At 46.0% G+C, this 72089-nt stretch overlaps 1 protein-coding gene across 1 annotated transcript; it reads left to right on the forward strand.

Moving 5' to 3' along the window:
* Nucleotides 1–15382: 15382 nt before the first annotated feature.
* LOC144759326 (uncharacterized) lies at nt 15383–48840 on the forward strand. Its single transcript, XM_078646478.1, is given in 6 exon segments — nt 15383–16736; nt 19895–19996; nt 44328–44459; nt 47457–47624; nt 47627–47653; nt 47656–48840. Coding segments are annotated over 6 exon segments (1827 nt in total). The 3' UTR covers nt 47700–48840.
* The last annotated feature ends 23249 nt before the right edge of the window (nt 48841–72089 follow it).

A 72089-nucleotide genomic window follows, 5' to 3' on the forward strand; every position in this document is an offset into this window, starting at 1 on the left:
ATAAAAAAGAAAGAAATGGAAAAGTAAAAAAGAATATGCCTAAACAAAATTTAAAAAAAATTCTTCCATAAATTGTATCCTTTTTTAAATATTCTGTGATTCAATCGTTAAAGTAATATGTATAGGTCAGACTAGAGGTATCTTTTCATATTTGCTGTTTATTTCTCCCCCCTCTGGACCTAAAATTGCATTTGGGAGTACCCTTGTTTTTTATTGTACATTGTGAGCAATGCCAGTCAGTTGTAATAGTCCATGATGAGTCTCACCCCCTGCTTCACACCCCCTCCTCTTTTTAGGTGAAGGCTTTCAGAGGATTGCCACTGGGTTCAACAAAGCCCCTTTCTCCAGAAGAGCTCTGCACTAAGGCTGGCTGGAATGTAAATGACACCAGTGTAATGTGGGTAATGTCGCACTATGCTTGTTCAAAACTGCATCATTATGCAACATCATGCAAGTGCTCACAGTTTACAGTAAATTTACAGCACGTTAAAATAACCCCACACTGAAATTCATCTGTGCTGCAGAAAATGGCGCAAGGGTGCATTTTGAGCTCCAATATGGTGCTAAAAGTCAGTGTTGCTTTCGCTTTTCTGCAGATTTCTGAAATTGTGCATAATTGCACAAAAACAAATGGCGTGGATTTTACACATCCCTAGGGAGAATTCTGTTCCTTGGGTGAGTTAGTGTTCAGTAACTGAGGGGAAAGCAGCCTGCTGCACTCCAGGAGAATCCTCAACTTGCAACTCTAGTTCCCAGCCTGCGGAGACCTGTGCTCTTTTATAACCTGCAGTTGTCTATGGAGTTGTCTTCCAGATCTTAGTCGAGCAGAAGAACACGCATGGCTTCTTGCGATGGGCCATGTCCAGTGCCTTTTGTTGCTGCCTATACGTAGGCCTGCGGCAGGACCCTTGCAATGCACCAGACTACCACAGGGATCTCTGGAGAAGAGTTGCTCTGACTGTTCCGTCCCATCCCCTATGCACGCATTGGGCTCCCAAAGCCCCTCACGACATCCCATCGTAAGTCTACTTGCAGAAGAGTATGTGGTTCCATAATGCATTCCCCACTCCTGAGAAGAGCTTCTGAGCCACTGGGGTTCTCAGCCTGGAGTGAGTACTTTCTTAATCTTCATGTACTCTAGAATCCACAACTGTGCCAGGATTCTACTATTATCACTTCTGATGCCACCTCGGGCAAGATAAGGGGGGCTTCTCTCAGCTGGTGCAGCCCTGCAGGTACTCCATTTTATGGTTCAGGGCCCAGATGTAGGTAATAGCGCATTACCGAATGGTAAATACCGAATTTTACCGATTCGGTATTTACAATTCGGTAATTGCTATGTAGGTAAATAATTCGGTAAAAATATTGAATCGGTAATATTCGGTAATTACCGAATCGGTATTTGCCATTGATTCCTATGGGCCTTTAAGCCCATAGGATTCAATAGCAAATACCGATTCGGTAATTACCGAATCGGTAAAATTACCGAATTTACAAGGGGGACAGGGTGTCACTTTGACACCCTGTTGCACCCCTGTTTCTGCCTTGTGTGCCATGTGACACAGGGCATGTCTGTGTGCCACATGGCACAGGTGTACATGCACAGATGTGCATGTACACTGGAATTCGTTATTTACCATGGAATAGTATTTCATGGTAAATAACGATTCGGTAAGGGCCTGTGGTACTGATTACAGTGCCACCTACATCTTGATTTACAGAATCGGTATATTTACCGATTTGGTATTTGACCTATTCTGTAAATTTACCGAATCGGTAAATATACCGATTCTGTACATAAAATGCCCCCTACATGCCAATTCCCAAATACCGGTCGGTAACGGCCGAAATCGGCCGTTACCGACCGGTAATTGGCAACCTACATCTGGGCCTAAATCTTTTATTGAGTTTTCACAAAAAACAAGACAATAGGGCCATAGCCCATGAAACAAGTTGAGCAAAGCAAGTGTCAGTGTAGAGGCGATACATTCAGTGCCTGCCTGGATGGGTAGCGATGCAGGCCATCTATGTCTGTAAACGCCAAAGGTACTCCATTTTAATGGACATAGAACTAAATACAGTAAATTAGCTATACATTGAAACTGGTGCATCAGAGTTGGATATCCCCAGGATGTTTAGAACTGACTACATCTGCAAGATGGGATTTAGTTCAGTGCATAGATCAGCATCTCACTTTTGTTGTTGTCCTTGACAAATGATGCATGCTTTCAATGTCGGCCTACTCTATGGTCCTTGTGGGTTTTTTTGTGTGTTTTTTGGGGGGCATTTCAAATTCCAGGTACTTTGATGCCATGTATTTAATTTTGAGTATTCCCCCCCCCCCCCAATCGGGGCATGTTAATTAAAGTAAAGTTGTATTTTATCATCCAGCCAGAATAAGTTTCCATTTGAACATTCGCTTTACTAAACATTTTATAAACCTTTACAGTCCAACTTTTATAACCGTCACACCAGGCATCATTTTCATACAGTCCTGGTTACTGCATAGATGGCTTCAAGAACTGGCTCAGGTTTGTAGTTCAGCTATTAATGGTTGACCTGGTCCAAGTCAAGCCAGTCCCAGAAGATCCACTAGTTGGCTCACTTTGAGTGGAAAAAAAAGCCTAACACAACATACAAGTTCAGTAACAGTCTTCACCCCATTTGATCAACTAAACCTTTTGGAAAATTACATTTCATGCAGATATATGGATCAGAAACTTGCCTGTCAATTGTTTGTGGTGCACTATGTGTAAACTTGCCTCGGTGGGAAGTGACTTTGCACCAATAGGTCTTTTTTAGGTCTCGCTGAGCCAGCGCATGCGCTGCTCGGAGATACATTTAGTAGGTGAGTTTTCAAAGTGCTACTGGCTGGCCTAGCGCTGGCGTTCATGCGCGCAGGCCAGCCATCTGTCTTTTATTAGTACCACTCAACCGCACGTCTTTCGCTTTGATCGGGATCAATTTTGCTTTCACGGCCGCGCAACCATTACTTTTACTGCCGCGCGGCCGCTCTCTTCTTGTTTACATGACCTCCAGAGGCAGTTATCTATCGTCTCTCACACTGCTTGTGTGGTGTTCTCTTTTACAATTCTTTAAAAAATATCAGGTTTCACATGATGTCTAGAAGGCTTCCAGTCTCTTACACACACTTTCTCGAATCGTGTCATTCTTAAGACCGAGCCCAAAACTAAGTGCTTTGGTCTCTCAGGCAGACTCATAAGTGACTTGGTGTCAGGCGCGGTGCCTACAGTTCGACTCGACTGATCTCCCAGACGTGCATTGGTTCCTGACACAGAGCTTAGAAATAATTGTCCCCTATACCTCGGTCTCCCCTATAGCAAGCACCTTTATGTACTTTTCTCGTGCTCCTTTGTATTCTTTTTTTCCTCTTTATTTTACTGGGTTTCACTAGAGCCCTGGAGCCTTTGCATTGTTAACATAGCGCGAACTTGGCCCAAGGGCATTAGGGAGCTATACACGAGCATCGGATTGTAATACAGTTTTAAGCGCGCGGCTTTAAAGGGACATAGTCAGCCCATTGAGGGTAATTGCCAGCTTGCTCCTGGATGCAGAGTCGTTTGTGTTGCAGTGCTAGCCATCTCTGCATGCTAATGAGGCCGTGATGTCAGACAGTCGTTCTCCCTGCGCCGGGACAGTAGGGGTTTGCCGTGGCCAGAGCCTGCGTGTTTCATTTCGATGCAAATCAGCGCCCCTTGCTTGCAAATCAATAATCCCCGGGGTTGTTTAGCGAAACGCAAATCCCCCTTTTAAGCGGGTGCGCATGTGGCTGTTTGAAATTGTTGGCAACGCAGGAACAATCGAAACAGATTGCTTTAAGGGCGCTAATTATTCAAGAACGCTGATGCTCTTGGTAGTTGACCAAAAAGTTAGCATACTTTCCATCACGTTTTACTGCTTTATATTAAACGTGTGTTTCCTGTATTTCCGATGCATCTGCACAGCTGAGTTACGCAAGAAAAATGGCTCCAGCCCTACAGAGGGATTTTAGCGGTGTGTAAAACATCTGCAGCCCGTCAATGTTGCACTGTCATGCTCGCCTCTGGCAGGCCATAACCATGGAGCGTATGTCTGCCATTCTTACAGACACTAAGAAGAGTTTTGACTTTATTTGGGCTCCTCTGGTTCAATTCCTCTCTTCGGGACTTCCACTTTTCTCCTGCCCCACCCACACAAGGGCACTCCATCTCTTTCAAATTTGACGTCTCCAGACTTCATTGTCACCTCACAAACCCCCGCGAAATAACATAGGCTTTCGCCATCCATTTGCTTATCCCGAGCCTTCCTTCCGATGATGTAAACTATTAGTATTCCTCTCACGCATGTTAATTGTTTTCATTTATCCCTTGTTTAGTATGTTTTGGTGCTATTGTTTTAATGGGCAACTGACATGTTTGAATGTTCTCTACCGGGCAGATGATGTTGCATTTATTTACTGTTATGCAATTGTTCCCTATATTACTAGGTACTGAGAGCGACTCGCTATGAATCTGAACCTTTCATTAGCTCCATGTAGGTACAGAGGGTCCTCATCCATTGTAACATTGTCATACTGCTTACTTGTCCTTTAACCGCATGCGTGCGGCTGTATTTCCCGCGGTATGCGGCAATTTGCAAATTACCGCGTTACATGACGAGCTCAGCTCATCATCAGCACACGGTAGGTAACGCTGATGACGAGCTGAGCTAGTCATCAGCATGGAAGGGGTTAAAAACTCAATAAAGAAAGTTTGAGGAAAAGTAATTTCACACAGAATGAAAGGAAATTGAGAAAATCTACTTATAGCCCAAGGCCTTCAGCATCCCAAAAAACAAATAAGCATTGCCCCTTAAAAAAAAACGTAATCCTACAAGGGCCTCTACTCCTAACTTCAGGCCACCCAACAACAAACAAACAAAAAGAAACAAGCATTGGCATAGCCAATAGCTCTCGCCTTTGGGACCTTATAAGTGTTTAGTTATGCAGCTCAATATCCTTGGGGCAACAACAACATCAACTGTTGCTGGCTGAACACTTATAAGGTCCCAAAGGCGAGACCTATTGGCTATGCCAATGCTTGTTTGTTGTTGTCCTTCTCCCTATTTTTGTCTCTTCTGCTAAGGACGAAAACTTGCTGTTTACCCAATTCACTAACATCTAAATGTTGCCATATCTATTTTTCCATTTGCCTGTTTCCGACTCTTTTGCCTATCTCCGGATCACTCACTTTTGCCCTCTCCCCCCGCCCGTCTTTCTTCACTGGTTGGCAGTTACTTGTCCTTTCTCGACAATCCAGTGGTTTAGTTTTCTGCCACTTAACTGCATATTTAATTTGCCTAATATTGTACCTTTTTATTCTCATTGCCTCTTTTCCACTTCGCTTCCTGTTCTCTGCCTCCATAACCCTGCCCCTTTCACCCTTTCATATGATAATTTTTCAACGCATTGTCACCTATCTCCCTTTATCTCCTCTGCTTTCTCCATTACTATGTTTTCATCTCTTCAGTTTTCTCCATCTCTTTTTCTCTTACTAACCTCCTCCCTTCCCAGTCTTCCTACTTGACACATTTGTGGCATGCACATCATGCACACACTTGACACATTCTGTAGCGTGCATATCATGCACACACTTGACACGTTCTGTAGTGTGCACACCATGCACACACTTGACACGTTCTGTAGCGTGCACACCATGCACACACTGGGCACATGCACATACTGGGCCCGCTCTGTAGTGTGCACACCATGCACACACTTGACACGTTCTGTAGCGTGCACACCATGCACACACTTGACACGCTCTGTAGCGTGCACACCAATGTGCACACCATGCACACACTTGACAAGTTCTGTAGCGTGCACGACTCGTTCTGTAGCGTGCACACCATGCACACATTTGACACGTTCTGTAGCGTGCACATCAATTTAGTGCACCGCGATCAGTCGGGCTTTATGCCCCACAGGAACACGGCTCTGAATTTACGTAGACTACACAGTGTTCTGGCCAGGGCCCGGACATTGCAGGGACCAGCTATAATCGGGTCACTTGACGCAACAATGGCATTTGATACGATTAAATGGACTTATTTATGGGCGGTTTTGGCTAAGTTTGGGTTTGGACCAGGGTTCATTGCCTGGATACGTTTGCGTTACTCACTTACGAAAATCACTTATGGTGGTTTTTGATGTCTTGGCATCCTTTGGGATCAAGTCGGAGCTATCAATCAACTGGAAGAACTCGGTCCTGTTTGTATTAAGGGGGGACCCCCCAGTACCTCCTAGAAACTGTCCCATTCGGGTTAATGCAGAGGGGTTTAAGTACCTTGGGATCTTCGTGTCCTTGGAACCCTCCATTAGATATTCCCGAAATCTTCTTCTCCCTCTTCATCGGCTTTGGAGTGATGTTTCCAACTGGAAGAAGCTTCCTCTCTCACTGCTGGGTAGGGCTGCCCTCTTTAAAATTATGGCTCTCCCACATTTTATTTACGCTCTGCAAAATACCTTAGATGTAGTCCCCTCGAGTTATTTCCATAAAATTGAAAGCTTACAGCGGAACTTGTTGTGGGAGGGCAGACCTCGTATTGCCTTAGATAAGCTGACTCTTTCTTGGTATGACGGAGGCATTTCCCTCCCGGATATCAAGAGATATTATTGGGCGGCCCACCTTGCAGCAATTAATCACTGCACCTATGGCCGAGTCGATGACCCAGGCTACGCCATGGATAAGTGGCTTTTTCCAGGCGGTAATTACAATAGGGCCCTATACTCTCGTCCCAACAGGTTGCTGTTAACAGGTCCCACTAAACATTCTACACATATCTGGCATGTGGCCACGGGATCCATGGGTTGGAGAAATAAAGTGACCATGGCAACCCCACTATGGGATTCCGAACAACTTGGTAAGCTGTGGAAGTCGAAAGGCTTTGACAGGTGGGAACTCATTGGCATCTCCACGGTTGGAGATATCTGGGGGAAGGGGAAGATCAACTCATTTGAAGAATTGCAAAGGGAATATATACTCGCACAATCAGAGTACTTTCGATATGGACAGGTTCGACATTCCCTCCGCTTGGCGTTGCCCGGTGAGACGGAACCTTCGGAGGCTTCCCCTTTGGAATATAGAATATTAGATGGGCACCTTCCTGACAAGACAATTTCTTTAAACATATAGAAAGCTGATTAATCATAGGACTGACTCCCTTAAGGCATTAAGAGATACGTGGGTGCAGGACGGCATTGAGCTGGATGAGGAAGACTGGCAGATAGCTGTGTCCTCACCTAGGGAGGTGGCAATCCCAGCTCGCCTCCGGCTGGTGCAACTCAAAATCTTGCATAGAATTTACCTTACAGGACCCAGATTGGTACGCATGGGGCTTTCAGAATCGGGACTGTGTAAAAGGAAATGTGGTCAAGTCCGTACTTTTATGCATATCATCTGGGAGTGCAAGCATGTTGCCACCTATTGGAGTAGCATTCATAACATCATACATGGAGTACTTGGACTGTTCCTATCTCCAGAGTCCAGGAGATGTTTGCTTAATGTATGGGAGCCCACTGATTTAAACGCTTCACAGACGCATGGGTCACTCTATGTCATATGATCGACAAGCGAAATATTGTCCAGCTGTGGGGAGCGGAGCAGCCACCTTCCCTGGAGGGGTGGGAGAGAGATTTAGATTGGTCTATGTTTGGAGAAAAAACTATGTACCTAGCTAAGGGACGCCCCCGGAAGTGGACATTGGTGTCGGGGCCTTGGAACAGCTATAGGGGAGAAATATGTACACCACCAAGGGCCGCTGTCCTGGAAGAATCCCCCTCCCCGTGAAGTTCCAATGTAATTGCGAGTATTGTTATACCTGTATCCCACGATGTATGCTCAGCTGTCATAATTGACCCTCTGTAATGTATATTTTTGCTGATGTTTGTTTCAATAAAAAAATATTTAAAAAATGCTCAACCAAAACACCGTAAAACACAAAAAAAAAACGGACGCCTAAAATTCCCTAATTCAAAATTAAAAGTATATTAGCAGCACTTGTCCGTGATATTAGCAGTTCAGGAGAGATGCTGGCAACTGGAGACAGTTGCAAAACTGAATTATGCCTTCAGTTTTGGGCCAGACCAAGCTTCAACAACTAGACCGCAATTTAAAATGGCCGACTTCTAAGTAACCTCTGGTTATGATAGAAGGGTTTATCCTTGCTGTCACTCAGCCGTCCTGGCAGTAACCTCTTGTCATATTAGATGGGTTTAGCCTATCTGTCACTCAGCTTTCCTGGCAGTAACCTCGGGTTATGATGGATTGGTTTATCCTTTCTGTCACTCAGCCATCCTGTCAGTAACCTCTGGTCATGTTTGATGGGTTTTCCGCGCTGTCACTCTGCTGTCCTTTTACTAACTCCTGGTCATGTCAGATGGAATAATCCTTGCTGTCATTCAGCCATCCTTTTAAGTTACCTTGGGTCATGTTTGATAGGTTTGTTCTTGCTTTCACTCAGCCATTCTGTCCGTAACCTCTGGTAATGTTAGATGAGTTTATCCCTGCTGCCACTTATCTGTCCTTTCAGAAAACTCTGGTCATGTTAGATGGGTTTATCCTCGCTGTCACTCTGCCGTCCTTTAAGTAACCACTGGTCATGTTAGATTGGTTTATCCTTTCTGTCACTCAGCCGTCCTTTAAGTAACCTCTGGTCATGTTAGATGGGTTTATCCTCGATGTCACTCAGCCGTCCTTTAAGTAACCTCTGGTCATAATAGATGGATTTCTCCTTGCTGTCACTCAGTCGTCCTTTAAGTAACCTCTGGTCATGATAGATGGATTTCTCCTTGCTGTCACTTAGTCGGCCTTTCAATAAACTCTGGAAATGTTAGATGAGTTACTTTTCTGTCACATCCACGGTGAATACTATTCTGTCTTTTGGAGGATCTTCATTAACTCACGTCTACTTTCTGAAGTTTCTGTAAATCTTCATTAATATTTTCGATTATTTAAACTTATAAAAGTGATCATAATTTCAAAAAAATCTCTTAGGCTTAGTCTTAATGCTCTAGTACTATTCCATAGGTAGCTTCCTTTGACGTTATGTGATTGGGCGGACAAGGCTAATAGGGGTTTCAGAGACCTTCTGCGGGTAAGATCTCCAAGTTTATTACAAGGGCAAATATGTACGCTGGAGAATCCATTCCTGGGCAGAGCACTGGTTATAGTGGGGAAAGAGGTTGTCGGACCTCGAGATCTCTGACCTTGAGGACAAGGTCTCCGTTCAGCATCAGCCCAGCTCTTTGATCTGGTTGTGCCCTTAAGGGGACTGAGGAAGGTGTCACAGTCCACAATCACTAGAGACATCTTCTTTTAAAAAAAAGGAAAAATAGTTTTACTTACTGTGGTCTTGTAGAAGGTCATTGATAGTGGGATGCACAAGCACTTTGGTGTCTTGTATAAAGGCACTGATAGTGGGATGCAAGAGTGCTTTGGTGTCTTGTGTAAGGTCATTGATTGCGGGATGCAAGAGAGATTATGTGTCTTGTAACAAAGGGTCAGTGTTGGGAGGTATATGGACCCTGCCCAAGCATTTCTGCAAAGTTGTTAGGCTCACATAGAAACAATGCTGTCTTTCATCATGAACATATTTCTTAAGTTGCCTTCCCTTTCACACAATAACCTTTTACACACATGTGCATGTGTGACAATGTTGGATTCGTTTCTTTGAAACCTCTTCGCTTACAGCGTCCACTTTGCTTAACCACTTGCATGCTAATGACAAGGTGAACTCGTCATGGTGCACAGCTAAGCTGTGCTCATGACAAGGTCAACTCGTCATGTAAAATGGGATTTTCAAATATGCAGCACAGCACGGGAAAACCCCTTACCAGCCAAGTGGTTAAGATTATCACGACTCCTTGAACACCAAGGCCCGACATACATTGTGCAAATGTTCTATTTTTCATTCACGGGTGACATAGCTATCTGTAGACCATAACAACGCTGTCTTGCACAGGACTCGCAAGGATGCCTTACATTATAAATAAACATCCGTTTCCTGGTGTTGTAAGAAGAGCGATTTGCCGTCATTGGCGAGGTCTCTACATGATGATGCTTCGGCCCAGCAGCTTGCTGATATCTCTGCAAGGGGTGTCCTGCTCTTGACCACAATGGAGACCTCCATTCTTTCCCTTCAGGTAACAAGGGTTGGATCATCCAGTACGTGGATTCTTGGCAGAACACACACACGCCCTTGCCACTTAGGTTAGGGACGCATACTTGGAGTACGCCAGATTTATATATTGTTTTATATGCTTGCATGTATAAATTGTTTTAGCACTATGGTGGAACTTTTCATTCTGTTTACTGTCCTAATACTTCTAATAACTTTCATTTGCTTCTGTCTATTGCTCATTGCAGCACATATATTCTACACAAGAATCACGTTGGTTCAATAAACATTGAAAACATCCCACTGTGTATTCCTAATACATTTCTCTGAGAGGACGAGAGCACAAGTGACTGGGCAAAAGGATTCTTAATCTGTGCTTGGTCATGGTAAAGCCTCATTGCCAAGCATGTGTTATGCAGCATCTGAAGAGCTTTTAAGAGCTGACAAAACCAGATCATAGAGGGAATGTTATTTTCCAAAATCAGCTTCCAAAGCCACACGATGTCACTCAATACCAATTTAAGGATCTAGGTGACACAAGATTATCCCAGCAAAGACCTTCCCAATAGTGCCTAGATGTATGGTTTGCCTGTCTTGGCCATGGATCTGACCACTCTTTGCAGACTGAAACAATGGAAGTCCCAGGTCAACTAATGGAAGTGCGTCTGAGAGGCAGGAAATGTCCTAAACAAAAAAAGAAACCTACCAGCTGGAAGGAAACTTTATGTCCTTAATAGAAATCCATTCCGAGCAGGGCATTTTCACCTCTAAGAAAGATGATAAAGTTCTTGATTTGTAACTGGTCCTTTAAAGAGCCACCACAAGCCTGCATGGTAATGTTCATTTAGGGGGAACAACAGGCTCTTACCTTACTCCAACCATGACTTTGCCGTATAGTTTCCACTCTACGGTAGGAACTGCACGTTTGTGGATGGCATAACTGTTGGGATGGTGCCAGACTGATTCCAAGCACCCCCTCAGGATGTGTTGTCCTTTAGGCCAGCTAGTTCACAGTGCCACCACAAGCCCCTCTAAACCTAGACGAGTAGCCATGCTAATGATGCCTGCCCATCACCAGTTCTTCCAGTTACCTGTTTTGATTCCCTCCCTACCTGTCAGCGCTCTCGTCTGTCCAGACTCCTCTTTAAAGTAGGTCGACACGTTTGGCCCCAACATTTTGAATTCTGCCAATGGTATCTCTGAGAGGTGGTTGTTCGAGAGCTGGTGGTTCAACTCTTAAACTGTTCTATGTTTGAACCACGGTTCACGCTTTAGCTGTATGAATACGGAAAGTGATCAGTCTTTATTTTTATAAAACACTTTAGTGTAGAACTTAGGGAGTTGCATTAGACTGGATGCAACATTTTGCCTTGACTTTACCAACTGTAGGTTGCACCAGCTTACATAAGAAGTTCATAAAGAAGTAAATATACAAATGTCCGTCCAATGTTGAGAAAAATCAGAGTTCTTTATTCTTCTTTACAATATTGACAATTGTACACCAAACAGCCAACACGTTTCGTTCTATACGAAGAACTTCATCAGGGCTTTAAAACAATATGTAAAACACATATGTAATACAATATAATGAAATGCATATTTTTATGCATATGATTTATTGTATACAAACAATTAATAGCATAGCCTAAAAAACAGGAGAGCCTGACTTATCTCCAAGAGATTGACAATACTCTAATTTTTAACCTAAAAACCTCACAGATGATTATATTTGTTAGTTAACATCACTCACTTTTATTGCCTTCGTGTCTTTTACCAGTAACCTAATTCCTACTTGTTGACGTTTCTCACAAGTGTTCCTTGTTAAGACCTTTAAAAAGTATACATTATTGCCCATTGGTTGGACATAATTTCTCTCCAGAGTGAAAAGAATTGTACATTAAATCTGCATTTTTTTTTTTAGAAGAAGAGTCAGCATCAGAGCATTTTAGAAAGCATTCCCCAGTTTCAGAACTCAGGTATACCGAGTAATCAAACTCAATTTCATCAAATATGACCCTCATATTAGACAGCCAAACCCATTATTCATAACGACAGAATTGAACCTACCAAATCAACGTACGTTTCTGGTTTGGCCTGGTGGGATTGCTCTGAGATAGATTTCAACTGGAAGGCTAATATCTTGCTACTTGCGCTACCTTTGAGGACGATTTGGCATACGGGACAGTGATAATTACAGATGGTTGAGAACAGGAGTCGTTTGTAGAGCAATAGTTATCTAATGCAGTGGGGGAACCTAAATGTCTCTCCATATGGGTATGTGTATGTCGTAAACTATCCAAATATGTATAGCTACGAAATAGGAATGGTCGCCTTTACTGATGAGAGAATATATATTACATATGAGACGAATTGAGGCCGGCCGCTTAATGGTGTATAATTATGCTGTGGGGTTTTAGGTTTAAACCTATAATAACTGATAAAACCCCACTGAAAGAAAAATAGCCCTCACCGGTGAAAACATATAAACACTGAAAAAACACCTGCACAACCACAAACTAAATGCCATTCAAAGAATGGAAAAAGAAAGTGAAAGAGTCATCTTGTTCTTACTGAAGGGGTCAATAAAATGTAACTATGTTAAACAAGCTAGCAGTAAGAAAGACTGGCTAACATTATTCTGCTTGAGTTTTGTTCTTTAGGGATGCCACTAAAATATGGTTTCTTCTTCCTTTTATTTTTTTTCATTTTTATGGCCTTTGGTCTAAAGATGCAGGGTTTAGTTTAATTATTTTATAAACCGTAGAGAATCGGGACATATCAAACTCACATTTGATATTTTGGCTGCATTTGATTCTTTCACTGATAGGTAAAATGGCTAGTTTCATAAAAATCTTTCCTAATATTTGTCATCACATTTACCCACAGAGAATGGGTAAAAACCCTTAATACATCAGACCATAGTTTCTAGTGGGTCAGTATTGATAGTAGGTGAATTGCCAACACCTTAGGCTTTAATTATTAAATACAAGGTATAGTAACAAGTATATATATCACCAAGCATCTGGGATAGTGGTGAAAACGTGACACCAGACTTTTGGAAAACATGGAACGCATTGTCACTTATTATGCTCTGCAAAAAAGGTTCTTTCCAAGTTCAACAAAGATTGGAGTGATATTGTTTGTATTTGTAGTGATTCAGCTACGTATATAAAAAATTTGTGTGATGACCTGTCAAAATTGATACCCGAGCTGAAGTGATTCCCTGTAGGAGATCCTTGCCACTTGTTAGATTGTATGCTGAAAGCATCTTTACAATCTTCAGAGTTAATGAGGGATGCTATTGACTTTTTAGTCCATTCTGGTGCACTGTTTTCTTATGCGCAGGAACTAAAATGCTAATATTTATCATTTCGTGCTTTATGTGTCATCAAACAGAGTCATCCCAACTGTGCCCCTTAGCTGACAGTTCTCAGCCCACGGGGCTGTGAATGCTGAGAGGACCTTTTCACAGAAGTTTACATGGGAAGGAAAGCGCCTAGCGCACATGACCAAAGACTCACTGAAGAAGTATTGTATGGTGTACTACAATAAGATTAATTCGCAAAAATCTCTTTGGACCTCAAATACACTATACGTACACTGTCTATATACCATGTTCTTTCAGTGCAGAAATCAAGCAATGATAAAAGCAAAACGTTTCATAAACACCGGAAAAACACTTTTTCTGTTGTTTTTAGTGGCGTGAAAATGTGTAACCACTGATAACAACTGTTTTTTAAGATATTGAAAACACTGAAAAACCCCCACCAGAATTTACCAAAAATAGAAACTGAAAACAGGACAGCCTATGTATAATTTTATTACAGGCACATCATCCGTTCATATTTTTTCCGAATCGGATACTGGCCTGAAGCAGTTCTTTTATTAGGTAAGCGGGTGCTCATTATTTTGGGCATCAGAATAGATTGGAAGGGCTGAGATTGCTAAATGGGGTTGAATTACCATAAATATACATTTGGAGACTGGAGTTCCGACGGGTTCTATGAACGATGCGTTTTTTTGTTATTCACTTTTCAAGGGTGCTAGAACCAGCACATTATAGTATGCCAAAGGCCTTGAGAACATGACTATCGTTTTATATTTTCTCTCTTTGATATTTTGCAGGCATAATTAGACTTAATTAGTCTCTGCCTGCAGACACTGTAAACAAAACCGGTAGGCCACGGTGATTGACCAGTGGAATACATTAGAAAACTACGCATGCACATTTTGAGTCGGAATTTGGAAACATCTAATTGATTTGGTAGGTGCAATTCTGTCGTTATGAACAATGGGTTTGGCTGTCTAATATGAGGGTTATATTTGATGAAATTGAGTTTGATTACTCGGTATACCTGAGTTCAGAAACTGGGGAATGCTTTCTAAAATGCTCTGATGCTGACTCTTCTTCTAAAAAAAAATGCAGATTTAATGTACAATTCTTTTCACTCTGGAGAGAAATTATGTCCAACCAATGAGCAATAATGTATTCTTTTTAAAGGTCTTAGCAAGGAACACTTGTGAAAAACGTCAACAAGTAGGAATTAGGTTATTGGTAAAAGACACGAAGGCAATAAAAGTGAGTGATGTTAACTGACAAATATAATCATCCGTGAGGTTTTTAGGTTAAGAATGAGAGTATTGTCAATCTCTTGGAGATAAGTCAGGATCTCCTGTTTTTTAGGCTATGCTATTAATTGTTTGTATACAATGAATTATTTGTATAAAAATATGCATTTCATTATATTGTATTACATATGTGTTTTTAAATATTGTTTTACAGCCCTGATGGAATTCTTCGTATAGAACGAAACGTGTTGGCTGTTTAGTGTACAATTGTCAATATTGTAAAGAAGAACAAAGAACTCTGATTTTTCTCAACATTGGACGGACATTTGTATATTTACTTCTTTATGGACTTCTTATGTTAGGAGGTGCAACCTACAGTTGGTAAAGTGTATTTGGGTTGTTCTAACCGCCCCAGAGGAACGGCATGGGCAGGGGAGTTGCACTGCACACATTGTGAGCATAAGGTTCAGTTTTCAGTTCAAACTATTGAGGAGATTGTATAAGGAGTGAGGTACATCACAAAACCAAGGGATATTTTATATAGGTTGGCCGTTCTCTTGTTACTTTGAACATTTTGCCTTGATTTTCTCGTTTTAAAATGTTTCTGTTCTTTTTTTTTTTTTTGCAGACACTGGATCGCAGAACATCAACATTCCGAATGTGGAGAGCACAGGCTTCAGAAAGGGATGGAAAAGTCCCAAATTCACCTGAAGGTCTAAGAGCAACACTTGCAGCCTTTCCAAGTCATAACTTCTCTGCTGCAAGACCACGACCTGAAGATCTCCACAGACCTGGAGGCGCCAACAACCTGGGCTCCCAGATCTGTGGATGGACCGCCCAGGAAGAGTTTGGAAAGCTACCAATGCCAGACACTCTGCTTTTTGGGTCCTGCCAAGAAAGCATCCTCATAAATGCTTTGGAGAAGGATGTGAACAACTACAGCACAACTGTAAGCAGGACTCGCACCCCCCCTAACATGACCTCCGATGCACACAGTGGTCCTAATCCAGAGTCCCATGTGGGGCACCCTTCCACTCTGGTAGTGTTTGCCATGCTAGAGCGGCTGGAAACCAAACTCGATAACTTGCACAATTCAGTGGGAGAGGTCCCTTCTCGAGTTGCACATCTTATGGAAAAGATCTGGGTAGAAAAGGGTCGAGATTTCCTAGAAGTCGGTGCAGTGTCTTTAGAGGAAGTGAGTCCAGCAGGCATCAAAGATTGTAGCTTCCCCAGGTCCATTCCAACTGCTCGTCCAGCGCGCCCAGGGGTGCCTAGCCCAAGTCTACAAGTCTTTCCTGATAGTCATGACCCAATGCGGATCCCCGGCTTACCACCAGTGTTTTCAAGTGAGCCGGAGTTAGATGAACCCTTGAAGCAAGAGCCATTGTCTGTTGATAGTTGGGACCCACAAGACAGCCATTTCACGAAGCCACCATCCCCAAGGGTGCATGACTCGCCGAAGGACCAACATACAGGGCCCATGCTTCAGACTCGGCTGGACCAGCAGAAGGAACTGTACCTACAACCAGGACTGCTGGGGGGGCAAGACCTCCGCATGCATCTAGTTCTTCCAGCTGGACAGGGACTGCAGCGGGACCCATGCAAGGAACCAGGGCATGAGCCACAGCAGCACCACAGCTTGGAACGAGTGCTTCCATCTGGACAGGGACTACAGCGGGGCCCATGCAAGGAACCAGGGCATGAGCCACAGCAGCACCACAGCTTGGAACTAATGCTTCCAGATGGGAAGGAACCAGGTGAACACCTAAAGCCAGACCCATTGCCCGTTGGTGGGCATGGCTCAGAGTGGAACCAGCGCACACAGCCGGTGCGTCCTGATGTATATGAGGCAGACGTGGATTACAAGGTAGTGTCACCATGTACTGATGCCCACAGTACAACCGCGCCCACATCATGCCTCGGACGGGACACTCTCCGTGCAGGTGGGACGGCTCTCACAAGCTCATTGGCGAGAAGAAGTCTGGAATCGGTTCTACTACCAGCCATTCCAGGTATTTGTTTCACAGTCTGTGTTTACGCAGAAGGGTACTTGGCTGTGTGGTGGTGGTTTGTTGGTTAATGTGCACACTTCAAGATCTGTAGGTGTAAGGCATGGGCTGCGGGTGCTGGGACGGGCAATGCGCACCCTACAAGAACCTCCGCGTACAAGACGGAGCCTGTGTAATGTGGTGTGTGGGACAATATGTCCAGTGCAAGGGCCCTGGAAACTAAGAAGGGGCTGTGGTTGTGGACTGGTTTCGGGCATTGTGCACTGTACAAGAGGGTCTGAAATCAGAAAATGTCTCTGTTCTCGGTTTGAGGAGAGTTGAATATCAGAAGTGGTCTGCCCTCTCCTAACATCCTGCAGACCACCCCTGATATTCAACTCTCCTCGTACTCTGCACATTGCCCTGGACACCCCAATGCACCGACAGTCCCATAGGGCCTTGTACTCTGCACGGTGCAGTCACATATACTGCCGCTAAGGGTGAGAGTGTTCTATACTATCTCATGGACCCATACCCATACTGTCTGCTTGGGGCAAGAGAGTTCAGTACTGTCTCATGAAGTCACCTATACTGCCTGCTAGGGGCACGAGCATTCTATACAGTCACATGGAGTCACCTATACTGTCTGCTAGGGGCGAGAGCGTTCTACACTGTCTCATGGAGTCACCTATACTGTCTGCTAGGGGCGAGACCGGAGTCACCTCTACTGCCTGCTAGGGGCAAGAGAGTTCCGTACCGTCTCATGGAGTCACCTATACTGCCTGCTATGGGCGGGAGAGTTCTGTACCGTCTCATGGAGTCACCTATACTGCCTGCTAGGGGCAAGAACGTTCCATACCGTCTCATGGAGTCACCTATACTGTCTGCTAGGGGCGAGAGAGTTCCGTACCGTCTCATGGAGTCACCTATACTGCCTGCTAGGGGCGAGAGCAGAGTCACCTAGACTGTTTGCTAGGGGCGAGAGCGTTCCATACCGTCTCATGGACTCACCTATACTGCCTGCTAGAGGCTAGAGCGGAGTCACATATACTGTCTGTTAGGGGCGACAGCGTTCTATACAGTCTCCTGGAGTCACCTATACTGCCTGTTAGGGGCAAGAGCATTCTGTACTATCTCATGGAGTCACCTAAACTGCCTGCTAGGGGCGAAAGCGTTCTGTACGATCTCATGGAGTCACCTATACTGTCTGCTAGGGGCAAAAGCGTTCTGTACTGTCTCATGGAGTCACCTATACTGTCTGCTAGGGGCAAGGGCGTTCTGTACGGTCTCATGGAGTCACCTATACTGCCTGTTAGGGGCAAGAGCATTTTGTACTATCTCATGGAGTCACCTATACTGCCTGCTAGGGGCAAAAGCGTTCTGTACTGACTCATGGAATCACCTATACGGTCTGCTAGGGGCGAGGGCGTTCTGTACGGTCTCATGGAGTCAGCTATACTGTCTGCTAGGGGCGAGAGAGTTCCGTATGGTCCCATGGAGTCACCTATACTGCCTGCTAGGGGCGAGAGCAGAGTCACCTAGACTGTTTGCTAGGGGCGAGAGCGTTCCGTACTGTCTCATGGACTCACCTACACTGCCTGCTAGGGGCTAGAGCGGAGTCACATATACTGTCTGCTAGGGGCGAGAGCGTTCTATACAGTCTCCTGGAGTCACCTATACTGCCTGTTAGGGGCAAGAGCATTCTGTACTGTCTCATGGAGTCACCTATACTGTCTGCTAGGGGTGAGGGCGTTCTGTACGGTCTCATGGAGTCACCTATACTGTCTGCTAGGGGCGAGAGCGTTCTACACTATCTCATGGACCCATACCCATACTGTCTGCTTGGGGCGAGAGCTTTCTGTACTGTCTCATGGAGTCACCTATACTGTCTGCTAGGGGAGAGAGCGTTCCGTACTGTCTCATGGAGTCACCTATACTGTCTGCCAGGGGTGAGAGAGTTCTATACAGTCTCTTCCCTGAGGCAGTCCAACATAGCACCTTCCCTGAGGCAGTCCAGCATAGCACCTTCTTTGAGGCAGTCCAGCCTAGCACACGCCAAGGCAGTCCAGCCTAGCACACGCCGATGCAGTCCAGCATAGCACACGCCGATGCAGTCCAGCATAGCACATGCTGAGGCAGTTCATCATAGCACCTTCCACGAGGCAGTCCAACACAGCACACACTGAGGCAGCCCAGCATAGCAAGCTTTAGGTCTGGCGGTACCATTCCAGTAGATGTCCCTTTCATAGTTTGTCATACACCGCTGCCCTCTGGAACCAGTCCACCCCCACGGGGCATCAAATATGTAGAGTGAGTGCGCAACTGACTTTATTGTTAACCGGTGCAACATGACAATGTGACCTACTGATCGTTTCTGTAGCTGCGAATAAGGTCTACGCGCTTACACTTGGACACTGAGAACCCCCTTCTTTTGGTGTGGACCGGTTTAGTGACCGCAGACCAGCCCTGGTGTCGTGTAGATTAGAAAGGAGCCGTGCAGGGGTGTGGCAGCGACATTAAAAGGCCATTAGCATTAGTGAAAACACTTACTTTACACTCTTCTGCACAAAACCTAGTTAGTGGCCAAGTCACGAAGCTGCAATTACTTGTGTAGACTTACTCCTGCACCCAGGTGTAAATCTGCACTTGTTTGAGGATCACCATTCCTGAGTGCACATTTACATCTACTTGTTCACTTACATGTCTACACCCCCTCAAATTAAGGGGGTGAAGCTTTCTTTAAAACGAATTACAAGGGTATTGGTACTAATAGTAACTTTTCACACATAGGTGGGGGTCTTTGGCAATGTGGTGGAAATCTCCCTATAGGAAAGTGCAAGGAAAATTATTAAAATGTATTGTTCTTCAAAAAGTAATGAGCAATATGTATTTTTATTCACCTAGAACGAATAAAAAGAAATGTTCTTACAGAACAACTCATTAGATTAAATGTTTTTTAATAACCAATTTAAATATATTAGTTTAATTTATAAATAACGATTTAATAATTGTATTTAGAAAATCCTACCCTCACTGACATTTTTAGTTTTAAATAATACTTACTAAATGTAATTAGAAGCCATGTGGTTAGTTTAATTTATTTAGTAAATGTTTTTATTTTTTAAATTAGGTTTATTTTTTTACTTTTATGATCATATTAATGCTGTGCTCCTTTGAAACAGACTCTATGACCGCCTGCTGTGTGTCTTCATTAAAAGAGACAGAAGATCTGAGACCTGTGGATGATGACACCGAGAGGAAACATGGCAGTGACAGTCCCTCGGGTGAGTGACACGTGGTGGAAGTCTCAGAGCACAAACACACAAATGGTCTCACATGACACACACCAAGGAAGCTTACCACCTGCTCTCCCCTGGGGAGGCTCTCTGAGGGTCCTGTATGGGTGTCAGGGGTGCCCTAATTGGGCCAGAGTGTTAAGTTGTATTTCTTCTAACCCGCAGGCCCTGCCCTTTAAAAACGCTCTCCCTGTGGTGCTTCCAGACTGAACACAATACGGTCTGTGGTGGGCGGGACTTCTCCCTGTAACTGTTCTTTACTGGACAGCATGTCTGGATTCACAGAGGAGGTCTGTGTTTCAAAAGTCCCGCCTACCGGCCACACCACATTACTGTGGACCCCCATATATATAGACAAGCATTTGCAATGCAGTAGGTCTCTGTAGGAACTGGGGTCACCAGTTCCCCGGGGGTAGCCTGGCACGAGCAGGTAGGCACCCGAAAGCTCAGGTGTTAAGATCTAACTCAATGTGCTCTATCTTTGTTGCGTTCATACTAAAAATATTGGAACAAACGGGCATGCCTCTACTTTTAAAATGTGAATGGTGAAACTAAACTTTGGTCAAAATGAATTTTTATTGTTTCCTATTATAAACGTAGTTTAAATAGTGCAAACTCAGTTTGCTTCAGATTTTTTAATATAGCTGTTCCAAAGATCAGGTTTGATTTTGAGATTGAAAATCAGTTTATTATAATAACATCTTTATGTGGCACTTTGTACAGTACTTCTACTGGTTCAAAGTGCTATAAATAAGGTTTGTTTCTGAAACTTAAATTAATGGCACTCAGTTTGCCTCCCTCGAAAGGATGAAAGCGCGAGTTGGCCTTACTCGTGACCTGCAGATTACGGTATTTGTCAGCACTGAGAGTTTAACACCTGTAGCCCTCTGGTATGTGATGGGGACTGGAGTTAAGATCTGTTCAAACCTCTCATGTCGACAGGTTCACTGGCTCTTTCATGGCGGCTTGAGACTGGGCGTGGGAGGTGACAGTGGTGGAGTTTCCATTCGTGATGTATGTTCAAGGGTAAGGCTGGCACCCGTGTGCAGTCTATGTGAGAAAGAATGAAAATGAAGAGCATGTGTGACCGCCCTGACTTCGTCAGACGCGGTCGCTCCCTACTGCCCTTGCCCTCTCCTGCCTACTCTAACTGGGTATCGTTAGCGCTGCTCTGTTGATATTTTTAGCGCTAGACCGTGCCTGCATTATTTTATTATTTCTAAGTGCCTGTATTGTTTGCCTTGCACTGTTTCATTGATTTTGAGTGCCTGTGCTTGCTCGCATTGCCGGATCGTTTGTTTACTTGCTGCTGTGACCCATTGCTTGTGTGCTCCGCTCCTCAGGCGCCTCGCTGACCACCGCGTAAATATTTAATCAATTTCCCCCAACCCGGCCTGCGCTTCCGTTTTCACCGCCATTATTGTTGTTGTTGTGCCCGGAGCCCGCCCCCTCCACCACGCACCCGCCTCCCAGCTGCTCCTCCCTCGCTCCTCCCTCCCTCACCACCCATTCATGACAGATGCGTCTTCGCGCAGCGTTCACGCGCAGCGGTCGCGCCCCATGCGCGCCGAAGGTGCGCCAAAGGTAAGCCCGTCTACGCCCGTCCGAGCCTGGATCGCGCCCAGCGCCAGACCCCCTGGTCCCCGCCGCACCCAACCCACTAGAGTCACATATGATGCCGCAACTCTCCTCGCCCTCAACCCCGGACGCACACCACAATGCTGCGATGCCATCCCAGGACGTACCCACGGCCCATTCTCCTGCCTCTCCTGCAAGTTCAACTGCTTCAGGACCCTCACCAAATCCACTTCCTCCAAACATAGCTCCGAATCTAACCACCTGAAGTGCATCCTGCTTAACACCCGCTCGGTCTCCTGGTACCCGCACTCAATTCAGCGATGACATCAGCCCACATGCCCTCACCTCCGAGAACTACATTCTACTGGGAGACCTCAACTACCACCTTGAAAACAAACACGACAGCAACACCTCCACCCTTTTGAACAACCTAGCAAACCTCGGACTCAAACAACTTGTTGACACCCCCACCCACATAGCCGGACACACGCTCGACCCTATCTTCACCTCCAGCAAACACATCTCCTTCGACCGCACCACAGCTCTCCACTGGATGGACCACAGCTGTGTTCACTTCAGCCACAAAACCACCCTGACCCACCACCGCCCACAACCTATTCCTCGAAGAAACTGGAACAAAATCACCTCCGACCAACTCCTCACATCACTCAACCAAAACCCTCCCCCCCTCTCACTGGACCCAAACCAAGCGGCCACCAATCTCAAGCAATGGATCACCTACAGTGCTGACGAATTAGCACCCCTGAAAAAGCACCAGATCAAATCAGCCAGCAAAAAGGCTCCTTGGTTCAATGATGACCTTAAAAAATCCAAGAAGCTATGCCGCACCCTGGAGAACACATGGAGAAAAAACCCAACCACCGACAACATGGCCACCCTTAAGGCAGCCACCCGCAAACACCACCAACTGATTCGATCCGCCAAGAAATCAGCATTCAAGGATCGTCTCGACAACAACACTCACAACAGCAAGGAACTTTTCAACATCGTCAAAGAATTCACCAACCCCACCGCAGCATCTAATGACATCTCTCCCTCCCAAGACCTCTGCGATGCGTTATCCTCCTTCTTCTACAACAAAATTGCCGACATCCACAACAGCTTCGAGAATACTCCCAGCGATCAACCCTCACCACCCCCCTCAGATCCTACTCCGCCAACCAACAACATTAGCGCCTGGAACCCAATCACCACTGAAGACACCATCCGCCTAATGAACTCCATCCATTCTGGCTCGCCAACCGACCCCTGCCCCCACCACATCTTCAACAAAGCTGACTCCATCATCGCACCCCATCTCCGTGATGTCATCAACTGCTCGTTCAACTCTGCCACCTTCCCAGAAAGCTGGAAACACGCCGAACTCAGCGCCCTTTTGAAGAAACCCACAGCAGACCCCTCTGAACTTAAAAACTACCGACCCATATCCCTCCTCCCATTCCCGGCCAAAGTCATCGAGAAAGCCGTCAACAGCCAGCTCGCCGCCTTCCTTGAATCCAACAACTCCCTCGACCCCTCGCAGTCCGGATTTCGAGCCAAACACAGCACCGAAACCGCCCTCATTGCAGCAACAGACGACATCCGAACACTACTGGATAACGGAGAAACAGCGGCCCTCATCCTACTCGACCTCTCGGCCGCCTTCGACACAGTCTGCCACAGCACCCTCATACAACGCCTCAGCAACATCGGCATACAAGGAAAAGCCCTGAACTGGATCACCTCGTTCCTAGCCGGGAGAACTCAGAGAGTACGACTTCCCCCATTCAACTCAGAGGCCACTGAAGTCATCTGTGGAGTTCCACAAGGATCATCACTCAGTCCCACCCTCTTCAACGTTTACATGAGCCCACTTGCATCCATTGCGCGCCAACACAACCTCAACATCATCTCTTATGCCGACATCACCCAATTAATCCTTTCCCTCACCAAAGACCCCAACACCGCCAAAACCAATCTTCACGAAGGCATGAAAGAAGTAGCCGAATGGATGAAACTCAGCCGCCTAAAACTCAACTCAGACAAAACGGAGGTGCTCATCCTAGGATCCTCCCCTTCTGCCTGGGACGACTCTTGGTGGCCTTCCGCTCTGGGCACTGCACCCACACCCACAGACCATGAACGTAACCTTGGCTTCATCCTAGACTCCTCTCTCTCGATGTCCAGACAAGTCAACGCAGTATCATCCTCCTGCTTCAACGTACTTCGAATTCTCAAAAAGATCTTCCGCTGGATCCCCCTCGAGACAAGAAAGACTGTCACCCACGCACTGGTCACAAGTCGACTGGATTATGGCAACACTCTATACGCCGGGATCTCAGCAAAATTACAGAAAAAACTCCAACGCATCCAAAATGCATCAGCGAGACTCATATTGGACATCCCTCGCCAAGAGCACATCACCGGACACCTAAAAGACCTCCACTGGCTTCCCGTCAACAAAAGAATTACATTCCGTCTTCTCACCCACGCACACAAGGCCCTCTACAATCTAGGACCCGAATGCCTCAACACTCGACTATCCTTCTACAAACCCACCCGCCAACTAAGATCGTGTAATCAAGCCCTCGCCGCAGTCCCGCGCATCCGAAAATCCACCATGGGAGGAAGATCCTTTTCCTTCCTGGCGGCCAAGACCTGGAACTCACTCCCCACTCGCCTCCGCCTTACTCAAAACCACATCTCCTTCAGAAAAGAACTTAAAACCTGGCTTTTCGACATATAATGAACCCCTTCCCAAGCGCCTTGAGACCCTCTGGGTGAGCAGTGCGCTATATAAATGCCCGAACTTGAACTTGGTCTAATTTGGAAGGGTCTTTCCAGACTACACAGCACACACATCCACTGAGACAATAAATGCACGCAAAGACTGAGTCCACACCAGTGAGTCTTGATTTAAAACAATATGCTTTTATATAAGATCAAGGTTCAGGGTAATAAAAAATTACAGTATTTCTATTTCAGCAAAGTATTTCATCAGAGGGGAGTAAAGGGAGCAGTTCAATAATCAATGTAGCGTCTTGCAATAACCATTTCATTAAGGGATTAGCATTCCATTTCTTCACAATAAACATTTCCTTGCATCAGAAATCAGCATCTCATTAAACCAGGGGAAAACATTTCATTTGTTAGAAGTAAACCTCTCAGTAATCACTTTGCGCTGAGATAGACACTCCCTTACGCCAGGGTGAACATCTCCTTAACCAGGAATAACATTTCATTAGGCATTAAATGACCAGGCACCCAGCGAAGGTGAGCATCTCATTAGGCATGAACAACCAGCTCGTCAGGCAAGGATGAGCATATCATGTAGCAAGAGTACACATTTCATCAGGTAAGTAACCTGTTCAGTAGGCAAATCAATTCACTTCTCACCGAGCAAGGGTGAACATTTCATTAAACTCTTTAGCAGGAATAAACTGGTCATAAGACAGGAAGAACCAGTTCATTTCTCAGCAATAAGCCTTTCATATGAACTCAGGCATAAACCTGTCCTCAGGCAGGGGAAGAACATTTCATTAGATAGGAATTAAAACTTTTCATCTGGTAAGAATAAAAACATTTCCTTAGGCAGGAACAACCATTTCCTTTTTTTTTTAAATGATTTTTATTGATTTTATGGCAGTGGAAAGTTGCACAGTACATACAGATCCAAAAAAATAAAATAAAATAGATCATCAAGAAGAATAAACACTAATATTTACTAAAAAAATGCAATATATTCAGCTGTCAGATTATAACACAAAAGAAACAAATTAAATCCGGTTACTAATGGGTGAGCCAAAGTTTTTGGCCGAATGCCCTCTTATTTCGCCCCATTCAACTTGTACAGCGTGTTTTCTCTTTTTGAGAGATTAACATAGTGTTAAGTCAGAAAAAAAAATGGAGTTTTGATCCATTTTTCAATCGGTGACCATAATTTTTGGCCAAATAACTTTCTTTTCCGGCCCTTAAGTTTATACACAGCCTTTTCTAAATGATAAGTACTAAGCAGTTTCAATTGCCATTGATGAAACAACGGTGGATCAACGTCCAGCCACTGCGAGGTTATACAGAATCGATATACAGACATAACCAGAAATAGAAAACCTTCTTCTTCTAAAGTTCTATTCCCAATCTGATCAGTTTGAATTCCGAGAATGACTAATTCTGGTGATAAAACAACAGTTGATTCCACGATCAAATTTAGAAAATCTTGTATTTTAGATACAAATTGAGTTAGTCTTGGACACTGAAAAAACATGTGAATCGAATCCGCAGCTAAGAGACCACAGCGGCTACAGTTGGTACCCTTCTGAGCATTCCATTTTGACAATTTAGAAGGTGTATAGTATAAATCAAAGGTAGACATGAAATGTTGACTCTTGAATGATCCATTAAATATGACCTTACTGCCCACTTCTAACGACCTAACAATATCCACATTCTCTATACCCAGATTTCCTTGCCATTTGTCTATATAAACATCTAGATTATCTTGTATTCTGCTTAGCATCATTTGATATATTATACCGATGCGGTCTTTTTACCGACAGCTTTCGATCAAATCTATTTTATTCATACATTCGGTACTTAGTAAATTCTTTGACTCTAGAAAACTACGAATCTGCAAAAATTTAAAGAAGTCCCCTCTATTAAGACCATATTTTTTCTGAAGCTCGGCAAATGATGCTAATCGCTTATCTTGATACATGGAACCTAGAAGACAGATGTTAGGAACATTCCATCTATGCATGACCGAATCACTAAAAATCCCGGGCAGTAAAGGATTCTTTAGGAGGGGCGTATAGTAATTCAGATTAGACAGAAGATGAAATCTTTTGTTAATTTGTTTCCATATCTGTATCGCCGAGACCATTATTTTAAATTTAGTTTTTTTATAATAACTCGGTTCTAAGATCCTAAAAAAACATTGTCGAGCTTCTGCCCCACGCAACATTTCATAGATTGATGGCTGTGTCGCTTCATCTATACTCAAATCTTGGAACATTAAGATACCCATTAGTCTCAATGTAGCTGCCCAGTAATATAATCGAAAACTCGGAATTCCCAAGCCTCCCCTTAGTCTTGGTAAAATACACCACTTCAGAGATCGTTTTGCTCTCCGATAGCCCCATATAAATCTAGAAATAATTCGTTCCAGTTTACTAAAAAAAAGCGAAGAAAACAAGAGAGGAATAGAGCGAAATAAGTAAAGAAATTTTGGAAAAATAATCATTTTAATTACATTGGTACGGCCATAGAGAGATAGATGCAAATTATTCAATCTCTCAAGTGTCCTATTAGTGGAAAGTAATAGGGGATCAGAATTAAGGCTGACAATGTCTTCAACTTTAGCGGAAATTGTAACCCCAAGATATGAGGCGGTAGGTGCATATAAACCTCCTTCTGGTCTTCCTTCGGACGAGTGAATAACCTGGGTCTTTGAAATATTCAATTTATATCCCGATAACTCGCCGAATTCCTGAGCAAGTTCGACAATCTTGGGTAATGATAAGGTTACATCAGAAGTGACAATCGCGACATCGTCAGCGTATGCAAGAATTTTGTGTTCTAACTGATGTAATATGACAGGAGGAATTCCATCTTCATTTATAAGTCTATTCAAGTATGGTTCAATGTATAGCGCGAACAAAAGGGGGGAACAGGGCCAACCCTGTCTTGTCCCCCTAGTGATCGGAAAAGGACTAGAGGCTTCGGTTCCCACACGAATTACAGCCTTAGGATAAGAATATAGCGCTTGAGTGGCCGTAATATATTCTGCAGGGAACCCCTTCTAAGCCAAAACAGACCACAAGAATCCCCAGTCGACCCTGTCGCAGGCTTTTTCGGCGTCCAACAGGACGCCGCCGACCGGGGATCCCGTGGCCTGTCCCCAGTCCAGCAAGGTAATAATACGTCTCATATGATCAGTGGTATCCCTATTCTTATAAATTTATTTATTTATTTAGTTCATTTATATAGCGCAACAGCTACCCAACAAAGGGTTTCCCGGCGCTAAGGATCCAGTAGTTTGATTTGAAGCAGGTCTTTTTAGATGTTAAACAGCCAGGTTTTTAAGGCTTTCCTGAATTTCATGTAACTTGTCTCATTCCGTAGTGTCTGTGGTAGAGTGTTCCAGAGTGAGGGTCCAAGAAACTAAAAGGATTTGCCACCCATGCGTGACAGCCTAATTTTAGGAATTACAAAATGGTTAGCCGTGGCTGATCGAAGGGTTCGAGATGGACGATAGGGACGTACAAGATTTTGTAGATACTTTGGGGCATTATTAGTGAAGATCTTATGCATAAAGCATAGGGATTTAAATTTTATCCGATTCTCAATTTTCAGCCAGTGCAACTCCCGGATGTACTTGGAGGTTGATGTGGAGATGGGAATTTTCCACAGTAGTCTCGCTGCTGCATTTTGGACTGTCTGCAGTCTGCGGATTGTAGCCTTTTTTGCCCCTAAGTATAACACGTTACCATAATCAAGCCTAGAGGTTATTAGGGCATTGATAACTGTTTTCTTAGTATGTTCGGGAAGCCATGCTGAATCTTTGAGACCAGGATAGGCATTATAGCATTTAGTCTAATGGCTAGTATTTTAGAGAAAATCTTACAATCTCATGTAATAAGTGAAATCGGTCGGTATGACCCTAGTTCATTAGCATCTTTCCCTTTCTTTTTGAATACCACAATAGTAGCCAGAGACCTTGAGGCGGGTGGATGACCTAAAAAAGCTTGGTGGAATATCTTGAGTAATTCAGGTTTAAGGATGTTTCTAAAGCTACGATAAAATTCTAGCGGGATTTGATCCGTCCCCATTGCTTTCCTAGGAGCTAGACTGAGGATTGCTAATTCGATCTCTTCCCAAGTTATAGGTGCTGCTAAGATAGTTATATCTCCTTCCGTCAATGACGTATTATCGATATTCCTCAAATATTCTGATGGATCTTTGGCGCTATGGATTTCGTTACTTGACTTATTGTATAATAACTTATAGTTGCTAGGGGCACATTCAGCAAGATGGCTCATCTTTTTTTTGGGCTTCTTTGGTTCTTTTGTACAATTTTAAGAAAACGGAAGGTACGACTTGTTAAGTTTAGATCTGAATGTTCGCTAAAATGGTTAGAAAGATTAAGTTATGCACACTGAATGCCAATGGCCTTAATGACCAAAGAAAATAGGGGTTTTACGTAGATTTATTCAGCTACTATGTGTAGATATTTTGTGCATTCAAGAAACCCATATCTCATGGGACAAAAGGAACACACTGAAGAATTTGGGTCTTGAGGTCCTAGTAACTTCTAAGCAAACTGATGTTAAAAGAGGAATAGCAATATGTATGAAGCAAGGGACCGGGAAATGTCTCAGATCATTAGCGGATAAATGGGGAAGGTGGGGGTTGGCAGAAGTAGTTGTTGATGTTAACAAATTTACTGTTTGTTGTGTATATGGTCCTAACTTGGATGACAACGAGGTTTTTAACACAGTCAATTTAGAGTTTGCATCCTGTTGCCAACCGGTAATTTTTTGTGGTGACTTAAATATTCATGTTGATTCTAATTGTGACATCAGAACCACTGGGAATTATAGAGGTCATAAGAGCAGGACCTATAGAGCCTTAAGAGATCTGGTATTAACTAACGGATTGTATGATGTTTGGAACAAATTACAACCCAGTGATCCCGGTTATACTTTTTTTCCGATCCCTCACAATAAGTTTGTTCGATTGGATTATTTTTTTATCTCCTTTTCGCTTCTGGAAAACGTTGAAATTGAAGTATTACCTCAGCTGGTCTCAGATCATAATCCTGTCATATTGCAATTACTGCTACCCTCTTATCGCTGTTATACCCGTAATCAATGGTCATTTCAAAGAAGCCTTTTGTCTGATGAAAATTATCTCCGTCATATGGCCGAAATTATTAAAGATTTTTTTGAACGAAATAACAATACAGCTTCAATTCAAGTCGTGTGGGACGCTTTCAAATCTATAGTCCGGGGGGAAACTATTAGTTACTCTAACTTTCAGCGGAGGAAGACACTGGTAGACTTCAAGAATAAACTTGAAAGAATAATGATTCTAGAAATAAATTTGGCTGCCAGTATCCAAACAGGTCAGAATGCTGAAGAGGCTCAAAGACTCCTAACTATTGAAAGAACTGTGTTATACTCTCATATAGCAGATCAGGTTCCTGCTAAATATAAACAATATAAAACGGAGTGTTATGAATTCAACGAGCAAACGGGGAGAATTTTAGCTACAAAATTAAGGCAAAAGGCCACTGCTAACGAGATAACAAAAATTACAGATATGTCAGGAGGAATTCAAGATTCTAAAGCGGGGATATTGAAGGCATTTAGTGACTTCTATAAGGAACAACCATTTCCTTAGGGTAAAACCAACACATTACCTGAGGCAGGACTGGACATTAGACTATCCCCATTAATCAGGGATGGACATTTCCTCAACCCGGCATTCTGCAGGAGTTAACATGTCATTAGGGTAAAACCAAACACTTCATTAGGGGAGAGTAAAGCATTCCATTAGCAGTAACTCATTAAGGTAGTTCTCCAGGAGAGTACAGGAAGCAATTCAATCATCAATCGACATGTTTCAATAACCATTTCATAAGGCACTTAAACGTTTCGTGACTCAGCATTACTCATTTCATTGGAGTGGTAAACGCCCCAATGGAGTATCTAGAGGCATTCAGGAGCCACTTCATTAGGCGGGGGTAACACATTCCCTGAAGCAGGAGTAAAACATTTCATTGGGAATAACCATTTCATTATGTAAGCAACCTTTCCATTATAGAACTGTAGGCGTGTCAATCCTCAGGTCCGTGAGTCAGAATAACCGTTCCAGTACTTCACTAGGCAGGCAGAATCTCATAAGCATGGGGAAGACATTTCATTAACTGGGCCATCTTAGCCAGGCAACAGCCCCTAATCAGGGGTTACCTCTCTCTTAGCCCACAACTACTAAATGTTTACTGGGGGCACTTGCCCGGTCCAGAGCGCGTTGTGGGTGCAATAGGGGCCAACGGGGCCCAACAACAGTCTTTCCGGGGGGAGGGGCGCACTCGGGGCCTCCCGCGTGCCTCCCCAGGGATTACCTGCCTCTTCGGTCCTCCAGGGCCCTTTCGGCGATTTCAGCAGGCCTCGGGAGGAAGGGGGCCTATCCAGGGAGGCCCGCTCGGCTCCGCTGCTCCTCCTGAGGCTGGTTGGGGCTCTCGCTCCTTTCGAGCGCTGGTGCTGGCTTCTCCTTCGGTCCCGGGCCTCCCAAGCCTCACCGAGCCCAGGACCAATCAGTGAGCTCCAGGGGAGGGGCGCGCCCGCGGCCGCCAATGGCAGCGCGGCGTGCGGGGCGTCCCGGCCTTCTTCCAATCGCCGGCAATGAAGGCGGGGACGCGGCCGGTGACGTGGCAGGCGTCCCCCACACCACGTGACGGGGGTGATACAGGCTTCACCCCAGTGAGGCCTACCGCGGCCTGACTGACACGATGCGGCAGCCCTCTCCTGGCTCCGAGGGCCGCCAGGGCGATGCGGGCAGAAGTGGGGGCCTGGACAGCCCAGTGCTGGGCAGCAGCGGGGAAGGCGGACCCTCAGTGAGCTTTCGGGCGGCGTCAGGAATGCAGGCGGCGCTCAGATGGCAGGACAGCGGACCGCAGCGCTAGCAGGGTCACAGGTAGGCGGCACTTCCTTTAATACAGCGCTTCCAGGGGCAAAGGTGCGCTTGGGGCATAACAGTGGTCTCTCGCTTCACAGCGCTTTCCTTAGGGACACATCGGTCTCCAGAGCCCCAGCAGGTCGGAGGGATACAGAGCTTCGAGGATCACAGCACTCCTCGCAGGCAGCGCTTCACGGGGCACAGCGCTGGGGTAGGTAGGCAGACAGCTCTTCAGTGGAGCGCTGAGGAGCAGCCCAGTTCAGTTCAGTCAAGGCAGGACAGCAGAGGGGATGATGCAGGACAGTGCAGGGGCACAGGTTGAGGTAAAGGGACGCAGAGTGGACACGGCCCTGTACCTGGTTGATCCCCAGTAGTCCTGGTTAGCGCAGTTAGGCTTCTTCTTGTCGCTTAATGGTTCTGGCGCCCTTTTGTGGAAGCAGGTTCCTTGTTTCTTGAAGGGGGAGGGTTGAGTTGAAGGCTGCTGACAGGATTCCTCAGCAGGTCGCTGCAGGTGGTCCCTGGGTTCCCCTCCCGCCGGGCCAGATCAGTGGGCTAGTTCAGTGTTCCTTATACAGCTTGGTGGGCAGCGCCTAAACCCTGTCACCCCCAGTGGTATAGGTTTCTGACTAGGCCCTACCGCCTAAGTCTCCTGCGTAGGGTCCCCCAGGTCAGTGATGCCCCAACTGACTGAAAACTTTCCCTCTTTTTCCTTATATAGGCCAAGGTCAGGTGACCGCCCTCTAAGGTGGCAAAAACAGGCTCCGCCCCTATTCTAGAATGTTCCAGGAGCTTCCCTACTCCAGCTACGGGCAGGCAAGGCAGGCTGGAATGGTAACAATGTTTAGGGGTTCCAGCCAGCTCCTGGCAACTAGAGTGCGACTAAAAAGAACACGCCGCAGTAGCAGGGGTTAGTGGCAGCCATGATGGAAGTAGAGAGCACCTGCACCTTAGCATTGATTTTAATATTACACAGGGCATCCCAACCTCACAGGGCCTATACAACTTCGTTACAATGGGGGGACATCCTGAATTAGGGGAGCGAAAAGCGAAACATTTTACGGAAAAGGGCCAAGTCCAAAAGTCTTGCATTAGTGAGCTATTGCCGTTGCAAGTGATAACGTCTGTTAAATTATTTTTGTTTGTCAAAAAATATCCCAGCAGTAGCATAAGGAATAAAAGAAAATCCACAAAGCAAGGAAATGGTGCAGTACCACAGGCTGCTAAGAGGTGTCCCTGTGACATTGTAAAGGGACCTCTATTGATCACATAAGGTACTGCATCCGTACTGCAATTATAAAGAGAAACCTTGTAGCTGAGCACAAGTTTCTATTTTGTTTTATTGGACGTGAGATTTTTGTTGCCTTGCGTTTTAAAAATGCACTATTGTTGTTTATTTAGCATCTCATTTCCAATAATAACAAATGGAAACGTTTGCTCAGTTGCAATCTTTCTCTTTATAATTGCATTAAGGTGCAGGACCTTATATGGATTTACAACTCCACAGGACACCTAGTAACAGCCTGTGGTACTGCACCCTTTTCTTGCTTCGTGGAGTTTATTTTATTACTTAAGCTACTGCTGGGAACCGATACAGAAGCAGGGGATAGCAGACAGTGCCTAAAACAGACAACAAAGTGTAAACGTGCTGGGATCGGGAAGCACATGGACAATGGAAGGTAAGTAGCCATGGGGAAACGCACGTGCAACGGAGCTAGGGTGCGTGTTGATGTGAAGTAAAAGGACAAAGGAATGATAGGGACGCACACAGACATCAGAGGGTGGTGGCATGCAAGAACGGCAAGAAGGTGGGTGGGAATTAATGAAGCAAGAGGGGCAACTGAAGGAGAGTGAAGGGGAAATCCACAGGCAAGAAAGAGGTTGAGGAACTCGAAGTGCATGAGGGAGACAGCTGGAAAGCACATGCACTCTCCTAGAATGCTCAACCAAAAAGATAAAAAGTAGAAGCCTGAAAAGGGAGCAGTGGAGAGATGCAAGTAATCAGTCTGTGCTCCAGGAGAGGAACACATACCAGAAGAGGAAGGAAAGCCACAAAAGCTGACTAATAAGAGTCAAGCAAATGTGGGTAAAGACAACCAATGGTAAGCAATGGGCGGGCCTGAAGGCCACTGTAAGTTTAAAATAATAGATCTAACTCAATGTGCTCTATATTTGTTGCGTTCATACTAAAAATATTGGAAGAAACGGGCATGCCTCTACTTTTAAAATGTGAATGGTGAAACTAAACTTTGGTCAAAATGAATTTTTATTGTTTGCTATTATAAACGTAGCTTAAATAGTGCAAACTAAGTTTGCTTCAGTTTTTTTAATATAGCTGTTCCAAAGATCATGTTTGTTTTTGAGATTGAAAATACGTTTATTATAATAACATCTTTATGTGGCACTTTGTACAGTACTTCTACTGGTTCTAAGTGCTATAAAGAAGGTGTGTTTCTAAAACTTAAATTAATGGCACTCAGTTTGCCTCCCTCGAAAGGATGAAAGCGCGAGTTGGCCTTACTCGTGACCTGCAGATCACGGTATTTGTCAGCAGTGAGCGTAGAACGCCTGTAGCCCTCTGGTATGTGATGGGGACTGGAGTTAAGATCTGTTCCCACCTCTCCTGTCGACAGGTTCACTGGCTCTTTCATGGCGGCTGGAGACTGGGCGTGGGAGGTGGCAGTGGTGGAGTTCCCATTCGTGATGTAAGCTCAAGGGTAAGGCTGGCACCCGTGTGCAGTCTATGTGAGAAAGAATGAAAATGAAGAGCATGTGTGGTCTAATTTGGAAGGGTCTTTCCAGAGTACATGCTGTTTTTATTCACCAGAAAATATAAAGTCATTTATTTTACCACCTTTAGGCAAAGTGTGGGCGCGTTATTTCACACTGCTCATGGGCACTGTGCCAGATTTTAATATTTTGTACATGTATCGTTGGGGCCTTTTTATCAAATTCTATTTTCACCGAACATATTTAGAAAATTTTGCTGCAGAATAAAAAGTTGGCCCCGTTTATTTATAAAAAATATCTTGGTGGTGTGGGCATGACAATAATGAAACTGTTCTGGTTTCCATTAAAGTTGATTTACCACCTTTGTGATCGGGGCACTGGGTTGGGACGGCGCATGCATGGCCGTTTATTGCACTAGCGGCCCCACAGCAAAAAGGCGCAGAGGAGAGATATTGTAGCCTCAGCCGCCCGGTGTAAAACAGCCAAAGACCACAAAGGAGTCACTCAGTCCATTTAGACTCCCAAAGCAAGAAATAAATTTCCAAAAGAAATCAAAGATAATTAACTTCATCAGCCTTTCAGAAGAAACACAGGGATAAAAATGTTTCTAGCTGACGCGTCAAGAATTTTCAATTCTATTAAGGAATCGGAGGCGAGGATTTTGGTTCTCTTTCTTTACTGAAAAACACAGCAGCCAATAAAACTTTAAATAGCATAACCCGAAAGGACTGCCAGGCCACGCCATGGTATGCACCAATCATGTAACCCCCAAAGGTATAAATGTCCTGAACACTAATCTTCTTCCTCTTTCTTTACAAAACATCAAAATGTTCATATTGAAAATTGTAATTTCATGCAATGTTATGTATAATGATGTTGGGTTTCTTCCCGCCCGTAATAATGTTTGAAGTATATCCAGTGAGTGGTATATTACGGCTTATATTCTCTTATATTTTCAGGAGATCAGAGAAAGCCGTAACATACCACTCACTGGATATACTTCAAACATTATTACGGGCGGGAAGAAACCCAACATCCTTATACAGAACAATGCATGAAATCACAATTTCCAATATGAACAATCCATATCACATATTGAATATTAATGTTTCTAGGGTGGGTTAATCCTCGCCTCCGTGTCCTTAATAGAATTGAAAATTCTTGACGCATTAGCTAGAATTCTTTTTATTCTATGGCAGTCCACGGAGGCTTCGGATTATGCTAGTACAAAGTTACTCCCCCACTGTAGATGCCACATCAAAAAATGGCTTATGATAACATGTCTTAAAAGTAGAATCGGAAGACCAATCTGCCGCAGTCATAATGTACTCTAATCCTGAACCTGTAGCAAAAGCTTTAGAAGCCATAGCTCCTCTCACCGAATGGGCTCCCAAAGCCAAAGTGTCAATAACTGCCAGACCTAAAAAACCTAGTGACCCACCCGGCTAAGGTTGCTGCAGTGACTGGGCGAAAAGGTCTCTATAAGGAAATCAACAACTGTCCTGCAACGTCATTTCTAAACTCTCAATTACAATCCAAATAGCATTTTAATCATTGTACAATACACAGTTTACTATGGAGAGGAAACACAGGATAAGAAATACACTTAGAGTTTGTTTTTTGAGATTGTAACTAAGACCCCCGAAGGAGTGAAAACCCTACCTGCTAAGTCCAGTGCTCGCACGTCAGATACTCCTCTGCATGAAACTAAACATAACAAAAGTGTCAGTTTCGCCGACAGTTGCTTACGCGACAAACCATCATTTGAAGGCCAATTCCTGAGGAAACACAGAACTACGTATACATCCCACAGTTGTGAATATCGTGGTTTTGGAGGATTCACCAATCTGATGCCTCTCACTATCTTGCATACCAAAGGATGCTACCCCACCAGCCTATCGTCCACATGAAGATGACCGGCTGAGGTGGTGGACCTTAAATTATTAACTGTCCGATAGGCCAAAACTTTAGTCGCCATCTCCGACAGGAAATTAACGATCATATGAATTCCGGAACCCACGGGATCCCCCTGTCGTTCAGAACACAAACCAACCCACTTACGCCAAGCTAATTCATATCGTTTATGCGTAGAGGGAGCCCAAGATTGAGACAGGAAAAACATTACTTCCTGCGAAACTCCCGGCATTTACCAACGTCTCCTGAAAGTTTCCATGCCATGATGGACAATTGTTCCTGAACCACTAATGAAAACGGTTGACCCTGAGGGTTCGTCAATATCTCTGCATATATAGCAGACTTTTTGGAGGAGTACAACACAAGGTCAGCGCTGCTGGGAACCAAGCTTGTGCTCTCCAACACTTAGATTTCAACAACACCTCACCTTCCAGCCCACAGATCTGCACAAATACTCTCTGGATACTGACAAACGGAGGAAATGCATACAGCATATCCGTCATCCACGTTTGAAGAAATTCATCTGAGTTGATCGCCAGAGGATCTGGTCGCCAACTATAAAACTGAGGCAATTGCGCCTTCAGTCTGGACGCAAACAGATCAATCGAACAAGGGCCCCACTTGTTGTTTAGCTATTGGAATACCCTGGGATGAAGTTTCCAATCACTGGAGTGTCGAAGGAAACGTGAGTTCCAATCCGCCACCACATTTCAGGTGCCCAGAATGTACTCCGCTGTCACCGAGGTGTGACGTAGGAGGCAGTAGTGCCAAAATTCTATGGCCATTTCTAATAAAAAGACAGGACCTCGTGCCAACTAGACGATTGATGTATCTCACTGCTGAGAAATGTCCATCCGCAGGAGAATACAGCAACTCGCCTTCTGTGGAGAAACATGCCCGCCAAAAACTCTAGACAATTTATATGGAGTTTCAATTCCTCCGCGGACCATCTGCCCCCCATCTCCACTGAGCCGCAGCGGGCTCTGCAGCCCCATCTGATTCTATCACTACTTCTGGCACTGACGCAAATATGGCCTTGCCATTCCATGTGTCCATGTGCTCCAACCACCAAGAGACTTCTGTCTTGGCCTCCTCGGAAAGCAGAATCTGTTCCGCATACTCAGGTAAGCTACTGTAGCTCTTGAGCTAACTCTGAGTAGCTCACCTGTGTGCAGCCCAGCTTATTAAATTAGAAAGATTTTGCTTAGTTGAATGAATATACATATAAAGAAATTGAAATTATACTGCACTAATAATATTAGTAGCTGTTAATGTGTTTTATTGAACATAAGTAGCTCTCAGTACAGAAAAGGTTGGAGACCCCTGCGCCCAGGCCTTTGTGTAAATACATAATTTTCAACCTCTGGAGAGCCGTGTAGTGAAGGGGACCCGGGAAGATAGCTTGAATCGATGAGGCTAACAGGCCTACTAACCGGGCTAACGTCCTCAAGGATATAGTCGGAGAAGCAAATGCTCTCCTCAACTCCTTCTTGATCGCTATTCTTTACTTCAATGGGAGCAATAACTGTGCAACTATTGAGTTCACCTGGAACCCCAAAAACTCAGTTGATTGTGCCGGAGTCAGAATAGAGTTGTCTGAATTGATGACGAACCCCAAATCTTGTAAGAGTTGAGTCGTCCATGCTAGATGTCAAAGAACTGTATTCCCATTCTGTGCCATAATAAGGATGTGATCTAAACAAATGATGAGTTTCACACCTCTCTCCCTCAAGAATTGAACCACTGGTTTGAGGACTTTGGTGAAACATCAAGGAGCGGATGAAAGTCCGAACGGCATGCCAGAAAACTAGTACTATTTGGTTCACCATTGGAATTGAAGAAACCTCTGATGTGGAGGGAAAATAGGCACCGCTAGATACGCGTCTTTTAAATCGAGACACACCATCCAGTCTTTTTCTAAGAGCAGATCTCAAAGTAAATGTATGTCCTCCATCTTGAAGTAGCGATACACTACTGAAGAGTTGAACTCCTTGAGGTTTAAAACTAATCTGAACCCCTGATCCGTCTTTGGAACTAAGAATACGGTGCTGATGTAACTGTGATTGTGAGGGGCTGTCTCTACAATTGCCCCTTTTTTCATCAGGTACGCCACTTCGTTGTCTATGAAAGACATTTCTGCACTGGAAAAACTTAGAAGTTGGTCTGTTGTGGGGCCGCATAAAACATTCAATCTGTAAATCCTGTACTGTCTGAAGTACCCACGGGTCGCTCGTCAAACTCTCCCACCTGTGTAGAAACAAGGCAATCTGGTCTCCCACTGTGACCTCCACACTGAATCAGGTTTACCTGAGCAGGAGGCGTCTCTGCTGTTATTCTGTCCTCAATACCCTCCCTTGTGCTGCCTGCCTCTGCCACCACGGTTTCGAGTGGGGTAGAGGCTGGATTGCTGGGCTCAACCACGTCCTCTTTGATCAAAGCTTCTGGATGTCTGATTGAATCCACGGCCGGTCACTCGACCCCTGAAGCGTCCGACCCTGGTAAAAACCTTCTTGATGTTACTTTGGGCTTTGTCTAGTGCCGAGAATGTCGCCACATATTTCCCCAACTCTTTTACAAATTTGTCACCAAATTGTAGCTCATTCGCCAGGGTACCAGCTTCCGTCGTAGCCATGTCCGCAAATTGAGGGTCAATTCGCATTAGGAATGACCGTCTCCTATCAGTTGATAAAGCGCAATTTGGATTGCGAAGAAAACAGAGTGCTCTCTGCCCCCTTTCTAGCATCTCTGTTGCATCTATTGGGGTGTTGGAATCTTTAGCCTGAACGGCTGAATCAAGGATCTTAGTGAGCGGTCCAGGTATATCCAGTGGTTTATCCTGGCACCCTCTCCATGCCGTCTAGCCTTTTTTTTTGTTCTTTAGCAACTTTTTCATAAATGTAGCCATATTAGGATCCAACTCTAGCATGTCCGCCACTTTGCCCAATAAGGATGGTCTAGGGTATTCTGACCTCAATGTAGCACGCACCTCGCCCTCAGATCCCTGTCTGAGGTTTTCCTGTACATGGTGTGCTACCTCAACACGCGGTACCCATTAGGTAGACCTTGGGTGGTAATGTTTCGGGGGTCGAATAGCAGGTTTTTATTAGGTGGGCCACTACTCACATTGTGAGTTTTGGGCTTTCTTTTGTTCGCTTTTTAGGCTCTTCTCTGTCCTGTCCTGCTCAGAGTCAGAGATGTCCGGGGCAGCAGGAGGAGACTCCTCCGCCTCCCCTGGGTTCAGTAGAGCTGAAATTCCAGAAGGGAGGGACCCGCCATAGTCATGGTCTTTAATGACATTAGGCGCCACCAGGGAAAGGACTTCAGCTGAAGAGTGAAATGATGGCTCGCCCAGAGATGCCTTAAATTTACGCTTTCCATAGTTCTCCAGGGGCTTAGTAAATGGTTGTAAAGCTTCGACCAGCGCCCTGTTCACAGACCCCTGGACGTGGGTATCCAGGGCTTCCACCAACTGCTCCTCCATCTGGTGCTCATAGGGCACCTCCTCAAATTCCACGTAGTCATTATTATCTGCCCACTGGTCAACCGCCTCGGGGTAGTACGCCATCGTGCTATTGGAGGTGTGGAGAAGGTTCCAGAGGGGGGGGACCCAGTGGTGAAAAAGGCCCTACAATCCCTCCCTAACCTAAGTATAAGTTATTCCAGGCCCAAAGCCTATCTCTTTTATATCCAATATATTTGCCAAAACTCTGTATCCCAACTAACTAGGAGACTAACTAACAAGGAAAAACTATTTTCTTTAAGTGTGGAGGGAGCCACCCCTTTCTTCTAGGGCAGTGCCCTGCAACGCTTATCCGCCCCCTTGGGCGTTCACTGAGGACGGGGATTGAGCTGCCCTCAGACGCGTATGTGCGCTCAGCCGATAGGTAATAAAAACCTGATACGGCTGTTTGCGCATGCACAAATCCAGTGGCAATGAAAAGGGGACTGCTCCCCGAGCGGCCAGAACGCGTCTGTCCTGCTCCACTCAAGCCACCAGTAAATATATATCGGCAACAATACACCAATTTACTTGTAACGCGGATTGATCGTGACCATTAAAACACAGTATACATTTGAAATAATTCGCATAGTAACCACATATCACTCTAGATATAGTAAAATAAATGCACTTCACTCGCTGCTGCAGCAGCAAAGAAAGAGAAAGAAGATTAGTGTTCAGGACATTTATACCTTTGGGGGGACCTGATTGGTGCATACTATGGAGGGGCAGTCCTTCCGGGTTATGCTATTTAAAGTTTGATTGGCTGCTGTGTTCTTTCAGTAAAGAAAGAGAAGCATAATCTGAAGCCGCCGTGGACTGCCATAGAATTAGGTTAAACAGAACAGTAACTTTTATTCATTTATAGTAGTGGGTATTTGTTTTTTGTTTTTTACGCCTGCTGCACGCTCTGCTTTCCCAGAACCCCCTTTGAAATCAGATGCATTAATCCCGGCAGGGAGTCTGACAAAATATGTCAGGAAAAGTAAATAAAATCACTTCATTATTCTAGTCAAAGCCAACGCTTGGCTAATGGAACTGGATGAAGGTGGACAACACACCAACCACAAAGTGGCGGCAAGAGAGCAGTGCCCCCCTTACCCCATGCCCAACCACTTCCCTCCCTCGGACACAATCTCAGAAGGGGCTCATGTGCCACCACTAAACCAACTGGGCTCTCTGCACGACCTCCAGGCGCTGCAAGCATAGTGCATTGCATAACCAGCAACAACAATGGCCGAACAGCAACAACAACGCTACGCAGCAACAATAATAAAACAAGCAGTGGCAAAGGCCATCATTTTGGCTTTTGCAAACACAGATCAAACACTGCACACGTTTCTCACGCATAGGACACGTGTGGCATGGGCAGTAGCATAGGTATGTGTGGCACGGGCAGTAACATAGGCATGGGTGGCATGGGCAGTAACATAGACATGGGTGGCATGTGGCAGTAGCATAGGCATGGGTGGCATGGGTAGTAGCATAGGCATGGGGGCATGGGCAGTAGCATGGGTATGTTTGGGATGGGCAGAAGCATAGGCACAGGTGGCATGGGAAGTAGCATAAGTTTTTTTGGGGGATGGGCAGTAACATAGGCACAGGTGGCATGGCAGTAGCATAGGTATGTGTGGGATGGGCAGTAGCATAGGTATATGTGCCATGGGCAGTAGCATAGGCACGGGTGGCACAGGCAGTAGCATAGGTATGTGTGTGATGGGCAGCAGCATATGCAAGGGTGGCATGGGCAGTAGCATAGGCACGTGCCATGGGCAGTAGCATAGGCACTGGTGGCACGGGCAGTAGCATAGGCACGGGTGGCATGGGCAGGAGCATAGGCACGGGTGGCATGGGCAGGAGCATAGGTATGTGTGGGATGGGCAGGAGCATAGGTATGTGTGGGATGGGCAGTAGCATAGGCAAGGGTGGCATGGGCAGTAGCATAGGCACGTGCCATGGGCAGTAGCATAGGCACGGGTGGCATGGGCAGGAGCATAGGCATGGGTGGTTTCCAAGCTCCCCTCGCACGCAGATTAGTTACAGTGTAGGCAGAAGAACAATGAGTCATTAAAACAGAACAGGTGCAGCCTGGGCACTAGCTGTGCAAGCTTCTTTATAACCGAACAGGAAGAACTCCCCTTACTCAAACATACGACATGCACAAGCAGAGGCACACAGGTGCTTCTGGCACTCACAAAGAACACTTATTTTTTGGTTGTTCCCTGCAAGAATGTAGCTTGTCTTTATGCGGGCCAAACATTTGCAATGCAAGAAGCCTCACATCAGAAAAAAACAGGCAGTGTTGTGAGGGTGCAGTACCACAGACTGTCACTAGGTGTCCTGAGGGATCTTTTTGACCGCATATAGTACTTCACCTGCAACCTGGCCGAGGAAAGGATATGGCGCAGCGGTGGAAGCTGCCAACTGGGATCCTGGGCTTCCGGAATCGAGTCTGCCATCAGCTGGATTCTTTAATTACCCCCCATGAGCAAGTGCGCTATATAAATAAAAGCAACATTTTTTAAATATCATAAAAGCAGTGTTGTGAGGAAAACATCAACGGCCTCAGAGGGGTGCCGGGGTCTGGAGTAGTGCTGTGGGAGGAGTCAGGGGGAGGCTCTGGGACCCCACCACAAGCAAATTAAGCACAAGGAAGTTTAATTGCACAAGTAAACAGAACACTTAAGGAGCAAAGACACAGCCCAATCAAAAAAAAGAGTTCTGTCTAAGTATAAATAAACTGAACAGTAAGAACATGTGTAAGAGTGCCAGTCCTCATGGAAGGATACAAAATTCTAAAAGCAGGGACTATTAAGTGTATTCACCAATGAAAAGACAGCATTTCTAAAGGACAGCAATAGGAACCAGTGAAAAAGATGGGCGTTTTTTCAATCCCTTACCCTAGATACTGCATGTCTCGAAGAGACAGCGAAAGCGCGGTCTAGGCGAGACCTAAAAACAGGATGAAGTATCCTCTGCTGTAATTATAAACATATTACAAGTCACCAAGGACTTCCCTTGTGCAACAGATGAATGAGGCTGAAGGGCAAGTGGTTTTGCAAGATAATGGAACTCAGAGGTCACTTGAGTTATGAGACATGGATAGTACATGTCTTTATTTTCACAAAACATATTACATTAATACAAGTTTGAAATTTCTTGCAAACACATTTAATCAGTTTAATGTACTTCGGTGTCAGTTGGTTTTGGCTCCCCTGCTTTGAACTCTACCGGTGCAATATATACAGATTATCAGGTAGAAAGGGGTGTGACAAGCTATCTTCCATTTAAATATTTAAACAAATTGTAAGTGTTTTGCTTTCCACCCTGTTGTCTGCTGTTACTGCTGGGTAGGGGCGTAATTCAGATGAGACAGGTGTTTGTCAGGCCTCCAACTATGATTCAAACTTCTGCTCAAAACAACCCCAGAAAGAGTATAATTTTCACCCCAGCGACTGATGTGTTTGTGTTTCTGGGACTTTTCACAATCTGGGTACCTCTGTCTTACTAGAGAGGGTGAGGGATGTGGCGGCCGCTGGTTTAAAGACGAGCGGGTGAATCCGCATCGGAAAAACATATCCAATCCCTACAATCTAACTCCTCAGCTGACACCCGTACAACAAATCAAATAAACTAAAGATACAAACCAAGATCAGGCTGCAATTAACAATAGCGTCAATCTGATTGAACACTGGATGCATCACAACATTGCGGTAGACACTTATTGACTGTAACTCATGCCACGCTTAGGAGGTGAGAAATGAGTGTGTCAATCCATCGTTCTGGAGGAAGAGAAGGGTGGACATTGTAGGTACACTTGGGAGAGAGATGAGTGTGTCAGTCCATCGTTCAGGGGGAAGAGAAGGTTGGACTTTGTAGGTACACTTGGGAGAGAGATGAGTGTGTCAATCCATCATTCAGGAGGAAGAGAAGGTTGGACTTTGTAGGTACACTTGGGAGAGAGATGAGTGTGTCAATCCATCGTTAAGGAGGAAGAGAAGCTTGTACTTTTAGGAGTCTGCTTCATAGCCAAGATGCCCATGAAGACCTGGGGACGCTTTTTTAAATTTGGTGCATTTTCTCTGTTAGTGCCGGGCGCAGCTTTTAAAAGTTGTGCCAGGTGCAACCCGGGAAAGTGCGCCGTCTTATGTTCAATGCGCTGCACGCCCCCACCCCCCCTCCGGGGTAGCTGCAAACTCTGCCCTGGGCGCTGCACATTCAAGTGAAATACAGCGCAGCTTTGAAGCAGCCCCCGTGTTTCACTGGACAGGCAGCAACCCGCCTACACTTTTAGAGACCACCGTGCAGGTGGGTGCAGTGAGTGACTGCATCTGCCTGCAAGGGGATGTCTTGGGGGTCCATAAAACCCCCTTTTCCACCCGCCAGAGGGCTACTATCTGGGGGTGCACTGACAGTGCACCACCTTTTGGGTGTCTTTAGCTGCCATAGCACCTTCCTGACACCTTCTTTGCCTCCGCGCCAATGTATATAATCATACGCGGGCTCAGAGCCAAAGAGATTCCCTCATTTGCAAGAAGCCACGCCCCCATGCAAATGAGGGAACGTCCTCTGGTGATTGCACTGGCGCTATAGGTGCGTCAACGCTATCTGTATTACAGAAAGGGCCGCACAAACTTCTGCGCCCATTCCTGTGATGCCAAAGTGCCACAGGAGCGTGCAAAGCTGGTGCGCAAGTCCGTTGAGCCCCCAAGGCACTTTTCATAATACGGCACCCGCACAGATACACTTATGGGAGTTGTGTAAAGAGTTCCTTTTCCCTTCATTCTTTGCTCATCAAGTTAGAGTTGTATGTTCCAGTTGTGCAGAGTATTGGGGCTTTATGCAGTCAGTCAGCAGATTTCACACTCATGCAGACAGTACATTGAAATGTAAATGTTGTAATTATTTTTTGGTTTGAATTCATTTTAGGCTATGGGACGATGACCAATATAATTTCGGTCGTCATTAAAGAGGAGGAGGAGGAGGAGGAGGAGGAGAGCCATCCCACTACCTATCCGAGGCCAGAGGAAACACAAAACGTCAGTTGTGCTCCAGGTAAGAAATTAGGCTTCCTACATAGAATCACGCGAAGGCTGACAGCTCCAGCTGGGATTACAGTGACACATGCCTCCAGTAAGAGTCTGCCTATCCTCACTTCTGGTATTAGGGGAAGACGTGCATCAACCGAGCACCTGGCCATCTACACTTACAGGGTCGTATTATGGAAAGTGTCCCAGGGGCACAATGAACATGGTTGCCCACTTTACGTGCCCTGGGGCACTTTGGTATTACTGAAGGGGCCACAGACGTTTGTGCTGCCCTTTTTGTAATACAGATAGTGCTTGCGCCAATATAGTGCCAATGCTATCACCAGAGTGTGTTCTCTCGTTTGCATGGGACGCAGGCGCACAGGCAAAGAAGCTGTCAGGAGGTGTGCTGACAGTGCGCCTCCTGAGAGCAGGCCTCTGGAGGGGGAAATGGGCGCCATGGACTCCTAGGGGTCCCCTTGTTGGCCGGTGCAATCACTCACTGCACCTACCTTTAAGGGGATCTCTGTCTACTTTTAAAAGTGCAGACTTGGGTCTGTCACTTGCCCAACATGGGTCTAACTCAGAACTGACATGGGCCTGTCTCATATCTGACATTCTGTTGCAAATCTGACATGGGTCTCTCACATGACTGTCATGGATCTGTCACATGTCTTTCTCACTGTCCAACATGAGTGTCATACCACTGCCCAATGTTGTACATCTGTCACCTCCTGCACTGACACTCCCGCCTTCACCCCAAACACAGCAGCACAGCAAGATCCAGACCCCAGGACACTTGGTACACAAACACTCAGACGGATGAATCACCACTGCAAACAACTGGAGAGCAAATGGAGAACGAGCCAGGACAATGTAGACAGGAGCACCTTTCAAATCCACCTTGAGACAAGTCCACCAAAGGAACTAGACCACCAAACGTGCCGCTCCGGTGGATCGCATCAATACCAGCACCAACAGAAGCAAAGAAATGTTCACCGTTGTGAAGGATTTGACCTCACAGGCGGCTGCCTCCAACTCAATCACCCCTTCGCAGGACCTCTGCAACACTCGTTCAGTTCTTCAGCAACAAAATCACCACTATCTACAGCAACTTTAACCCTCAAATGTACCAGACAGATCTCTCCAAAGGCCTCCCGATCTCATCCAAATAACTTCTGCTCGCCATCACCCCATAAGAACTGCTCCCAGCGTGAAGTCAATCAACTCGGGAGCCCCATCAGAACCCTGCCCCCACCACAACATCTCCAGAGTACTGCATTCCATCAGCACCATGCTCACACTCATTCTGAAGGCTTCCTCCTCTTCCACGACCTTCCCAGATGCTTGGAAATAGGCACTGGTCCTCCCACTGCTGATGGAACCGCGCACTGCCCCGTCAATGCTTACCAACTGAAGACCAATCTCACTGCTACTGTTCCCGCCCAAGATCTTTGAGAAAATCATCAACAAACTCCTCACTGAATACCTCAACGACCACAAACTTCTCAACATCACTCAGTCTAATTTCAGACCCAACAACAGCACAGAAGCTGCCATCATCGCTGCCACAGATGACATCCGCATGACTCTGGATGGAGGAAACATGGCGGCCTCATTCTCCTGGAACACTCTGCAGCATTTGGCACAGTCTCCTACCCCTTCCTCATCCAAAGCCTGCACAACATTGAAATCTAAGGACACACAATCTGATGGATCTGCTCTTTCCTGATTGGATGGACGCAGGCAATTAGCCTGATACCTCGGATGCAGGTGACCTCATCTGCAAAGTTCTGCGAGGATCCTCCCTGAGCCTGACCCTCTGCAACGCAGAAATGATCTCTTTAGCCAGCATCATCCACTCTCCCAACATCCTCTCCTATGCCAACAACACACATCTCAAGCCCTCCCTCACAGACCAGAATGACTGAAATCACCCACTGGATGAAGTCCGGTTGTCTAAAGCTGACAAGACTGAAATCATGATCTTCGTGAAGAGCACTTCACCAGGGGGCTTTCCGTGGTGGGCAATAGTTTTTGGACTGACACTCACCCCACCATCCACACCAAGAACCTCTGGCTTGTCATCGACAGCAAACTCAACATGACAGCTCAAGTCAATGCCGTCACAACCTCATGCTTCCATACCCTGAAGATGCTGAAGATGATTTTTGAACGGCTCTCAATCAGCAGCAGCAAAACCGTCATGCACACCCTGGTGACAAGCAAGCTGAACTACGAGAACATCCTCTATGCCAGGATCAACAAAAAACTCACAGAGGCCTGCAGACTATTCAGAACTCTAAGGCCAGTTACGCTCAAGCTCCCATGCCGAACTCACATCATTCCTCACCTGAAGGACCCCCTCTCGTTTTCCATACACAAACGAACACAATTCAAACTCCTCACCCACACTTTCAAAGCATTACATCGCACTGGCCCAGCATGCCTCAACAATTACATCTGCTCAAAGAAACCTTCCAGACACCTCTGCTCGTCCGCACTCCTTGCTCAAATCCCACAGACACGAAAAACCATATCTGTCAGTCACACCTTCTCCTACTTCACTCGTAAAGTGTGGAAGGACCTGTCACTACACATAAGAACCTCCCCTCACTTCTTGAATGCAACAATAAGATGAAGACCTGACTTTTCGAGTACTCCCACCATTCCATAGGTTTGGTTAGACTCGAACCTTCTCAGGGCCAGAACAGTGCCGTCTACAAATCTGCATAACATGGCATACCACATGGATGTCCAACATGCGTCCTTCATTTGACTAATGTGGGTCTGTCACATGACTGACATAAGTATGTCTCATGAGCGACAAGAGTCTGTTATCTATCTGACATTACCTGAGTGTCCAATATTTGTGTATCAAAGGAATCCTTGGTACTGTCTCTCATTGTAACATGCAAAACATTCCTGTAGCAGTACTGCCAACCACTGAGATGTAATATCACACATCGGTGCTCGTTTATGTAAACTATTTCCCTGTTTTTTTACATTTCTTTTCATTCAGCAGCCTTCCAGTCAGAAGAAAGAAGTGTGAACAGGGGAGAGACCAGTACATCCACGGAGTGTAAGACGTTTACTGACAATTTCATCCTAAATCAACAACACGATCTCCAGACAACAGAAAGACGCTTGACCAGCAGTGAGTGGGAGAAGGCATATAGGACTAAGATCTTTTTTGCGGCACATCAGAGACCCGACAAAGGGCTGAGACCCTTTCCCTGCACAGACTGTGAAAAACGCTTTACTCTAAAGTCTGATCTCGTAATTCACAGAAGAATACACACAGGAGAGAGGCCGTTTCAGTGCACTGACTGTGGGAAAAGCTTTACTAAAAAAGCAAATCTCCTAAATCATCAGAGAACACACACCGGAGTGAGGCCATTTCCCTGCACAGAATGTGGGAAGAGGTTTACTGCAAAGGGAGATCTTCTAAGACACCAACAGATACACACTGGAGTGAAGCCCTTCAAGTGCACGGAGTGTGAAAAGAGTTTTAGGTTGAGAACAGCTCTTACACAACACCAAAGAATACACACAGGAGTGCGGCCCTTTAGCTGCACCGAGTGTGCAAAATGTTTCACTGATAAATCTCCTCTATTACGGCATCTAAAAATTCACAAAGGGATTAGGCCCTTTCACTGCACAAACTGTGAGAAATGTTTTATTGATAAGACAGCTCTGTTACAACACCAAAGAATTCACACAGGAGTGAGACCTTTTAACTGCACTGAGTGTGATAAGAGTTTTACTTTGAAACCATCCCTCATACAACACCTACGAATACACAGAGGTGTAAGACCCTTCAAGTGCACTGCCTGTGAAAAGAGTTTCACTCTGAGCACAACTCTAATACAACACCAGAGAACACACACAGGAGAGAGGCCTTTTAATTGTACTGAGTGTGAGAAGAGTTTCACTGCAAAACAATCTCTTTCACGACATCGGAGACTACATGCGGAGAAGAAAGATGGAGTTGGTGTAAAGGAGAGTGCAGCTCCTTAAGGGCACAGATACTTTAATTGTGCTGGCAACATCCCGTTTTCTGCTGACATTCATTGATCTTATGTAATGCACTGACGTACAGCATCGTTGTTGGCCCTTAATTCATTCGGAGACCGATCTTCTGACGTTTGACTTCTCCTTCAACAGAGTGAACTATAATTTTGCAAGCATTACATTTAATTTTGTACTACCCTAGGTGGTCTTTGAACTAACTGGCTCATTAGACATATTTTTTTATCTGCTGTGTCTTACTAGGGAATAATTGCATTTAAACCAGTATTTCCCTGCCTCTTGCAGTGCAGGTAAAAAACATTTCTTTGTTCAGAATTCTTTTAAAGAATTACAAAATGGGAACTTTGGCAGTTCCTGATAATCTTGTAATGGAAACAATCACACCGTGATTTAAATTTATATAATTAGTTAAGAAATTAATCAGTTTATAAAGTACATTTCAACCATGTATGTATAATGTATTGCAAATATAGAATGCACTGAAAATACTCTCTTCTTTTTTTATTTGTAATAGGACTTCCCTAGTATAATATATTTGTTAACATTACCAGTAAACATTGACAATTTTCCACTGGCCCAAATCCACAGTAAATGGATATACATTAGATTTCACTTTTGCCTTGAACCTGACATGCTGTAGAATATGTCATATAAGTATCACAAGTACATTACTAATATCACACGTACATTATAAGTATTACACGCACATTACAAGTATTTCACATACATTACAAGTATTCAAGTATTTCACATACATTATAAGTATACAAGTATTACATGTACATTACAAGTATTACACGTACATTACAAGTATTACACGTACATATCAAGTATACAAATATTTCACCTACATTACAAGTATATAAGTACTTCAGCTACATTACAAGTATTACACGTATATTAAAGGTATACAGGTACTACATGTATATTTGAAGTATACAAATATTACACGTACATTACAAGTATACAAGTATTTCACGTACGTTACAAGTATTTAAGTATTACACGTACATTACAAGTATAAAAGTATACTGTGTGCAGAAATCTATCTTATTGATGTGGGAGTCGCCGAGTGATCTTTCACCTAGCAACATCCATGGCTACTGGTCTGCCTAAGGCACAAGCCACACTGTGCACGTAATCCACATTTTCCGGTCATCGGACACGGTTCCTATTAAAATATAGTGGTTGGATGAATCCCCATCACTTCGGAAGAAGAAACTGATAATGGAGGTCATTCAAGGGTATTATTCAAACAGCTGATTTACTGAAGGGAGCGGAGTTCTTGTCCTTCAGTTTGCTCAAAACGTGTGGAATGCACATGTCAGAATGTTGGCAGTGCAAAATATGGACTCCTGTGTTGCAAGAAATTCTTCTGGCATTAGTGAGTGGACCTTAGTGAGAGTAAAATATGTTTCTATATTTGTAAAGATCTTCACAAATGCCTGTATAAGGTGAGTAATAGCTAACCTGTTGCATTTCTAGAGGCAAATTGGTGGGATTTTGTATGTGTAGTCATTATTTATCTGATCATCTTCATTGTCTGTTTCTGTAGTACACAGGGATAATATACCAGGGAGATTCTTACAGCAGAACCCATTTTTCAGGAAGATTTGGATGCCGGCACTGATAAAAACAGTAAAATTATGTTTTTTCGGTCTTGTTCCAGAGAGGCCTCACTGTGGTGTTATAAACACGTACTTATGTCGACGCACACAAATAATATGAGAGGGACCAAAATATATCTTTGTGAACGATAATAGATAATATTCCAGAATTATTCCTCTTGATTCAGTCGTAATCAGTGCCTGCAAGTCTTTCATTGTGCAGCTGTTTTTCAGGGCAGCAGTTAATTTTTGAAACAACTGTTCTCTATTGCTGAAATGATCTCAATCGAACCTGTCATATAATGTGTCTGGCTAAACAGAAACATCCTGGAGATATACTCTTCGTTAACTACAACTATATCGTCTGAAGGACAAACCAAGATGAATCGGTTAAAGGCAGTAATTCTATGTGAGTGCAGGACGAATGTCATTACACTTTAACTCTCAAGAATGCCTTCTTACATTATAATAGTGAAGATGTGTCCTTTCCTACATGTTCTCCATGTGCATATGGACAGATGCTCACTTAATTTCCCACAGAGAGCAGGGCACTGATTCGACTGTGACACATATGGGGCTTACAGGTCATGTGCACTCTTTTGAGTCAAACAAGTTGGCTACTGTGGTGATTGATAGCTGGGTCTGGTGGCTTAATAGACAAATGCATCCTCTGTAGGGGCCTGTGTTTGACCTCATGGTCATAGGTTCAAATCCCGGTGGGTCCACCCAGCCTTTACTCTTTCTGAGTTTGATCAAATGAGTACCATTGAGTTGGGTAACAATAAACCTCCATTATTCAGTGCCAAGAGGCCCTTCTGGGTGAACGCACACTTTACAAATACACACTCTGTTATTGACATTGCGGACCAGGAGAGTGACTGGGATGATTAACAAAATCTGCTTGTGGAGTAGCAGGCTAGTGATTTGATCGCAAGCTGAGCACAATAGTTTTGCTTCCCAGGTGACGTGACTCAAACTGCGGCTCCAGGAGATGCGCAGGGAAATAATCCTGTTTCAGCAATGAAGGTGTTGAATGCCTCTTTACCAGCCATAGAAGTGGAACTGCGGACAAACTTCAGGAAATCCGAAGGTTAACCTAAGAATCAGAACAATACAGAGCACAGGGAGAACCTTGGCCCTTGTCCCTTCTTTAGCACCTTAGACACAACCAGGGCCCTACATTGACTCTGTCTCTTTTGAAACAGGTCATCCACCTCAAGTGTTTCTGAGCCCTTGACTACAGCTCCTCATCCCAATCAAGTCACTGCCATAACCTGTGGCTTTAACTCTGCTCCCCCCGAGGGGATGGTCATTAATAGACATAAGCACTGAACTGACCCACCCACGCGTGGAATCCACTGGGAAACATCATTAACAACGCGGACAGTACACCGCGATGCTGTAACATCGCGGTCGTTACAATGACCACGATGTTACCACGCTATGCCATTACAACGCAAGTCTTTACATCGACTTGCGCTAGATGGCGTGCTAACATTAAAAATAGTGTAGTTTACTATCCCAACACCTTCCCTACTGATAAGTGGACTAGAGTTGGAATAGTAAACTTTTATTATGTTAGCACGCCACCTAGCGCAAGTCGATGTGAAGACTTCCGTTGTAAAGGCATAGCGTGGTAACATCGCAGTCGTTGTAACGACCGCGATGTAACAGCACCCGTTGTAACAACACGCGTTGTAACATCATACATCTGATCCACAAGCAATTCTTACAAAACACAAATGAGAAATCAATTTACGCTTTTATTTTGGAAAACACCAAAGAAGAAGAAAAGTTTTAGAACAACCTTTGAAGTGCTATATTGGCCAATTTTCAGCTATTTACCGAAAAACAATTTTAGGTATACAAACCGTTTTTAAAGGAAGGATGGAAAAAACAGGTACAATGTGGACTAATAGTCTCAAGACTGAGAAGCTGATAAAACTCTGCTGCTCCTTGAAGGCATAGGATACCTCCAGTATCCCATCATGCCCTGTAGATTGCAGGTGGACCACTAGTTTGTTTTTCAGCTCCTGCTGCAAGAAATCGGGAGCACTGAGCTTCACCTATTAGATGTTTTATTATTTTTTAACCGTGCAAATCTTTGAAAAATGTGTTCTCTCATTTTCTTTCAATACAGGCAGCACATTTTGTTCTGTTTGTTGCCGGTAAAAATATTTTTTCTTCAAAAAATGTTTTTTTAACTGGGATAAATGAGGCTCAAACACACCCTTGTGCAGTTTGTATTGTTCGCCTTCCTTCTTCTCAAAGAATTCTGTAAGATTTCAACGAGGCCTTTTAAAGACCCAGAGAAGATACAACTGAAGGGACTTCCTGGATGATCCACAGAGGCGCGAAGAGGCAGAATCATAAAGATCTGATGGGCATGGACAGGGCGCTTCTTCTACCTCCACTCCTTCCTCTGTTGCCGCGGTTTGCCTATGGGGGATATCCAATGAAAGGTCCCTGTTAGAAATGGGATTTCTGGTCGGCTAGGCTATGTACCTAAGCCAGGAAAACCCCCCCACTCTAGTCAGCTTAAGCCAGATACACAATGAAGATAACCTGTGTTCACCCTCTGGTGACTTGGCGCAGGGCAGGCAGGCTTGTCATCCAAAGCAATTAGTAAAGTATTTGTGCAACACACACACACACACACAACCACACACACACACAACCACACACTCACAAGCACCCACACAACCACACACACAACCACACAACCAACCACACACACAACCAACCACACACACAACCACACACACAACCACCACCACACACACACCACACACACACACCACACACAACCACACACACAACCACACACACACATCCACACACACACACACACACACACAACCACACACACAACCACACATATAACCACACACAAACACACACACACACAACCACAAACAACCACAAAAACAACCACACACACAACCACACACACAACCACACAACCACACAGACAACCACACACACACAACCACACACACAACCACACCGTCAGTGCACACTTTCACCAGGCACAGACACCATCAGTCGTCAGTGCACGCTTTCACCGGGCACAAACACCACCAGCCGCCAGTGCACGCTTTCACCAGGCACACACACACCACCAGCCGGCAGTGCCAGCTTTCAGCAGACACACACACCACCAGCCGGCAGTGCACACTTCCACCAGGCACACACACACCACCAGCCGTCAGTGCACGCTTTCACCGGTTCCACACACCACTAGCTGTCAGTGCATGCTTTCACCAGGCGCACACCACCAGCCGTCAGTGCACGCTTCCACCAGGCACACACACCACAAGCCGGCAGTGCATGCTTCCACCAAGCACACACACCACCAGCTGGCAGTGCACACTTCCACAAGGCACACATCACCAGCCGGCAGTGCACACTTCCACCAGGTACACACACACCACCAGCCATCAGTGCACGCTTTCACCAGGTACACACACACCACCAGCCATCAGTGCATGCTTTCACCAGGCACACACCACCAGCCGTCAGTGCACGCTTACACCAGGCACACACACCACCAGCCGGCAGTGCACGCTTCCACCAGACACACACAACACCAGCCGGCAGTGCACACTTCCACCAGGCACACACCACCAGCCGGCAGTGCACGCTTCCACCACGCACACACACACCTCCAGCGGTCAGTTCATGCTTTCACCAGGCACACACACACCACCAGCTGTCAGTGCACGCTTTAACCAGGCACACACACCACCAGCCGGCAGTGCACGCTTCCACCAGGTACACACCACCAGTCAACAGTGCACACTTCCACCAGGCACACACACCACCAGCCGTTAGTGCATGCTTTCACCAGGCGCACACACACCACCAGCTGTCAGTGCACACTTTCACCAGGCACATACACCACCAGCCGGCAGTGCACGCTTCCACCATGCACACACACCACCAGCCGTCAGTGCATACTTCCACCAGGCACACACCACCAGTCGACAGTGCACACTTACACCAGGCACACACACCACCAGCCATCAGTGCATGCTTTCACCAGGCACACACACACCACCAGCCGTCAGTGCACGCTTTCACCAGGCACACAACACCAGCCGTCAGTGTACGCTTCCACCAGGCACACACATCACCAGCCGGCAGTGCACACTTCCACCAGGCACACACGCCACCAGCCATCAGTTCACACATCAATTGTTAACGCATCCACAATTAACTATTGTAGCAATCGCAGTATGGCGCACTTTACTTTTAAACATATTCATCTAAAGCGCAGCATGCCACCATTGCTACACAAATAAATACACATTGGAGGAGAGTAGGGTCTGCTTCCTATGGTCACCCCCACTTTTTGCTTTTGCTTTACTGGTTTTCGACTTAGATGTGGCTGTGGGCCTGCTAATCAGACCCACAGCCCAGATGCACTCTCTCTAAATTCACACCATGTACCCTAGGTACATCCACAATTGGGAATTGATTCACCTTGTCAGCCCCTGTAGAAGTGTACCCTAGGTACTCAGGGCATAGGTGTAACCAAGGCCTACCAGGGGCTGCAGCATGTATTATGGCCACTCAAACTGAAACAAATGGCTGATCACTCAGCTGGGGCAAGGTCGTGTAATCACCCTTTGCTCAGGTATAGTATTGCTATATTTACCCTTATATATAGACACACAGTAACCTATAAGTCACTCCTATGGCAGACCTTAACAATCCTGGAGGCAGAGTGCTTGGTTATGTGTGAAATGGTGCTCTAGCATGAGCTGAGCCTGCCTGCAGCTTGCGGAACCATGTCCTTATAGCTGTTCTATGATATGGCCATACCATATACTCTTAAGTGCATTATGAAACTCACGGTTAAATGCTAACTTTGATTTGGCTTTATCCAAACATGTCGTGTAAGGTGTCATACGCTTTGGAATACTACCCTCTTGCCAATTCTGGAGATGGGGGTAGCATTCCACCCTTCTAGAGGGAGAAGACATGTTGCTGACTATCCCGGTTAAAGTTAACCAGAGCCCCAGCGTCACAAAATGGACGCTGCTGCCACAGACACAAGTCTGACCTCCTGCTGCTGAGAGTCCTTCCAGTCACGGAGGTTTGGACAATAGGTTTCCTGCCTGGAGAGGTGCGAGCACCACCCCAGACAGGACTTTGTGTATTGGGACAGTGAGGGCTGAATAGAATGAGACACTGCTTGGGGCACACTAGGTGCTCCATGCATACCCCAGTTCAAACCAGTTGCTGGGGCACTCCAACCCCAGCTCTGGTGCGAAACTGGACAAAGGAAAGGGGGTGTAACCACCCCCCCTTCCTGGTCCCTCCCATAGGAGGGACCTAGAAAGTAATCCAGCCCCTTCTAGTTGTATAAAGGTAGGAGCTGAGTCCTGAGACTTTAGATTAATCCTGGAATCGAAAAGTGACACGAAACTCTGGACCTTCGACGTTCTGCTGAAGCTGAAGACTGAAGAATCTCCCTTGTGGCCAAGGAGTGACCACCCTGGGCAACCAGGCACCATCCAGCAAATCAACGGCTTGCTTTGTCGACGCTTCCGCCGGGATCCGAGCACAGAGCCTGACAAGACCCAGACTTCCAGACCTCTCTGACCCTCTCTTCACGTCTGCAGCATAGCTGAGATCCGTGGAGGCGACGAGACATGCGGGACCGGACATCTTGAAAAGCCTGCAACTTGCTAACTGCAGCTCCTGAGGTATCCTCGAAGCTGTGCACTGGGGATTGAGAAGCCCCAAATCCGAGCTCAAACTGCACCGAAGATCAGCCCTCCACACTACAAGAGTTCTGCGTAGGGCCCTTCTGCTTGTGTTCTGCTCAACGCGGTGTCCGGTTGCTGGCCCGTTGGCTAGTAGCCTCTGTGACGACAAACCTTTTGAACCAACTCACTGGTCTGGTTGCTCCAGATTGGCCCGTTCCTCCCTGCAAAGGTGAGGCACCTCAGACCTTGCTGGTCTGCACCAGAACCCTTCTTTGAATCCTGCGTGGGTTGCCTTTGCCAAGGCTTGTTGACTCCAATCCGGCAGTTGACCCCTCCATCTGCAAGAACCTTCGTGGGACAGCTCGCCTCCAGCACCTGGTCGTCCTCGACGTCTCCTGGTCCTGTGGCTGAAGAGACAAGCTTCAAGACAGCACCTGATTGCTCCTCGAAGTCATCTGGTTCCATCCTGGTTCCATCCTGGTTCCACCCGGTCACTGGCTAGTGACCCAGACTCTGTCCCCTCTAATTTCAGGTCCTCTTTATCCTCAATCCACCCTTGGATACACCCGGGCATCTTCCGCCTGGTCGCCTGCAGCATCTTTCTTCACAGGCTCCATAGACTTCTACGACGAAACAGGACACCTTCACACCTATGCACCCGCCGTCCGTGGGTGAGGTAACGCGAGTACTTCGGTGCTCCCAAAGGTCTATGTTTTTAGTTGTTTCCTCCTAGCTAAACCGGAAGTGTCCTAAATCCTTCTTTATCTAACTTCTAAGTTCCCATTGACTTTACATTGACTCCCGCATGTGTGTAAAGACACTGCACGCGCCGCCTGTGGGCCTCCTACTTCTAAACTAAGGGTTCAGATAGTGTAGCCCCAGCGATTTACTAAGCCCTAGGCCTCTCCTTTTCTCGTGACGGAGGACTTATACCACTTTCTTAATATATGGTTTGCTTCGCCCCTAGGGCCTAACTGTAAATTGTGCAACTTAACGTATCCTGATTAAGTAACTTGATATATGTGCAGCGACACTTCTGAGCATGTTAGTGATAAATGGAGCCCAAAGAGCGATATTGTTAGTAAATAAGTCCATTGGTACCCCATCCCGTCTCTGAGCCTTATTCCTTGTACTCTGCTGAATTGCAGTTCTGACCTCCTCTCCGATAAAGGGTGGCAAGCCCGAACAGACGGCTTGAAAATCAACTCTTGCAAAGCCCTGATCACTATTAGGATCAGCAGGGTCGTCATACAACTTGGAGAAGTGCTCAACCCATTTATTGGGAGATATACTTGAGTCCAGGGGAGTGTTCTGACTGTCACTGAAATAAGGGGCATTGACCGTCTTTCAAAATTGACAGTATCTTTTCTATACTGGCCACATACAAGTTCTCCCAGGCTTCTTGTCTAATTGTCATCTTCCTTTTCAGAATGGCTTGCCTATAGTCCGTCTGCCTACCCTTACCTTCTCTCTGTCTCTAGGTACCTCCTTCAAGGTGGTAATAAGTGATGTGTGAGCAGAGGAACATGCATTGTCAAACCCTTTGATGGTACGGCAAATCCCATTGAAAGCTCCCAAGATTTGGCAGGGATCCAGCTTCTCATCAAAACAGCAGTTTCCATTTTTTTCAACAAGCTCTTCTAGCAAGCACTGTGTATGCACTGTGACCCGTTACAAAGGAATCTTCTGTTTTTAGTTAAAACAATTGGACCGATAACAGCTCAACAGTGGTGGGCTACCTTTCCAGTTCCAAAGAAATGACCATAGGATTACTGAGACCATTCTTTAATATCCAAAAGTTATTGACTTATGACTCTGACACATTGGAAGAGCAATGCAATCAATACTACTACCTTGTCCTCTGCCCGAATAGGTAATATGGCCATATGATGGTATAGAGATGAGCAATGACAGGGACAAGCGAATGCTTTGTCAAGATAGCCACTTCTTCGTAGATATTGAGCAGTTCGGCTCTCTCAAGTTCAGGTGAGCAACTTTGCTTGCTGCAGTGCGTTGAGCAAACTCTATGTAAATCTGGATTTAACAATTTTCCGAAGCACAAGCAAATGACATATACATTTGAGAATACACAAAGATATACAGATTGATCTACAAGTTATTATGCTTGTCTTGTGTCTTTATTTCGTTTCACTTGGTCCACTCCCTTATGCCAACGCGTTTCATCATCTTTGGGTGTGTACCCACTACTTCCTCAGGGCTTATGTATCCTGTACACTCCAGATTACTGCCCTTTGCAATTGCAGGCGGTAAGTTGATATTCCAGTGTGAAAGTCCCTTTCCTATTAAAAAGCTTCTCTCTATATCCAATATTTGACCATTTCAATCCGCCAACTAACTCAACCATCCGCTTAAAATAGTAATCCAGGCGGTCTTCCCAAATTTCAATCGTTCATCTTGCACATTGACTTCACTCTTATTCAATCCAAAAATCCGAACAATGATGAGAGATGCGGAACCAATTCTTCCGTCTCAAACTACAGGTCCCTGCAGTACGGGCGACCTGCGAGTATCCTTGGTCGGCGTCTCGTAGATTCCAAAGACATGTAATCTAGGCCTATGGGCCAGCATCTCCTACGAGTGAACCTTGGACGTGAAAGTTAGCGGAGATGCACAATGTGTTTGACACTGTGCAACCCAGAGTGTGTGGAAGTAATATTAAGACAAGTCAATGCATTTTTCCTAGTCACGCAATGCCTTCCTCCACCCACATGCGTAGAGCAGATTTGCTTTTCTTTTTGAAGAGCTCTCTCGATTTACATATAAAACAAAAAATTATTCCTTAGTTTTTTTGGTAAAAGATTAATGATCTTATGTGCTTGATACTGCCATGTTGTATAGCAATACCAACCTTGTACTTCTTGGTGTCAGTTTCGAACAACCTCAAAGCTCCAACTTGATGCACTATTGATAAAAGTTTGTCGTGATAGTTTTTTACTGCAGTATTTTTATAGTGGTTTATGATAAACTTCATGTCGACCAGAAAATAGAGTAATATTGCTTTCGGTGCAGTGCTCTTTGACACAATGACTTTCAAAATTAACTTCTCTTTGTTGTGTAAAGAAATAACGTGGTACGACACTGAACAAATGTACGCATACTCCAGTGCTGTTTTATCTACAAGCCTGTGAGTATCAGCAGCCCAGGGATAATTGAAGTATATGGCATGCTACACAATTCATTGTTATATTTCACCGGCAGGTGTCAACCAAAGCCATGAAATGTGACAATAGTTTATTCTGCTTTTGAGTGAGGGCAGGAAGGGTGTGTTTAGTACTTCCTGCTAAGCATTTTATAACAGCTCTGGAAAATTAAATATAAATGTGCTTGGGATGCTGAGCAAATGTTCCAGTGACATTTTAAGGGTGCCTTGGACCCCAAATTAACAGCAGAATGTGTCCACTTATCTGTTGATTGGGGAGTAATATGCAGCTATAATGGTTGTGCATTCTGTGCAACTGCATCGGCTGCACTAGTAAATCACTATCCTGCAAGACCGGTTCTTCCTGTCTTTGTATGAATGTGACGTAGAGTCTTTCAAAGTGTGTTGATAGTGTGCAATATGTGACTTCAGTATCAGCAGACATCTTTTCTGAAAGTCGTCAGATCGCTGCGGGCAGACTCCAAGACCTGCATAGGGCAAAGGTAAAGGCAATCATTTAGGTGACTGCTGCCAACAGAGGCCAATAACCCGTTCCCCACACCAGTACCACCAGCGCTGCTACAGGCTGTTTATCATATGTTTACAAGGGCATCAGTTCTCTAACTTGAATCCATGTGCATTCCCTGAACAAACACGCTTTCAGGGGAGGTACAGAACTTACGCCCAATCAACTCTTGTAAACATGGTTACTAACATATGGGAGGAGGACAAGACCTTCTATGTGGTTCTGCTGAAATCTCTTTTTTAGGTTGCTCACATAACCTCAGACGACAACTGCAGTATCAAGCCCAAGCAAATAAAAGAGAGAATGAGTGCCTGCCATTGCTTAACTTGATGCCTCTCAGATTAGAATTTGAATCAAGAATAGCAAATATGAATCTGTATTCAGAAATTGGACCTTTTTTTTAAGTTTATTTATTGATTTTCAAAAAAATACAGAATAACACAAAATTAGATACCCAAAGGAAGAAGACATAGAAACAGAAAAAACAAACAAAAAAAACAGCATTTTCCACATCACCAACGATACAAAAAAAGAAACAGAACACACGCAGGAGCCAACGATGATCCCACCAAAGCAGCAGCTTAAATAACTGTGAAAATAAAATACATGTATTGGCAGATAGAAGCAAGGCCCACGCCCCAAGGGACCTACAGCAGATAACAGCTATCACAGAGCACTTACTAAATATCAGTACATGGCACAATATCATTTACATTAAATCCCGCACATGTGGCATTTTCAGTTTGAGCCAGCATCACTAACAGCATCAGTGGCCCCCTCAGAATCCCTAGACTGCTCCCGAGCCCAATCATCGTAGGGGCCCCATATTTCTTTAGGCCTGGAAGCAGGCAGCATGAGTTCCCAGAAAGTAGCCAATTGAGTCGGGCCATATGTGACCTCTTGTATCCAAATCGCAATCGTGGGCCTCCTCTTCCTGCCCCATTTGGCGCTTGGCAAAGAGTAGCAGTAGCGAGTGCAATTTGCGTCTCTTGACTTGTGTGTCTTTCACATGCCCCAGCAGAGCTAATAGTGGTGATAGGGACAGTGCAATCTTCAGTATCTGGTTTATAGCCTCAAATATCGCAGACCAGTAGTCAAAAATGGGCGGACAGAACTACGCCATATATAAAAAGGTGGCGGCGGTTGCACCATAGCGCCAGCAGCAGTCATCCTCCCTCAATCCCATCCTATGTAATCCAATAGGCGTCCTGTAGTAACGATGTAGAAATTTGAAATGAATTAATCTGAGTTTATAGTTGGGCGACAGGTCGGACATCTGACCACAGCAGTACGACCACTGGTCGTCAGACAGAGGGGAGGGCAACTCTGCAGGCCATCTGCGGCAAGCACGAGAGGTAGTCACAGGGGTCTCTTTTTGCATTGAAGTATACAATCTGGTAATGAGCCGGCACGAGGACGAAGTACGCAAGAGATTTTCCAAGGCGCTTGGCGGAGTTGGCTGGGAGGGGAAATCACTATGTAGTGCCTTACATGCAGCCCGAAGCTTGCGATATAAAAAAACTTCACCAAAAGGCACTGTTTGACCGTCTTCTGCAATCAGCAAAGGTGTGCAAAGACAGTTTCTGTGCCATCTTATCACCAAGTTCATCTTTAACATTGTGCAACATAGGATTACGTGCAAGAGGAATAGAGGGGGCAAACAGCACCCTCCCTCCAGACCTTCTCCGCCATCCCTCCCATGCCCACCGCAGGGTCTCAGTTGTGTCAATGTCTTTCCCAGGCTTCTAATAGGATTGATATAGCGCAACCCGGAGAGGAACAGGCGTCCGTTTCGACCACCACATAAGGCTGGAATGGCGTTGGGTGCACCCAATAATGCAGGAATTGTGCCTGTGCACACAATGCGTCCAGTTTCATATCTGACGCGCCCAGCCCACCTTGAGCAGTCGGTAGCGACAACAGGGCCCAAGACACCCGAGCTTGGCCATTCGCCCAGACCAGAGAGACTAATTGGGATTGCAGTGATTTAAAAAAGGGGCCAGTGAGTATCAGTGGCAAGTTCACAAAAAGATACAAAAATGTAGGCAAGACGATCATTTTAACAAGTGCAACACACACACACACAACCACACACACATAACCACACACACACAACCACACACACACAACCACACACACAACCACAACCACAACCACACAAAACCACACACACATCACACACACACAACCACAACCACATACACAACCACACACACAACCACAAAACCACAACCACACATACAGCCACACACACAACCACAAAACCACAACCACACAACCACACACACAACCACACACACAACCACACAGTCAGTGCATACTTTCACCATGCACAGACACCATCAGTCGTCAGTGCACGCGTTCAGCGGGCACAAACACCACCAGCCGTCAGTGCATGCTTCCACCAGGCACACACCACCAGCCGTCACTGCACGCTTTCACCAGGCACACACTCACCACCAGCCGTCAGTGCACACTTCCACCAGGCACACACACACCACCAGTCGTCAGTGCACGCTTTCACCAGGCACACACCACCAGCCATCAGTGCATTCTTCCACCAGGCACACACACCACCAGCCGGCAGTGCACACTTCCACCAGGCACACACACCACCAGCCATCACTGCACGCATCAATTGTTAACGCATCCACAATTAACTATTGTAGCAATTGCAGTACGGCGCACTTTACTTTTAAACATATTCATCTAAAAGCAGCATGCCACCATTGCTAAAAAAATAAATACACATTTTTTTGGCCTACCATTAATAGACTTTTGTTACAATTGGTGTTGCAATATTTAGCAATGCCAATAGCTCAAACTTAATTAATGCGAGACCTATTGCATTGCAAATGCTTGTTAAATGCAGAGGGCGGCTTCGGCTGAGTTCCCTTGAACTCTGGGGAGCTAATTGCCTTAAAGCTGGCTTTTAAACGAAGCAATTAAAACAAATAGTAAGAGAAAAGGGCAGCAATTTAAGAAAAATACACACATTCCCGCCTTTGGAAGGCGAAGATCTGCGATTGGAAAGGAGAAGGGATTATTTCATTCGAGGGGAAGGGAGAAATTAAAGGTCATTAATATTAAAATAGTTTGGACAAAAAGAGATGGTACCAGTTAATATGAATGGTTGGTGCAGAAGTTAAACATTCCAGTGCATTCATCCTGCGTTAACTACATTTCGCAAATAAGGCATTAACATTCCGTGCCCCGTGAATTCCGCTTCCACCCCATTGGTTTCGCAAACTAATCGCCATTGGTTTCTACTCGATGTAAGGAAGTGTCTTCATGACACTGGGGGCATCTAATAATTTACTGATTCCCTCCATCCCAGTGGTCGAAGTGGGGGAAAAAAAGTAGGGGGAACTGTGGGCGGAGACTCAGGGGGCGGTAATAAGAGGATTGGATTAGTGGGCGGAGTTGGAGATGTGGCTAGAAATAGCAAAACATACCAATTGTTAGTATTTTTAGAGAGCTCGATATTCACATATACTGAACACATTGGTGGCACTGTGAATGGAAATGCGGGGCTTGAACGGCACATCTTGTTAGCATTTAAAAGGGGTGATTTGGAGCGAAAGGCAAGAACAAAATCTAGCCGAGAGGGAAAACACTGAAAGCAAAAATTATGCTTCTCGTTTAGCATCTCAGTTTGAATGTAATTGCTAAGTCAAAAATAACTTATCTTTGCAGTTCTATGAAAGCAGCAGAAATATACATTGGATGCGCGTGTAGGCCTAAATCTCTATTTGCAATCTCCAGTTTTTCCAAATGCCATCCCACCTACCTTTAAGTACACGTTTCAGCACACCCATCAAATCACTTAAAGCTGTGCCACCGAGGTCCCAGAGCACGGCCCAAAATATACATGAAAAGCTCTAACTCTCTTTCAAACCGCCCTGCAAGCCAGGTCTTTTGATGCGGCCTCCTTTGACTGAGCGGGGTGTTGAGGAGTACGCCGCACCTATTAACAAAACCTCTATGTTCATCAGACTCTAAGTGGGCCGAGGATATCTCATGTTACCCAGCCCATTAGCCACAGATCTACGCGCGCTTGTTTTGGTAATGTTGTGAGTGTGGCTGCATGCAGTGGGATGAGGTATCACACAAAAGATGTTGTGGGGTGCCTGCACCTTCCCGCTCACGCGCACCCCATGCATGTTTTCCCCCTGGTGGGTATGTCAGGTAGTTGACCATGTGCTGCTCCTGCGCCGGTGGCTTTCACCCCCTCGCCCACCACATCCTGGACATTTGTTTGAGGCCACCCATAAGTAAAGATCCGAGAGCTGCACAAAGCACGGATGGAGCATGGAAGCACACACTGTTCTCTTGGCGCTGCTCGTAGCCTGAGCCATTTCGGGCAAGGCAGAGGCTACCAACGTCAGGCATTGCCTGTACACAGTGAGTACTGACAGAGAAGTGGAGGTATGTCTGCTCACCCTTCCTTACTGTGACCGTTTGGGCTTCAGAAAAGGAGGCGGTGTTTAGCAAGCACAGTAAATACTGATTCCACAAGGCGAGGTGTTTACTGGGTGTAGTACATTCTTCTGATTCTGTGTTTTGTAGGGTAAAATGAGGCAGAACCAGTGGATTCGTTATTTGTCACGCTGAAAAATTCATATTTTGCCTTTGTACGTCACATTTTATCTTCATACATTCTGGCAGTTTGACCTGCCAATATCTGGCGCGAAAAAAATAGCGCAGTTCGATAATTATCACTCGACTCTGAATTCTTCTCCACACTCGGAATAAGGGCCCTAAACAGAAATGTTATATTATAGGTGTAGAGAGGTAAAGATCTCGAGACTGAGAGCTTGTTTAAGGCGAGAAAGACAGGCAGCTCACTTTCAACCCTTTTGTATGTGAGATTTGTGTTACTATGTACTCAGTGGCGCAGGAGTTGCCCATATGAAATAACAGTTCGAGCCAAAGCACCCTTCTACCCCCAGGCATGACTTATAGGGACAGCCAGGCAAGTGTCGTCACTAGACTGCAGCTACGAAGATGAAGCGTGGTCCTTCTAAAAGGGAGGGCCTTGTAATTAAATAGTGCATGAATGGGTAAGTGGAGCTGTTAAGATTAACCCCACTCCCATGTAAGAGAGTAGATTCAGGGGAAGAGGATTGCAAGTTTCTGAGAAGCAATCAACCCTCATTTTGTTTTCTTTTAATAAAGGTACAAGATGCTCTCCAAAACGTGGGCTTGTTGAATTTATTGTCATAAGAACATTCAGGGGCCTGGCTGCAGAGTGTGGTGAAGAGGCCCTGAGGCACCCGTATGCCCCAGATATTCATGGGTGTGGAGCTGCACGGGACGGCCTGAGTGGATGGAACAGCATGGACTGAAGCAGGAAACTAGCCGGCAAGCAACCACACCCTTCCTTGTGTGACACAAAGCATGTGGAAAGATTCTTTTGTACATACAAGAAAGCTACCAGTGCTCTCCTGCTAAGTGTGCAGGTAGCATGTGGGCCACAGAGGGGAGGAAGGCTGATCTCTTGGCTCATGTCAAGCATGAAAAGCATTTTGGGGAAAAAGAGGAGGCATGGCTTGAGGACCATGGCTTCCTAATAAAAGAGTATTGTGATATTGAAAGTGCTGAGACTTCACTTGTAAGACCATTCCTGATTTTTCAGATAAGGTTTGAAAAAGGAATATTTTACTCACTATGTTTCGGGGTTAGGAGTACAGTTTTTTCATAAGTATTTAAAAAGTAATTCTGTTTCCAGAAAGGGTTTAATTTTAGGGAGGTATAAAAAATTAAATATGCTTTTATGTTTACACCTCATTTATTTTATGCTACCCATGCTTTAGTTGTAGATGGGTAATTGCATAGGTTACATGATGCATCTGAAAGTCATTCTTCAGATCAGGCAACAACAGCAGAACGTCGCCGTGGGGAACGCCACTGACCTAGGCAGGAGGACAGTGTGGGTTGGAAGATTGGGTTGAGTTTTATGCATCTGTTACTGTCCATCGCAGCTCTCTTCTACAGATCTCTCTCTATTAGCTGTCTGTAGCTGCCAACTCCTGCAGACTGTCCTCTTCTTGTGTTTGCCCTCTCCTGGTGCATAGCGTCTTTACCATCCTTTTGATTCGATGGCTTGTTTACTTCCGTAGAAGACATTGTGAACCAATTTATTTTTATTTTTCGATCAACACTTTGGGAGTAGATGTGCTTTCTTGCTCTCTAACATATATTTGCTAACCCCTACAGCCCCGCCCTCGACTCTTTCCATGTTGCTTCCTCCTGAGTGTGTCTGTTGCTTGTCTCACGTCTCCTCTTCTGGTTGCTTTTTAGGGCTCGCCTATTCCATTCCGCAAGGAATGAATAGGACGAGACTATTGGGGCTAAACTAAGATCTAAACTAAGCTTTGAGAAATGCGGATTTCCAGAAGTGCATGTGGTCTTGTGAACCCGCTTCTATCCGCCTGCCTCGCATCACCACATGAAACCCATTTGTTGCTTGTTCACACTTCTTTCACGGCCGCAAGGCCGTGCGTGCTTCAAAGGGATTCTCCTCCACTAATTATTCACTGCCCACGGCCAGCGGTACTTTCACTTTCACGGCCGACAGGCCGTGTCTCGCATTTCTCCTCCCCACATTTACAGTTCTCTCCCTCGTGTGCTTCCCCCAACATACCCCTCTTAGTGCCAATAAGCTTTGTTTGATCTTATGATGGTAAGTTGCTTCCAGAAGGGGGGATTCTCTTAGGGTAGCCTTAGATTTCAGGGCCAGCCACCCATGTGACCGCTTTGACATTTTTTTTCTTTATCAGCCACTATAATTATGTGAGACTGCAACCTCAGCGTTTATTCTTACTTCTTCTCGCTGTGTTCTGGGAAAAGAGGTTAAATAGGAAGCTGGTGGGCTCCGCTGATGCGTTTTGGCAGATGGCAGTTTAATGTCGCGGCTGCCGAGCGGCTGAACATTCTGCTACTCTCCACTTCATTCCACGCAATTATAAATAAGACGGGTTTCCTCGCGCAGCATAATCAGTTGTGCACACGGTGCTCACACCATGCTTGCTAAGTGCTTCTGGGAAGATAAAATCTGCCAGCAAGCGGGAGCATGTATTTAACCCTGAATTCTCCGTATGCCTCTGCTTGGAAATTGCATGCCACATTAGTCAGGCGTTTTAGCTCATAAGCCTTCCGTAAGCAGAGCTAAATTTCAGCCTCTGTAAACAATGGCTTTCCAGGCAGTTTATTGTCCCGGCCGCCGAGCAGCCTTTATCTCTGCGTGGTTATTGCCCATTCCCCATTCACCACTCTGCCGTACACAGGAGCGGTCCTCTCTCGCTCCTCTTTCATCTCTACAATGACCCTGCCCACTTTTGCTCTTGTGTCTCATTTGCAGGGTCAACAGCCAGGGCTCTTTCACATGGCCCATCTCATCTCTACATCTTGTCCCTCGTTTAGCCCCACGCTATAAATAGGCTCTGCCCCCTTATTTGCACGTTGTACCCTGTAGTAGCGTCTCCCTCCATTCCTGCGCACTTGTGGGAACACATGAAGGAAGTGTAATGTTCGATAGGGCACAGGGCAGTGGGGTTCGTGTCTGAGCCGTTTTAGTCGAAACAATAACAAGGGGTTGAACTGTACCTAACCCCACTTAAGGGGAATTTAGCGTTGGTCCCCTTTAGCCCCCCCCGCCCCCCATTTGGTGCACACTGTGGTGACGTCACCAGGAAGAAGTGATTCGTCTGAAAAATAATAAGTGAAAGGTCCACCTGGTTCCTCCAAGTGAGCTAAAACTACAGCTCCCAGAATGCATAGTTTCGGGTGTCAAATGACAGTTCAGCATTGAAGAAGACATAAGAGTCTTCCGACATAGAGTGGACAGGATTTTAACCAGGTCAATTAACCAGATAGGAGGATGGGGGAAAACCTATATGTAGCCTTTAACATGGTAAACAAATCAGGAAGAGTTTAGAGCTGTAATAGCATTATGGGCCCTACTTATGGCCTGGTATAGTGTGAGTCTTGAACCAAGGTCTATGCCAGAGCCACTGGAATTATGTGGCAATGGAAGACCGAAGTATGCAGCTAGATTGATAGAATTATAGGACAAGAAAAATGCAAATTAAGAGGCATAACAGCACACTCTGAAGCAGTTTTATATTGTTTTTTTTATCATTTCAACAGCTCTGGGTCCTGTTTGGGCAGAGTTTAACACACTAGCTCCAGTTTATCACGTGCAATTAGTGATCCACAACTGAAAGGGATCCTGTTAACCTTTGCACGGCATTTATCGGCCACTGTGTGGAGCTAAGCGTTCTCTTCAGTGACTTTTGATATGCTTGAGCTAGAAACGTTGTGATTTTTTTGTGAACTCTGCAGTTTATGCATCAGATGCAGCAGGAAAAACGTGGCATCCACAGAGGCACTTAGGGGCATATTACCAAGCAATAGCGATAATTATCCCTATCGCTTGGTAAGAGACAAAAATGTATCGCCGATCTGCGGCGATTTTTATCGCAGATAAACCTTGGTATTACCAAGGTTTATCGCAAATGCGATAAAAATCGGCCGCAATGCATGAATATTGCTGAAAAGTCCGCGATATTCAGGCATTACCGAGCTAATGATCTTAGCCATGTTATCCACCTCCCATTGGATAACATGGCTAAGAACTGCTCAGGGGCAGGTGTTAGCTTTTGGAGATATTCGCGCTTAGCGCGAATATCTCCAAAAGTTGGTAATAGGAGATAGCGATGTTAGCGACTGTTTCCAGTCGCTAACATCTTGGCACGCCCACTTTGCATGTCATTAGTGATAAATTACTCTGACATGCAAAGCGGGGCCCAAGATGGTCGCTATCTCCTACTAGCTGTCGCTAACTGGTGTTAGCGACAGCTAAGTAATAGGGAGATCATTTTATCTCCGGTTTTTTGGCTTTTAAAGCCAAAAAAGCAGAGATAAACCCCCTTGATAATATGCCCCTTAATTCCTCTTTTTTGGCGTCCACGACTTGTAGTTATGATCTTGCTTTTAAAAAAACAACAACAATGTAACTAATAATAACTTCTTTTTATTTGGTGGAGCCACATGAGCCTTTTCCAAATACCTGTCGATACCATGTGTTATTGCTACCCAGTTTAAGAGAGCCTAGTTACTCTCACATCACCGCACGTTTCAGCAACGAACGATCAACTCACTGAACCAACTTTCCGGCTTAAAAAATAAATAAAAAGATTACCAGAATACAGTGAACACAACAACTGGGCGTACCGCTAACACGTGTGAGGGGCAACTTGAGAGCTATGAAAAGCTAAAACGGTATTATTGTTTCCACATTCACTGTGGGTGGTGTGGTATACTTCTCCCTAACTCAGGACTGTATCTCAGCAGGCTCCGCTCTTCAGCAGTTAAAACTCAGAAGCTTCCAGCAGCAGCCACTGAACCCTTTGAGCTATCCTCTAGTTTAGATCCACCCCAAGTACAGGAGCTTCGCTGTGAGGTGTTTCTGACTACAGTTCTGTTGGACAGGCCCCATGAAGGGCTCGCTCCCTCCCCGCATGACAGGGCCCTGGTACCGGCCTTCCAGGTACTACCCGCAGAAGCAACCCCCAACCCGTCCCGCATGGGACGTCTGCTCCTGGGAATCCCTGTGTCCCTGGCCTGGGCCACCGTCAGCACCCTTGCCCGGGCCAGCCGCCATCTTAGACACTGCGCCACGAGGCCGCGTGGCCTCAGCTCGACCCCAACCCCGGGCCTGGCCAGGTCCCGACATCCCGGCACCACCCTCCACCCAGGAGGTGAACGGACCACTTGGCAGGTCAATGGGAGTAAGAGGTGTCGATGGCTCTCTCCCGCCAGGTGCCGATCACCCCCAGCCTCCCCGGGCGCTGGCTCCACCCCCCTGCTGGGTGTCTGGACTCCCTCATCCCGGACCTCCCGACCTCCAAGAGCGAGGGTCCGGACATCAAAGAGTGCCAGACCTATAACTGAGGCAGCCCCAGAACTGGAAGGGAGTTGTATCCTGGAGTCGAGAGACACCGCGACGAACTCATCCTTGACGGACTGCTGGCGCTGCCGCAGCCCTGCCTTGTGAACTATTGTCCTGCCTGCTGGCGCTGCCGCGGCCTTCTGCAACCTTCATCCTCGTGGGACCTGCTGGCGCTGCCGCGGCCCGTTGTAACCTTCATCCTCGTGGGACCTGCTGGCGCTGCCGCGGCCCGTTGCAACCTTCATCCTCGTGGGACCTGCTGGCGCTGCCGCGGCCCGTTGTAACCTTCATCCTCGTTGGGACCTGCTGGCGCTGCCGCGGCCCGTTGCCACCTACGACCTCTTCGGGACCTGCTGGCGCTGCCGCGGTCTGACCCGTCCGAACACCAAGCTCGAGGATTGTGAGCTAACACCGTTCCACCGCCGTACCTACGGGTACCAAGACTGTCCCGCTACCCCCTTCCCTACTAGAGACTAGAATTGAGAGGATCATCGTGTCCTGATCTCATTGTATCGTACTACCTTACTTCAAGAACTGCCTATAAAAGGTGTTAATCTGATCTTCGTGTGGTGTCCATCTGTGGGGGGGATGTTACTTGTCTGTACGATCGCTGGGGACGGCCCTCACCGGAGGCCTCTCCCCTTGTGCTCGGCCGACCCTCCAGGTCCCCGTCTAACATTGGTGGCCAGCGGCGCGATCCGAACCAACGCGTACCGTACAGATAGTAACTCACCCTACGACTAAACCACAATGACGACCAAAGAGAGCGGATCGGCAGAGAAGTTCCAGATGGAAAAGCTGGAGGAATACAGCCACCGAGAGCTAAAACAATTTTGCATGGACTTAGGCATTGCTACCACCGGGCTAAGCACAAAAGAAGACTTCAAAAACGCCTAGAGGCCTGGACAGAGACGAATACCGCCACACCCCGGGACCTCGAAGCCCCGGAAGTCAACACCACCCTGACGGAAGAACGGAGAACAGGTCCCTCCCGAGAAGAGATCCAGGAGCGGGAAAAAAATAGACTACACGAGCTGGACTTGGCACGGCTCAAATTAGACGGAGAATTGAAGCTGGCGGAACAGAAAATAAACTTAGAACACTTACTGCTCAGAGAAGAGCGAGAGGAAAAACAGAGACAGAGGGATCTCGAAGAAAAAAGACTGGCATACGAACACGAGTGCAAACTAGCAGAGATAGAAATACGCAAACTGAACACAAACCTAGGGGTGCCCGAGCCACCGCGCTCCCCGGGTACTACCGAACAGAAGGTCCACATCCCCAAGGATGTGGTCCGAGAATACCACCGGAACGACGACATACAGCAGTGGTTCAAGGCCTCGCCATGACGGCCCACCGGATCGCTCGAAGTGACTGGGGAGCTGGGCTATGGGGAAGATTCGTCAATGAGGGCCGTGATGCCCTGCTGCAGCTTCCGGACCATCAAATGACGTCCTATGACCACATGAAGGCCGCCCTCCTCAGCCGATATGGGCTTACGCCCGAAATGTACCGCCAGAGGTTCCGCAACTGCACCCGGATCCCAGGTACAACTTGGTTGGAGTACGTAAACTATTTCAGCCGAGCCTTCGAGAGGTGGATCAAGGGTAACAACGTAACCACCTACGAACAACTCTTCAATCTCATTGTGTGGGAGCACCTCTCCAACAACTGTTTCGTCGAGCTCAGGCAGCACCTCCTCGACAGTAAATTGACTGAACCACGGCAGCTCGCCACCGAGGCGGACCGGTGGGAGAGCACCCGAGTGGCCCGGAGTGGGCCGAATGAGCAGAACAGATCCAACCAAGGGCATCATCGTCCCCGAGGAGGAGGAGGAGGAGGACCGGGCCGGGGCAGAGATGCTGTCCCGGTCACTCCCGCTAACACCACCCCGGCCCCAGCCGGCCAGGGAAACCCCCCGATGCGCCCGGGGTTCCGAGCCAACGTTACGTGTCACCGATGCCAGCGAGTCGGCCACTACGCCAGTGACCCGACCTGCCCGAAGAACCCGGCTCCCGGGCCCCGCCAGGTGGCGGCCGCCGTCCTAGGAGAAGAACAAGTCTCCGAAGACACTGAAGCATACGAGTCGGAGCAGTTCGAGTGGGAACCTGCCGCCATGACCCTGGCCTGCCTAGGAGGAAGAGACATGGTCCCGCAGACTCCCCTGCCAGCCAACACTCGGAAGTACAGCCAATGGGTGAGCATAAATGGGCGCAAGGCCGAAGCCCTGCGTGACACCGGGGCCAGTGTGACGGCCGTCCGCTGTCACCTGGTGACCCCAGAACAAATCCTGCCAAACGTTCTTTGCCCCGTCCGATCGGCAGACAATTCGGAGAGCCTGTGTCGGATGGCCTGCGTCCCCTTCGAATGGGGAGGAGTGTCCGGCATGCTAAAAGTAACTGTCCGCGACGATGCCCCCGTGGACTGCCTCCTGGGGAACGATCTCGAGAGCTCCCCGTGGGCAGCTGTTGAAAGAAGAGAGCATCTGGGGATGTTGGGTCTCCCGGACTGGGCGTGCGTGACCACCCGGTCCATGGCCACCCGCACCATCCCTAGACCGGAAGAACCCGAATGGTCAGCACCTCCTCCCCCGATCGCTCCCGAAGACGACTCCATCCATACCGACCACCCGGAACCAACCCCAGAGGGGTCCGCACAGCC

The sequence above is a fragment of the Lissotriton helveticus genome, chromosome 1_1 (assembly GCF_964261635.1).
Source record: "Lissotriton helveticus chromosome 1_1, aLisHel1.1, whole genome shotgun sequence".
Classification (NCBI taxonomy): Eukaryota; Metazoa; Chordata; class Amphibia; order Caudata; family Salamandridae; genus Lissotriton; species Lissotriton helveticus.